Raw genomic sequence first — 61,042 nt, forward strand, 5'->3', positions numbered from 1 at the left:
GCTAAGTAGTATGAAATATTGCTTCGGAACAAAAATGAATCTTACTATGGAAACAGTGCCTTTTCGACGTAGGGTTAGGAGTGATCAACGCGTGACAAAGATTAGGGTCGATGGGAAATACTATCTTTATATTCTTTATTTTTATTAATGTAACAGTAAAGATATTAAAATATTGCATATATTTCAAGGGGCATAAGGAGAGGGGAGGCAATAGAAACCTGATCAAAATGTATTTTAAAATAATATGTTTTCCTTCAAAAAATAGTTTTCATAAACCTTCATAAAACTAATCTGAATTTGGTATCTAAACTCTTTAGGAACAAGATTTTATTTCGACTTTATTAAAATTTATGGATAAACATAAAAAAGTCCTTTAATTTGGGCAGAATATAACAAAACCCTAATATAATTACTTGTAAAAAATTATCTTGGTAATGGGTTAAATAGAATTAAAAAATATTAGACAGGTGGCCATCTTGCATTTTTGACAGCTATTTTAGCGCCAACCTAAGACTATGTTTTTAACGAACAATATTTAAATATATATTTTTTCAATAAATAATTTTAATTATTTATGTTAAATCTTTTTTTAATTTATTTACGTCAAAATATAAATCTTTTATAGCTATGAGGTACTTATCTACAACAATAACAATAATTCGAGTTGATATTTTTGGAATATGTTGCACAAATATAAATAACTTAATTTAGCCTCAAAAAATGTCACACAATCAGAGATATATGTTGTTCGATAATATACTCAGACCTACCCAATACTCACACATATCATAAGAATTGGTCGAGCCGTTTCGGAGGAGTTCAATTACGTACACCGTGACACAACAATTTTATACACGGTGATATTTTTGTCGTCTTACAAAAGCAGCCCAGTTCATGTATCCGACGTAAAATACCCCTAGGAGCGATTTCTTTTTTTATCATCAACTAAGATAATAAGTACAAAGAAAATTAAACAAGAGATATCTGAAATATACTCTTAAAAATGATAAAAACGCCACCGCCTGCGCCCCTCACCATTATTACAAGGCTCGGACCGCGCTCGCAACAGAGCTGTGTTTCTAAAAAACTACGAATTGCATCATATTATTGAAAAAAAAATTGCATTTCATTTTTTTAAAATCTCATAAATACCTATTTTTTTATCATGAACGTGTTCTAGTCATTGGATACATGAACTGGGCTGCTTTTGTAAGACGACTAAAAAATCACGGTGTATATTAGATATAAGTATTGTTTCTCAAAGAATCTTAATAGCTTAATGAAATTTAAGTATTATTAGTACAAAACTAAGTCACTCCAAAAATATCAACTAGTGCCTGACAGTTGTCATTTTATAATTGTGCAATGTTCGTCCACATACTTTGTCTGCCAATTTTAGGCCTACAAAAATATATGTTATAAGTTGTGGTGTATTAGGCCAAATTCTGCTATTTACAATAGCCGATGAATAAATAGAAATTGGATTTAATTTGACAACATTCGTATACGTGTTTTAAAAATCGACTTCCGCATTAAATTAAGGAATTTAATACTTGTGTCGCGGGGGTTTGACAAACATTCAAGTCACATACACAAAGACACCCAGAATCAGGACAAGCATTCGTGGATCACACAAATGATTGCCCTACGCGGGGATCGAAACCGCGGCACAGCTCGGTGGTTTTGGCGTGGATACCTCGACCACTCAGCTAGCGGGTAATGTCAATTATTCAAGACAATTTTTGAGTTGACTTTGAAGAATACGAGTAGTGCCAATTGAATCCAATTATCATTGCTTTATCTGCCATTATAAATAGCGGTATTTGGGCCTAATTTAGTCAAAAGTCTTAAAATCGCCTGTTCTTATGATGACTCATGTAATTGTCAAAGAAAGATGCGTTACGCTCTCACGCCAACCATAACATTATTATTTCAAATCGTCCATTATTGTAAAACTATTTTAAATTCTATCAATTTGACGTTAAACAAACGTCAAAATATTGTCAGTGTCAATTTTGACAGTTATAGGTCTTCTCAATTTGTGATTTTGATCAATGACTTGCTATTGACTGTACAAGACATCGTGTATCGCGGCGAAATGAAAGCTCGCTGTAACAATATCTACCCATCTTCTGGAAGACTGATCAATATGAACTATTTTATTTATAGGAAACTGTGATGAAGTTTTAAATGAATATTAAATCTGAAAAACTATGAAAATTTTATAATTTTAACAGTCGATGGACGCAAAAAGAGCTTCATTTTTCTATCTGTCACATAGAACACAACACCTCTAGGTGGTATATATTCAACGATCCAAACTATACCTATTACAATGAGCAATTACCAAAACGAGTTTTTTAAACCATATTTTTTTTCTCTTTGAGAAAGTTTTTGAAAGAAAATAATGGACTCATCGTTATAAATCGGACGTTGATCTTCAAAGCGTTCTATATCAAACTTTCATTCAGGGATCTATCACTAATATTTTTTGGGGGTCTATTCTCATATCTACACCGTCAATCAGGTCTATCTTCAAACATTTTCAGAGGTCTATTATCAACTCCACGTCGTCTCTCAGGGGGTTTATTATCAAACTACCTAAACTATTGATAAGTTCTTGCAGAAGAGGGCTTTTTAAAGCTAGTTAACCCTATCATCAACTCCTGGCATCGTTAATGGTCTCCGGGACCCTGATTTCTAGTCCGTCCATGTCCTTCGTGAGGGTTATCTGACAGCCCAGGCGTGAGGTGTCAGTTAGACCGTAGGCAAGGTCTAGCATATCTCGTTCTTCGTCGCATGGTTCTTCAGGCAGTCTGAAAAGTAAAAAAATATATATTTTTGGATGTTTGATCGATAAGATTTGAGTTAAAGGTGTATTAAACAGTGTCGGAAGTATCGTCCGATTCTGGATAGATTTGGATATATCAGAGCCGCGCAATTATAAATAAATATTTATTATTCTATTCTATTATAAATAAATAAATAAATTCTGGAATAAATAATATTGTTTTAAAAACGAATATATATTTATTCCACCACCTTCACACAACGCCATTTTTGTTGCATTATTATTGCAATAAACGATTTTGATTCAGTTGATAAAGTACACCCAGACGCAAACAAACATTTGTCCTGGATGGGAATCTAACCCAAGACCTATTAAACTGTTAGCTACCTCTTGTAATCCTCGTCCTTAAGCACCACATGGCAGGTGGAGCACGTTAAGGTCCCTTCACACGCGCCGTACCCCTCGATATTGAGGTCGTTGTTGACGACCACATCGAGCAGTGTGTCACCCACTTTAGCTTCCGTTTGCAATCGTTTGCCATCGTATAATATGAATGTGATGTTTATTCTGAAAATAAAGAGTTATTATTGGATATTTTTTTTATTAAAAACTAGCTGTTGCCCGCGACTTCGTCCGCGTGATAGAAGATATAAGAATTTTTGAAGCTGTCGATGATCAAAATTTTGCCCCGTTTTTGCTACATTTTCCATTGTATATTCGCTCCTATTAGTCGCAGCGTGATGGTATATAGCCTATAACCTTCCTCGATGAATGGTATTTTCAACACAAAAATAATTTTTCAATTTGGACCAGTAGTTCCTGAGATTAGCGCGTTCAAACAAACAAACTCTTCAGCTTTATACACCGTGATTTTTTTGTCGTCTTACAAAAGCAGCCCAGTTCATGTATCCAATGACTAGAACACGTTCATGATAAAAAAAATGGTATTTATGAGATTTGAATAAATTGAAAATGCAATATTATGATGCAATTCGTAGTTTTTTAGAAACACAGCTCTGTTGCGAACGCGGTCCGAGCCTTGTAACAATGGTGAGGGGCGCGGGCGGCTGCGTTTTTATCATTTTTAAGAGTATATTTCAGATTTCTCTTGTTTAATTTTTCTTCGTACTTACTATCTTAGTTGATGATAAAAAAATAATAATCGCGCCTAGGGGTATTTTACGTCGGATACATGAACTGAGCTCCTTTTGTAAGACGACTAAAAAATCACCGTGTATTTTAGTATAGAGTATAGATTTCAAAAATAAAAATATACAAACGTGGGTGACGTTATTTTTTGTAAAACCTTTCGACCCTCGCAAGTTTTAATTGACTTGACTTACATATTTTTATCGAACATGTCAAAACAAACTAAATCAAAATCGCTCAATATGTTCGGGAGCTATGATGTAGCAGACAGACAGGCTTAAATATATAACACCACTCTTTTTGCGTCGCGCGTTAAAAAACTAGACTCCACTGTCAGTCTGTCTGTCGCCCAGCTGTATCTCAAAAACTATTAGGTAGACAGGTGAATTATTTACAGATGTGGAACTTCTGTTGTCGCTACAATCCCTACTAATATTATAAATGCGAAAGTAACTCAGTCTGTCTGTCTGTCTGTTACGCTTTCACGTCCTAAACCACTGAACTGATTTTAATGAAATTTAGAAATTTGGTACAGATATGGAGTTGACCTTGAGTAAGAACATAGGATAGTTTTTATCCCGGACTTGAAAGAGTTCTCTTGGAAACGCGATATAACCGACCTCGACGCGGGCGAAGCCGCGGGCGAAAAGCTAGTAAAAAATAATATCAAATATGTTAACATTTTTAAAATTAAAAAAATTAAAGATGAAGTAAAATAACTCATCTTTAAATCAATGTGTGATTAAATATTGGTTACAATATTGTTTCATTGGCCTATTAAGGAATCAGTTCCACCATCCCGATTATTAATAATTTTCTTAAATCGAAAAATCATGTTTAAATAACATTTATGTAACCATCTACAAAAAAATCAAGCACATTCTTAACTTCAATAGACATATCTATTGAATATTATCTTTTTTGTTTGTTGCCTTATCTTTTATTGATAAAATTCAATCCAACATATTAAGTTTTGAATAGTAACACATCAATTGTCCTACTTATCTTTCTAATCAGCTATTTATTAGATTTCTAATAAATCTTTGAATGACAATTAAATCAAGTGATGTTTAACTAAACTATAGAACTAGATTTATTAGTATAACATTTTATAAAACTATGACTGACATACTTGCAAAACAGTTTAATTCTATATTCACTTAAAATAAATACTTAATTAATAGATTTAACTAATCTAAGACCCATGTTTTTAAATGTCACTCAATAAAAAAAAAACATTTTTTTTCAGGGTAGCTTCAAACCCGATGGCAATGCAATAAAACAGGTGGACAGATTTAAATGAAGTGACATTTAAAAACGTGGGTATTTAGATTTTTAAAATGTATTAATTTTATTTTAAAACACTAGCTGATAAAATGGCTTTGCTTGCATAGTTTACATTTATAGTACAAAAACTATAAAAAATGTATTAAAAGACAGCCAGCCCTTGTGTGTAGAATGGTATAGAAAGAAGGAGTCCATCAAATAATGTTGCCATGGCGTTTAATAACTAAGGAGAAAGAAAAATTTTGAAGACGATAAAACATATTCTTGAGATAAAATTAACCATCATTTGTTTTTTTAATTATTAATTCCACCACATGTTTCAAGTAATTACACATTTATTTTTCTATGACAAGTTGGTATTTATATGCCTAAAGATAGAAAACATTTTTTTTAATAAGTTTCAATTATCAGAATTTAAGAAATAACTGCAATTAGGGCTTCTACTGTGAGTTGGTAGTTATTTTAAACTGACAATTTATAGACCAGTACTAGATTTTTATTTCGAATCTTACTCTAGTTAGGCCACCATTCATACATGTTATTTTAGTATATAGGCATAACATTGACCTTCACTCAGATACAGGAAACAAATCACTCTGAACGCGCCAATACCACGCGTAACTTATATTTATTTAATAATTTTTAATATTCGTACTTTGACCATAACCACCATTAATGTTAATTGCCTATGAGGTTTTTTTTTAATATTTTACTATTCGAAAGTATTCAAAAGTTCAACCTTATTTTTTAAATCATAGACAAGTACAGTTTGTAGTTTTTATTACGTGTACATGAACAATGCAAATAATGACTTACTTTTCGTCTTTTAACGCCAGTTCTGTTGTCGACAGTGGGGCTATACTCCTAATATTACCGAAACTTGTAGATCCACGGTTGTTTTTAATAATACAACGTAGATTTTTCGAAGAAAAGTTTTTTACAAAGTTCCGTAGCATTTTGTTGATTTTCTGTACACAGAGTCGTTTAAAAAAGCTGAATCACTGAACGCGACGCCGTCGAATATTAAGTAACTTCGTGAGATAGCGTCCTGGAGATATATGTTAATAAATTATGATAATTTCGCAAAATTATACTTGACCTTACGAATTTTAGGTTACTCAAGTAACGTTCCGTTTTTACATGACGTTAACGTCATTTTGACAACTTTCTCCGAGCAAGTGGTACATTTCCATTTATATACATGGTTCAATGTATTTTATAAATTTTCAAAGCCTGATAATATGAATTAATTGAAATACAACATTTTATCAATGTCTAGACCAAGCTACAAATTATTTTCTGATAACTAGATCTTGCATTTTTGAGCTGAAAGGAACGTAGCTACACCTGATGTTGACGTTGAACAAACGTTTAGTAACTAAATTTATGATTTCCTACAGTTGATAGCAAATAAAAAAATTACGTATTTATCGTGAAGGCGGCTCATTAACTATGTAACTTATGTAAAAAATACGCATATTTCTGCGAGGATATAACTTGGGTAGGCACATTGAATAAAATAAATGTCTCAGAAAAAGATAAAACTAAACGTGCCTCGGTCTTAGATGGTCTTAGAAGTGTGTCAGTTTGTGTTCCAATTCGGAAGCTTTTGAGATATCTAGCATGATACTGAATTTGGATGGAAAGTAGCGAAATAGGCAAGAAATAGGAAAGCAGAATTGGTTGTTGATTCAGTTATTGCATTATATAAAAATGTATGATACCTGAAATATTATAAAAGTACCTACCAAATAAAACAATAATTTATTGCAGCAATATTTCTTATCCACTAATAATCGATATATAAAGTATTAAGATTATTTTCATGTTGAAGAACTAAAAAAATATTTTTCACATTAAAACTTGTTTTGAAGCGAATAATTCGATTATTCGATACCTGTCATCATACTCAATATTTCAGTTCATGAGAGCTGGAACGCTGAAATCTCGAAAAAAAATTGTCATTGTCAAGAAGTTGTCAATTGTCGAAATTCATTGTTGAAAAGTCAAAATATTAAAGTATTCTTCGGATTTTACTTCTCAAATATTCCTTATAAGCATAAAACTCGAATATCTCAAGTTATTTATCGAAACTATAAACAAAACCATCAAACATGTCGGAACGTTTAAAAAGTACAATAAATGTGTCGAATGATGAAGTAATAGATGAAATTACAAGAGATTTAAACAGTTCTTTGGCCGTAAATGATAATGTTGAAGAGTTTGTTATAAATCCAGGAACAAGCGCTGAAGAATATCCGCAGGCGGGCGGCGGCGATGCACCAAAGACAAGCGGTATATATTTTCATAATAAAATCTGTGCAATTTTGGGCGTAGTCTAAAATTTAAAATTTTACGTGTACGTTCTAGAAATATTCACGTTTCAAACTGTTTATTTTATTTTCTTCAATAGGTACAGATAACAGATTAATATAATACAGAATGTGATCTTTTGTGACCCTAGTTCCCATAAATACTTAGACCTTTGTTTAGTCCTAGCTACCGCATTAGGTCAAGTAACCTGTAATGGTATATTAGTGTAATAATTAAATAAATAAATCTTAATAACAAACTATGAGTGAACCTTTAATCCAGTTACAAGTGAACACAACACAAGATTTTGTTTGCCAAATAATATGAAGTCTTCTATTAGTACTCATTATGATAATTAACTTCATAATAGTGTTAATTTTTTTAATGCAAAGGTTCTAACATAAGTCTTTAGTTCTGAACTTCTATTTGTTAGGTACTTGTAGGTATATTGTATGTCTCAAAAACACTTGCTATTAAGAAACCTAAAAAAATCGGCTAATGTGAAGCCTAGTGACCTATCCTACTTATAATATAGATGTGAAAGTCAGTCACGATTGAGTATAAATTTTACCCTATCGTTACGTCACAAGCCCCCTCTCCTAAACTATAAAGCAGTTAATCTTTGTCAATTCTAGTTTTTCGGAAAAAAGAAAAAATATGTGTCTCATACTTTTCAATTATCTAACTGAGGGACTAATGAGATTTTTTCTTTTTATACCCAGTCATCATCCCTATTATCCCATAAACTTAAGAGTTACAAATAAATAGTATAAATTGTTTCTAGAAACATCCATTCCATCAGTACCTGATAACGATGAAGATCTAGATAAAGACTACGCAGAAAAGGATCCATCCGTAAAAGATGACAGCGAGGATGACGTGGATGAAGTATCATTAAAGGATGCGGAGGTCGACCTCACAGATGATCAGAAAGAAGAACGGAGGATCATAGCTGAAGAGCTAAAGAATGTAGGCAATGAAGCGTTCAAAGCGGCTGACTTTGAACGGAGTATAGAGAAATATACAGAAGGTAATGTATGAGGGACTCAAGAGGGGTGGTGGGATGATCTAAACCCTCGCCAGGTGGTTCCGTGTGGCCCAGGGTAGAGAATCGGGGAAGGATTTGGGGGAGACCTTTGCCTAGCGGTAGGGCAGTGGGGTTATTAAAAAAGTGAATATTGGTATATAAAGAGATATTTTTCAACAACCAGCCATATTTTGCCACGTTTTTATACATTCACTTTTCTTGTTTGTTCCTCGTTTCGGTTGGATATTTGCAACACAATTTGAGGCACTTCCCGATAAAGCAGGCTGAAATTTTCAGGGTAGCTTCAAACGCAATGGCAATGCAATTCACAAATATAAAACGGCTGGGTTTTGATAAAATTTGAATGGAGTGTCATATAAAAAAGACACGACTTTTTAGTCTATTATTTTAAGATAATTCTGCAACGATAATGAGGTAGATGTCGTATTATTAAAATAATATTATAATATTAGTTCAATCGTGTTATGTGTGTCTCTTTTGAATCGGCACATGTTTCCACGTTTGTTTTCTATGAAAAGTGAATTATGTGTGAGTGTTCTTGGACCTCTTAATATAACAAATGAATTGCTGTTCGTTAGTCTTGCTAAAACTCGAGAACGGCTGAACCGATTTGGCTTATTTTAGTCTTGAAATATTCGTGTAAGCCCAGGAAAGGTTTAAACGGTTTTAAGATATAATGGAAAAGTTACAAAAATGTATTTTTGTCTGCATTGTTATCATTGACTGTAAGGGTCTAAACCATTCTTTCCCAAAGTGGGCGATAACGCCTTCTTATGGGCGCTGCAGGTCTTATGGGGGCGGTAAGAGACCCAGAAAGAAAATGGGGGCGTTGTAATTGTATGTTACCTACTGCGCTCAGGTTTCAAGTTGCGGGTTATAGTAAAAGTTTTGTTTAGAATTCTCCGTTAATAGGGATGATGACTGGGTGTAAAAAGAAAAAATCTCATTAGTCCCTCAGTTAGATAACTGAAAAGTATGAGACACGAATCTTTTCCTTTTTTCAGAAAAACTAGAATTGATAAAGATTAACTGCTTTAAAGTTTAGGAGAGGGGGCTTGTGACGTAAGGATATGGTAAAATTTATACTCAATCGTGACGTCACGCGTAAGTTTCATTCACTGTAATTTGGTCAATTTATGTTTTCGGGACAAATTAAAAAATACGAATCCATTATTATACAAAAAACTACAAGACGGACACTGCAAAAATAAATGTCATCATCCCTATTATTAATTAATTTAATTTAAAGTTATAGTGGTTTTGAAATAGGTGAAAAAAGGGGGCGCTAAAAAAATATTTATTCTCAAAGTGGGCAGTAGACAAAATAAGTTTGGAAACCACTGGTCTAAACAGACCGCATTTCAACTGCAAATTTGCAGTTCGGATGCAGTTTGAATGCAGTTGACACGACTGCAATAGAACTGCTAACCAACCGTTACAGCAACCGTCACACGACTGCACGCCGACTGCAATTGGACCGCATGGTTGGTTTGCAGTTCTGTTGCAGTCGTGTCAACTGCATCCGTACTGCAAATTTGACCGAAAACTTGTAGGCAAAGTTTTATCTGTCGTTTTGTTTATCATTTTTCCAGGTTTAAGAACATGTCCGCTACAGTTTTCACAGCAACGTTCGATCCTATATTGTAACCGGAGTGCGGCCAAAATGAAATTGGAGAAATACGCGTCGGCGGTGAAGGACTGCACAAAAGCAATTGAATTGGACGATAAATATGTCAAGGCGTATAAGAGGTGAGATTTAAATTGGACTTAGTATTTATCTCTGTGTATGTGGTCTGCCTGGCTGTCTTCTAGATCATTTGGTTTTACTTTTTTTGTTATTAATTTCTCTACAGCATTTATTTCTAGAAGCTTTGACATGCCTTCTAGATATTGAGTGTGTATGATACACTGATGTGTATGATGGATTTCTAAAAATATTGGATACAATTATTTTTCTTTTATCTCGTAAACAAAATGTTATGAAAAATCAAAAATCAAAAAGTTTTTATTTCAAATAGGCCGTATCTCAGGCACTTTTAAAACGTTACATTACTGACTCTAGTTGCACTTGAAGGCAAAAAAGTGGAATAAAATCTCGTGTGACGTCACTTACCAGTACCCTATTTCTACCATACATTTCATAATTTTCAGTCGTTTTAATCTTTCTCACTTTAGAATGATATAACTAAAATAAAAACTTATGCAATATTTTTTTGGAAATCTGTCAAACCTACTATTTAGATTATTATTTACTCAAATCCCTATTGTCCGTATCGTATCTAAGATTAATCTAGCTACTTAATATTAATTTACATTTTTAAAACTATATTAAACTTCAATACAAACAATATAGATAATTTACACAGCGTCAAAAAAGACTTCATCCCTGCCAGTCATTACCTGTATTATAAAAACCAAAATTAAATTTCCAGACGAGCACAGTCTTACGAAGAGATAGAGAAATACGATGAGGCATTCGCAGATGTAAAGAAAGTTCTAGAACTAGACCCTTCAGACACAAGGGCAAAGGAGGCAATGATCAGACTGCCCCCCCTCATCGAAGAACGGAATGAGAAATTAAAAGCACAGATGATGGGTACTCTTAAAAACTTAGGCAATATGATCTTGAAGCCGTTTGGGTTGTCAACAGAAAATTTTGTCATGGAACAAGATCCGGAAACGAAAGGATACAAAATTAATTTTAAACAATAATTTTCAAGGATAATATTGTGATATAAATATATATATGTAAAGGATTTTTTGGTTTTATTTTTGTTTGTGAGAGGGCTTTTAACCAGTCTAACCAAGGGGTATCGTGTTGCCTGTAACTGGGTTGAGGAGGTCAGATAGGCAGTCGCTCCTTGTAAAACACTGGTACTTAGCTGAATCCGGTTAGACTGGTAGCCGACCCCAACATAGTTGGGAAAAGGCTAGGCCAATTAAGAGGGCTTTTAATTGACTTCAAAAAGAGGTTCTTAATTCGTCTGCTTTTTTGGATGGACCGATTCTGTAGTTTTTATTTTTTAATGTATCCGTCATGAACATAATACACCGTGATTTTTTAGTCGTCTTACAAAAGCAGCCCAGTTCAATCCAATGACTAGAACATGTTCATGATAAAAAAATAGGTATTTATGAGATTAGAAAAAAAAATAAATGCAATTATTATTCAATATTATGATGCAATTCGTAGTTTTTTAGAAACACACCTCTGTTACGAGCGCGATCCGAGCCTTGTAACAATCGTGAGGGGCGCGGGCGGCGGCGTTTTTTATCATTTTTAAGAGTATTTTCAGATTTCTCTTGTTTAATTTTTTTTCTTCGTACTTATTATCTTAGTTGATGATAAAAAATAATCGCGCCTAGGGGTATTTTACGTCGGATACATGAACTGGGCTACTTTAGTAAGACGACTAAAAAATCACCGTGTATGAGACCGTCAGACAGATATGCAAAAATATTGAATATGCATATTTTATTTTATCCTACAAAGCAAGGAAAATAAAAAGCATTTAAGTTTGGTGTAGTAGACGAAAAACGTCAATTGCTAATAAACAGCGTACTGGTGAGTGACGTCACACGAGATTTTAAATCAGTTTTCGTTTACGAGATAAAATTAAAAAAACGGTTCCAATATTCTTTTTAATCTGTTTGACGGACAATATAATATAATCAAAGAAAATTGAAAATAATAACTAGCCGACTTATCAGTTCATCATCATCATCTCAGCCTATAGCAGTCCACTGCTGGACATAGGCCTCTCCATAATTTCTCCGGCGCGACCGGTTCATTGCCACCTGCATCCAACCTGACCCAGCGGGACTTATCAGTCAATAAATTTTAATTATTTAAGAGAAATTGATTGGATTAAGATTAACTGAGCATTATTATTAAGATTAGCATATATTTTTTAATAGAATTTTAATGGATTTTCTTGTAAATACAAATTATGTTTTTCATTATTTTTCTATATTTTAAGATCAAGTCGCAATAATCAGTAGTCATGTTACCTATTTTTTTATTTGAAAAGTAATTTTGAATACAAAAGAATATCTTTACAAAGTGATGATGCCAAAATTTTTAGTTTTTAATTAGGTAATGTTGTCGTAGCAAAAAAATAGATGAGACAAAAATATGCAGAAAGAACTTTTATGCCTAGTCCTAGTCATCGGAGGTAAATATAACATTTTACACTTTATCAATCAATTTTTTTCAATAAAAAAAAGACTACTTTCGTGCCGGACAAAAATTACATCAAATAAACCTGCTTTAGCAATATTGCAGTGGTTTCTTATGTTTACGCGAATGTTAGACATTGAAATGAAACTACTTTTACGGATTTTATCGCGGTTTAATTTTTGATTTTAGTTCCCGACGTCTGCCCGTGACCATGATACCTGCAAAGGTGTCGAAACGTCGGGAACTAAAATCAAAAATTAAACCGCGATAAAATCCGTAAAAGTAGTTTCATTTCAATATTGCAGTGGTTATAAACAAATTAAGAACAGCGCCATCTGTATCTTAGAACGATAAATAAGAAAACAAGATGGCGCTGAAATATGAAGCTCTATACAGCTGAAGTATATTTTCTTTTGGCAGAACAATCATTTAATTTTGTTGTCATCCACGAATGCTTGTTCTGAGTCTGGGTGTCTTAGTGCATGTGACTTGTATGTTTGTTACAGCCCCTCGACACAAGGATTAAATTCCTTAGTCCGGGAGTCGATTTTTTTAACCTACTTTTTTAATGATATAATTATTTACAGCATTACCTTTTGCCGAACCAAGGACAAGCCAATACAAGTGCAACAGCAAAGATAAATGTTCAACCACATTGGATTTACAACGGAACGGCTTGAATAACAAACTTTCTGCACGAAACTCACAATACGACAGTTTTATAAACAACCTAGAATACTACGGTATTAAAATTGTGGAAGCCATAACAAATAATTTCATGCCGCCGTATAACGTTCACGACAATAAACCAATGACAACCAATTCGCGCGGGAAAAGAAAAAAAAAACGTTCGTCTACTAAAAGACCGCAAACAATGGCTACGACTCTGAAACACATTGTAACTACAGCTAAAATCATTTCGAAAACAAGAACTTGGTTCGCCGATTATAAAACGAATAGATTTTTTACTAAACAGAAAACAAAATATTAGATTGTTAGATGCTGTATCCGAACGTTAACGCTGTCAAATCGCTATTGGACCAAGGTAAGGCATTGTATCAGAATTTAAACTGAATAAAAGTTTAAGTTTGTAATATTTTATTTTCCTTCATTAAAATATTGCCACATAAATTACATTTTTAAATAAAAAAAATCTCCATCCGTCAACGGGAACAGGGGCCAAGTTGCCGGTGGTTAAGCTCCAAAGAGAGGAACCTCCTCACGATGCGCGCCGTGTCTAGAAGTACCGCTTTCTGAATCAAACCCTTGATCTAGACGTCCAACGAGAGCCTCCTAAGGTGTTGGTCGAGGCTCTTGGCTATTAAGCGATTGACAGTCACGTCTATCTGGACAATGATTGCCGAGTGCACCTCCCACAAGTCGAAAACCTCGTGACCCAAATCTATACTAATATATAAAGCTGAAGAGTTTGTTTGTTTGTTTGAACGCGCCAAATTGAAAAAATATTTTTGTGTTGAAAAGACCATTCATCGAGGAAGGTTTTAGGCTATAAACCATCACGCTGCGACTAATAGGAGCGAAGTCGCAGGCAACAGCTAGTCTATAATATTTTTATTATTACCTATTATTTAATAATTTTCTTTTTTGACTTATTCTATTAAAACCAATCTCTTACTTAGCTATAACTTCAAAATCGTAAGCAGTTTGTATTTGGCTAATATTTCAGTATTGGTTAACTTATAATTATATCACCTGTAAGGAATTGTTACACGAGAGCATAGCATGCGTTTGGGTGATCTGATTCTACATGTGACTGATGTGACTCCATCTTTTAATTTGTTTTTTTTTTAAGTGAAACTTCTTTAGGCACATGAGGGTAATTTTTGTACAGATGTAACGTCACGGCCGGTATGCAACGGAAGTGTCGAAAAGAGAGAGAGAGCGATCGAGACCGATTGAGAGAGAGTAAGACAGGGCGAACGAGCAAGTGAGAAAAATTGAGAGAAAAAGTGAGACAGAGCGAACGTCGTATCACGCACAGTGCTATGGAGTGAGAGGTGGGAGAGAGCTATAGTGAGAAAGATTGAAGGAGATACGGGATATCGAGAAATAATACACGCCATGTTGGTTGTGTATTCGTTTACTAGATAGTTAATCTATACTAATATATAAAACTGAAGAGTTTGTTTGTTTGAACGCGCTAATCTAAGGAACTACAAGTTCGAATTGAAATATTCTTTTTGTGTTGGATAGACCATTCGTCAGGGAAGGCTATAGGCTATATAACATCACGTTGCGACTAATAGGAGCGAAGATACAATGGAAAATGTGAAAAATTCTAACCACATGGACGAAGTCGCGGGCAACAGCTAGTTATTTATACTTTAATGACAATTAAATTTCTAACCTATCTTCCTTTTTCCCTTCCTCTTAGTCTCGGAAATCTAAAGTTTTACATTTCTATAAATATAAACAAGATTTATAAATTAGTTCGCCAAAGAAGTTTCACTTCTGACATGACATGTGTACTTAGTACGCACGCATTTTTTTTGTGAATCTCTCATCTCTGCCCGAAAGATCTCTATCGACAGTAAAACGATTAAATATTAAAAAAAAGTTTATTAAATTTTTCACAAAAATATACACTAAATACATATGTTGTAATTATTGAAACGCACTATTATTAAGAAAAAAAATGTCAAAAGAAATACCTAAATATTAATTTGTACATAGCTAAAACTTAATATTTAAAAATGTTTATGTAATAAGCATTTTTGACACTTACTTACTATGAAAATGTGTTAACTTTTACATGTCTTATGTATAGACTAACAAAAAAAAATGTTAAATTTGAAAAACTAAAAAGTTATTAGATTATAATCGCTTTATTTGTCGCTATGGAATATTTAGCTCGAATAGGTACTTAGGATTTTAAGTCATCATGTACTCGTTACAGATAAATACATTTAAATAAAAGCAAAATTAAACATCCATACTTAAATTAAACATTTTTGTCATATTACAAATGCCTGCGACAACCCGCAGAACAACGATTCCCGCCAGAACAGCTGTCAGCTGTCAAAAACCTAAACTAAGTTCGGATACACAAACAAAACTAGTAAATGACGAATCTTGTAAGAAGCGCCATTGTGATTAAAGTGATGATCGAAAACAGACTGCGGCTGGCCAATCCGGGAATCGGGGGCGCGGTTCCCGTGCAGGCCTGCAAATGTCTCACTAAGTCGATGTAGTTCCTCGCTGGTTCGTGTGATGATCTGCTCGTTGGTTCTGTGAGACCGATTGTGGAATCTTTGAATAACAAGTCGCTGACTCCGTCGAAAGGCGAGAATATTTCTAAGTTGATGAGCTGGTTGCCAGACGCAGCGGTGTATCCGAAGTAGTTGCCCAGGGAGTCCAGAAGCACGTTAAGGCTGTTGAAGAGAGGGTCGTTCCTGAAAAAAAGAAAAAAAAAGCTTATTTTAATATACGCAGGCAGATGCTGTGATATATTTCACACTCCACTGATAGAATACACTAATTTTTGCTTAATTTTACTTAAACAAGACTTAACACAAGGCTTTTGACTAAATCTGTTCAAATCGAAAGACATTTCCAAAAAAAAATTGATTACGTATTCACACTACATTTGAATGCATTTTATCACATCATTTCATTACAATCGGTCCAGTAGTTTAGGCGTTCAAGCGAGACAAACATACAGAGATACAATCCCATTAATAAAAACATAGAAATATGGATATTTATCTTATTAATATTGTATTTATTAATCACCTTCTTGTGACAACCTCAGCGTCAACCACGTAGGACAACAGACAACCATCGTCGATGTTAATACCAGGTTCTTGAGCAAGGGAATTGTTACGACAAAGAGCTCTGAACTGGTTCTCTTGGTAACCTAAAGCTTTGATGTTACCTGTAAACAGAAAGATACAACTTTAATATAAACTAGCTGTTGCCCGCGACTTCGTCTGCGTGGTTGGAAGATATAAGTTATGACTTTTTCTTCGCTCCTATTGGTCGCAGCGTGATGATATATAGCCTAAAACCTGCCTCGATGAATGGTCTATTCAACACAAAAGGAATCTTCGAATTTGAACCAGTAGTTCCTGACATTAGCGCGTTCAAACAAACAAACAAACTCTTCAGCTTTATATATTAGTATAGATATATTTTTTGTCTTTATTTTTTTATCTTTAACAAAAGACGACGTCTGCACTTTTATCGCGTAGGTGTCACAAACATACAAGTCACATGCACAAAGACACGCAGACTCAGGACAAGCATTCGCGGATCACAAAAATGCTTGTCCTACGCGGGGATCGAACCCGCGATGTTATTGTCATTTGCCAAAACTAACTGTGAAGTGGCAAAAAAAAGCTATCATAGTGTTTTTTATCATAGATTTTTATTCCTCTGTATTTTTAAAGAAATACCATGCCAAATAAAACTGTATTACAAAACTGTTTCCCCCAATTTACATATATGCTAATTTATAGTAATGTTTTAGCTAAGTTTACTTTGTGGTCCAAGTGAAAACTACAAATTAATGAATAAATATAAACTTATAATACAAAATCCAACGACACAACTTCAACGATTTGCATGACATGTGTCTAAAAGTGTTTCGGGGGCGTCAAATCCCTCTAACTAGAACATTTTTTTATAAAATATCTTTCTATTCCCGTTTTAAATACCTAATCAACATTGTGAACACAATATACTAAAATAGTTCTTGATATCGTTGCCTTTTTTAATTTGGAGTTTTAAACTCTCAACAAAATAGGCAAAGGAAACCGAGTTCTACAGCCAAAATAAATAAAGGATTTACTTACTGGCAATATTAGCAATGTTCAGAACAGCAATGTCGGCGTCAGTTTCAATAAGACAGGCCAGAGATCCGTTGTTACCGAAGAACTTGTTGCTGTAGTCGTATGAGCAAATGTCTAGAAAATAAAAACATAATATAGGTTATATAATAAATAATAATAATAATATAAAGGCGGTACTTCTGGACACGGCACGTATCTTGAGGAGGTTCCTCTCTCTGGAGCCCTGACCACCGGCAGCTTGGGCCCTGTCCCCGTTTCCGGTTGGACACTATTTATTTTTAGATATATGTTTTTTTTATGTATTTGTATGTATATTTAAAAATGTAATCAATATGTTTATGGTTAAATAAAAGAAATAATAATATATTCCGCAACTCTCACACAACGCCATCTAGTTTCAAATTAAGCAAGGTTTGTATTATAAGTGCTAGACACAGACAGATGTACATAAATAATATTGTTAAATTATTATCATTTGTCCTGTGTGGGAATCGAACTCACGATCTTCGGTATTGCAGTAACCGCTAGGCTAAGAGGCCGGAATAATTAAAAAAAAAAATCCCTTAAAAGTAGATAATATAATTATGAAATGGTACTTTAAAAAAATAGGTAGATAATAAATATGATCTTACTGTTTGAGAAGTTGCCCAACGCTGGGATTCTTGGCTGGCAAACTGAGCACAGGACAGATGAATCGAAACTCTGAAAGGAGAATTATTTAAGAATTAGATAAATCATATTTATAAACAAAATAATCTTATGTACAATATTAATATTATTTGTCTTATTTAACAAAAACAAATCGCTTTAGTTTGCCAAATAGATTTCCAAAAAATATTCATTACGTATTTCATCTTTTTTCTCGCAAGCAAAATAACTAAGGGGACACGGCAAAGTAATCTCGTGTGACGTCAACTACCAACTTTGTAAGATACACGGTGATTTTTTAGTCGTCTTACAAAAGCAGCCCAGTTCATGTATCCGACGTAAAATACCCCTAGGCGCGATTTTTTTTTTATCATCAACTAAGATAATAAGTACGAAGAAAATTAAACAAGAGAAATCTGAAATATACTCTTAAAAATGATAAAAACGCCGCCGCCCGCGCCCCTCACCATTGTTGCAAGGCTCCGACCGCGCTCGCAACAGAGCTGTGTTTCTAAAAAACTACGAATTGCATCATAATATTGAACAAAAATTGCATTTTTTTTTTCAAATCTCATTAATTCCTATTTTTTTATCATGAACGTGTTCTATTCATTGGATACATGAACTAGGCTGCTTTTGTAAGCCGACTAAAAAATCACGGTGTATAAGAGATAAAATCTTGAGGAGCTTGTGGCTAAACTATAACATTATAAGTGAATCACAGGTTGAACTACGCCTTTCGCGGTTGGTCCGTAGATGACCATCTTTGTTAAAACGAGTTCCTCCATGTTTCGAAAGTCATGTTAAATTGTGAGTCCCGGCTGTTATTCCTACATCTTTGACAGTCGTTACAGTCATGTAGTCAGAAGCTTGAAAAGTCTGACAACCAGTCTAACTACGGGGTATCGTGTTGTCTGTAACTGGGTTGAGGAGGTCAAATAGGCAGTCGCTGCTTGTAAAACACTGGTACTTAGCTGAATCCGGTTAGACTGGAAGTCGACCCCAACATAGTTGAGAAAAGGCTAGGATGATGATGATGTAGAGATAAAAACTTACAGATGTGTTAGACAAGGCATGAGAAGCGTCGATAGCTCCAGGTGCGCAGGCGCCGTCGAAGAATTCTCCAACAGCCTTCGCGTAATCACATTCCGTGTCAGATAAGATGCCCCTGTCTTGTCCAACTCGGACGAAGGACATGTAAGCTGAAAAAAGAAGAAATTTAATAATGAATTTAGGACTTAAAATTGAAATCATCGCACAAATTTGTGGAATAGTACAGTAACGCTCTGGTGGCGCCCAACGTGGGGTCAATATGCCAGTGTGTTGCGACCTCAAGCACTCGGCTATCAGTGCATTCATTGAATTGAACCCACGATCTCTGGTATAGCAGTCAATTCGAGCTATTTTCCCACGTTTTTCTATACATTTCTTGCTTGTTTGTCGTTCCGGTTAGATTTTTGTAACTCAATTTTGAGCACTTCCCGATATTCTAGCAGGCTGAAATTTTCAAGGTAGCTTCCAACCCAATGACAATGCAATTTACAACTAAAAAAACTTTTGAATCCACAATGATAAACTTTGAATGGTGTGACATTTAAAAACGTGGGTGTATTTAGATTTTTGAACATACCAAGTCCACTGAATTCTGGGAAACAAGCCTTCTTCCCTCTGAGGTTCTCGAAACGAGTGATATTGCCAGTAGTAGCGGCTGATGGCTTCACAAAGGCAGCGATACGGGAGGCGGCAGACTGAGAGTTCTGGACCAGTTTCACTGGAGTCAAACGGTAGTGTCTGGGGAATGAGAGGTAAGTTAAGATAGAATATTGTGATTTGAATCTTGTTTGTTTGTTTGTTTGAAATCTGAAATTTAAAAAATGAAATAAAAAAACGACTCCTGCACTAAGGAATTTCATACTTGTGTCGCGGGGGGTTGTAGAAACATTCAAGTCACATGCACAAAGACACCCAGACTCAGGACAAGCATTCGTGGATCACACAAAAGCTTGTCCTACGGGGATCGAACTGACACATCGCGCAGTGGGTTTGGCGTGGTGACCCAACCCCTCGACTATCTATGAAGTCGAATGTATAGTATATGTTGGCATGTATCAAAATGAAATTAGATTCGATGAGACGTTAAAGAAATTCTGTACCATACATTAACAATGCATGGTACAGAAAAACCACTTACTGTCTAGCCAAGTATCCATAGTTTGATGGCAGGGATACAAAATCAGCCCTGTTATCCCGGATATCCGAGAGGCACTCCAGCTGACTGGCTCGCTGCTGACAGGAGATGGGGGGCTGTATGCCCAGGGTGTAGGCTGCAGACCTGACCCAGGAGCACTTGGCTTGCTCAGCGGTAGAGAGAGTGCACCAGCGGCGAGCTGGCAGGCATGACGCGGTGGAGTCCACGTTGCTAATTGTGCGAACTGGAATTAAATAATAATAATAATATTCTTGAACTTTTATAACGCTATCTAGTCTCAATCTAAGCAGAGCTTCTATTAGGAGTACTAGACAACTGATAAACATGCTCATCGCACAAACATTTTGTGTTGGGTAGGAATCGAACCCACGATCTCGGTTAGAGCAGTCAGGGTCACCAAACACTGACCCGGCAGGCCAGTCAACGACGTATGAAGGATTGCAACGCATTGCCGTACACCGACAAAAAAACGCGGATGACGTAGCACGGCGGTTCAGGTTTAGTCAGTAAAAGTCTGACACTAGCCATTTCCTGCCCCGAGGGAGTGGGTGTCCATGACGATGCCTTACAAAAAAACAAAAAGACCAGTCAACGACTCCCGGACTGAGGAATTTGAATCCTTGAGTCACAAGAAATACAGTTAACTTTTAATTGTATATATCTAGGTTGTCAATTAGTCATAGTTGTAAATAAAATCTAAAAATCTAAGGTTTGACAAAAGAAATACATACTTGGGTTGGTATAGTTAGAGATTGAGATAGGGCTGTCCTGGAACACGACCCTGGTGTTGGTGATCGGGATGAGAACCTGGTACATGATGGACTGCCACGTGTTGGCGCCGGGGTCGGATCCTGTGGCCCACCAGGTCTTCAGGTTGGTCAGTAGGTTGGTTGCCGAGGCACTGGAGGAACGGTGGAAGAATTGGAGGTATAGTTGAAATTTGTGTTTTTTTTCTTTACGGTTTAAATGTAAGTTTATGTAAAAGCGCTGTAATAAGGAATTTAATGGTTGTCCGTGTTTCACAAATATTCAAGTTACATGCTTAAATACAGCCAGATTCAAGACAAGTAATCGTGGACCATACAGATCAGGTGCTTGTCCTACGCTGGGATCGAGACCACGACACCTCGGCAGAAAAAAACAGACAGGGCTCCAAAAAACATTTTAAACTAAATATTCTATCCTATCGGAAAAATGCAAGCTCGACCAACATGAAACGTAAAAATATATAGATTTGAAAAATCTAAACAACCACGTTTTTCTCAAAATGGTCCAGCCGTTTTTATAGTTGTAAATTGCAATGTCACCGGGTTTGAAGCTATCCTGAAAATTCAGCCTGCTAGCTTATGGGGAAGTGCCTCAAAATTGAGTTGCAAAAATCTAACCGGAACGATAAACAAACAAGCAAAGTGAGTGTATAAAAACTTAGGAATATACTTACGTGGAAGCTACCAGGGCTCCCCAGGGTTGTCTCACGAAGGCACAGGGTGAGGTGGCGGAATTCAGAACACCGTCATTTAGGGCCACAAGAGAACCGTTAGGGCACAAGATGGAGTAGGAGTTGGAGTCACCAGGGTTGCGGATCTGAAAGAAGAATTGAAGAAATAGAATTAAATCGGTCGGGTCAATGTAAAAATTCACATTTCTACATTGTCTCAGGTCTGGGTGCTTGTGGTACCTTCGTTGTATCTGAATTCCATAACAACTTCCACAAGTGTTTTAGCAACTTATTTTGGGTTCAGAACAATGTATGTGATGTTGTCCGCATTTATTTATTATTTATTTATTTAAATGATGAAAAATTTTCTTTCTTGCTTCTTTTAATAAAATTGGAAACGACTCCCGCTGCAATGAATTTAATCTTTCTGTCATTGTCATTGGGGGTTTCACAAACATATAAATCACATGCACAACGACACCCAGAATCACACAAACGTTGGTCGTACGGGATCGAACCGCGACATGACGTGCACAGTGGGTAAGGACCTCAGCCACTCGGCTATTCATGCATTTAAAATAGCCACTTGTGTTTCATCAACTTACAGTAAAATATTCCTTAGCGTGTTGCCAAGCGACGTAAGCCACAGCAGCCTTATCAGAGTTGGTCCTCAGGCACTCCAGAGCCTGGATGTGACGGTTCTCGTTCCTGACTCCAGCGATGGAGACCCCCATGTTGATGGTGTACTGAGAGCATCCGGAGTCTGGTCCGCAGAGGGAGCAGAGAGAGGGGTATCGGGATTCTGGAAAATTATAAAGTATAATTTTAAGGCAGGTCTTGTAGACTGTAGGCATATGGAAATTCCATCATATGGACAGCAGGGTATGCGCGAGCGATCCCGTGACTCTGGCTAAAGCAGTAGAAGGGACCCGGGGTGTTTTTAGTCGGTGGAAGTCCGACATATCCCCACGCCGTGCCCTCGACGTGGGTTGAAGACATTAGCGTTTCACCCCGAAAAAAAGGGTTAGATCCCAGCTTAGGATAAGAATTTGTGTGATGTACTAATGTATGATCTGAGTCTGAGCACGCGAGCATGTGACTGGAATGATTCTTAAAAGTGGGAGATGTTCTTAAGTCGTGTAAAAGTAATCTTTAAATTGATAACCTCAGGATCTATAGATTCGAGTTTTTAAATCCTTTTACCAATAGAAAGCCTTATTCGTGTGTCATATAAAAATCGTCACCCTCTGGATGCAAAAAACACATCGTCGCCGAGTTCGTCCTGTGAAGATGATGCGATGATTCAAATGTCAAAAGAAGTCTTTAAGAGAAATGGGGAGGCCTTTGCCTAGCATTGGGATCTAAAGCAAGACACTTACTCAGATCAGCATCCACAGTGGCGTTGTTGCTCCAAACTCCTGGTCTGCAGGCAGCAGAGAAGAATTTGCTGAGAGTGTCAATCTCTAATTCATCAGCTGTCTTGCCCGCAGTCTCTGTATCCGGGCATCGGTCTGTACGGGCGACCTAACGGAAAAAAGCTTCGTTAAATCGTAATAAAACTAGTTATAATGGAAGATTAACTGTCAAAGATTCTTGGTCTAGTGGTTAGTGACCCTGACTGATATATCGGAGGTCGCAGGTTCGATTCCTACTCAGGATTTTGTTTTGTGTGTCTGGGTGTGTGAAAGTTGTTGAATGATAAGTTATATAACACCATCTAGTCTTAAATATAGCAAAGCTTGTATTACGAGTACTAGACGACTGATAAACATACTTACATATTTCTAAATACATACATAACATAGATAAATTACACCCAGACATAGAAAACATTTTCTTGCTCATGACACAAACATTCCTGAGTGGGAATTGAACCCATCGTATAGCAGTCAGGGCCAACAGTCCAGTCCAACTCTGAAAGAAAGGAAGAAAGAAGAAAGTCTTGTGTCCTGTTACAGGTCTGCTGGCAGAAATTTCTTAAGAAATAAGCAGTACCTTTGTACCTAATGTATTTTCATAATTATATTTTGTTTTTCTCTTTGTATGTTTTGTGTACATAAATCTATTTTTTTCTAATATAAAAAGCTGAAGAGTTTGTTTGTTTGAACGCGCTAATCTCAGGAACTACTGGTTCAAATTGAAAAATTCTTTTTGTATCGAATAGACCATTAATTGAGAAAGGTTTTAGGCTATAAACCATCACGCTGCGACTAATAGGAGCGAAGATACAATGGAAAATGTGGAAAAAATAGGGTAGATATAAATCATAACTACGTGTATATCTTCTAACCACGCGGACGAAGTCGCGGGCAACAGCTAGAAAATAAATAAGAGTGACAGCATCCACTCACCAGCTCTTCCAAGGTTTTCAAAACTCTTGGAGACCACCGGAGCTCGGTTTGGTCGAGACCAGGGTGGCAGTACACTCCGCCACGGAGACCCTCAAAGCCATTGGTGAGGTTTGAAGGTACCACAGCTACAGTCTCGAAGGAGTAGGGGTCTGAGGGGAGAGAAAAAGGTTATGTTAGGTGTTTTTGAAGAGTAAACTTCTGATGGAAGGATAAATTAGTTTGTAATGTAGAGCGTTAAGGTGACACTTTGTCTGAACTTCCATTTTTCGTATTTAATTAATTTAATGTTCATGTGATCACTTTTATAGTACATATTTTAGTATAATTGTTTGAGTGAACATTTCAACCAATCAAACTCAAGGGTCATCGCCTTGCTTATGGTGAGTGATGGGTAGTGAGCAACGGACGATCAGGACCCATGACGGACGGCGCGTGAGTGTCGCACACGTGACGAGAAGAGAATCTAGCAAGCTATGTGGAGCTGCGGGTTACCGCGGTACGTAAAGGGTGTAGGAAGAAACTTGAGTGGGTTTTAGTCAGTAAGAGTCTGACACTTCCTTCCTCTCATCCCATAGCAGGAGAAGTCATTTCATGATTACTCGGGATACGAAAAAAAGAGGCATAACCTCTTCTTTAAAAAAGTTACGACAGGACCCCATATCCAATGCTTTTCTGTAAGCAAAATTGTTTAAAACTCCTCCCTTCTACTACATATATCTGACCGACTTCGTTGCTGATTCCAAGGCAGTTAATTATTTCCCCTGATCCCGCACTGAGTTTGTTTCGACATTTCTTCTGAGGGTAGTCAGATAGGAAATGTTGGCTCCAGCGTTCTCAAAAAAGACATGTAAAAGTGATGAAATATCCTTTTTGCAGAATAAATGATTTCAATTCATTTCAATTCATTTCCTGCGACACACTTAAAGCTCGGTGCTTTAAATGTTTCGGTGGTTTTGTTGGTTTCTTTGTAGACCGTGGCTTAACGTTCCAATACCTGGCATGTGTAGTGGGCGAGTCCCAAAACAAATAGCTAAACTATGCTATACATGGCCAGCATCGTCCCTTTCTCTCATAGGCTTTCCTATATAAAGTTCTCACCAAAGTTGTAAATGTCTTCGCATGCCTAAGCAAAGTTCTTACCAAGCTTGTTAATGTCCCTGACGGATCCAATAACCTGGATGTCATTGGGCTGTTGCTGTGTTAGGAGTAAGGTCTCCTCTTCGGTGAAGTAGCCGATGTCAGCGGCGCCCCGAGCCAGGCGGACGGCGCAGTCCAATCTGAAAATGAGAAAATCGTTTATTGCTAGAATTTTTTACATAATTGGTTATGCCCTAGTGTGCCAATCTATTTTGTTGTGAAGTTTATTATTGTTATTATAACTAAAAGGTATTTTGATTTTGAAAGAAAGAAAATAAGTTTATTCGGCTAAGTTTAAGCTCACGATAAAGTTAGTAATTATTTTTAGTTATAGCTTCTTTCTTTTTTGTTTTTTACACACTATCTGCATCTCTTCTTATTCTAACTCTCCCATAACGGGCCTGCTGGAAGAAATCTCTGTTGAAATAAGCTGTGCCTATGTACTATGTGTTCTATCTTTCTTCTTTTCTGTACTCTGTGTGTGTATCTGTGTACATAAACTATTAAATAAATAAATAAATAAATAGATAACAGTACAATTTTGCAGAACTTACTAATTGAAAGATTATGTAATTAATGGGCCTCTTTGTGAATGTTGAATGTTTTTTAATGTCTCCGCGAAACAAGGATTGAATTCCTTAGTACATGAGTTGAGATTTTTAATGAAATAGAAATGCTGGCAACAAATATAAAATACTATTTTTGACTCTTATTCCAAGTTCAATAAAAACAATTTTAGATTTATTTTTTCTTTTATACGACTGCCACACTACAGAACTTAATCCTTGTATCACCATTACACGAACATTCAAGTAACATGCACAAAGACACCCAGACTCAGCACAAGCATATGTGGATCACACAAATGCTTGTCCTACGGGGATCGAACTAACACGTCGCGCAGTGGGTTTGGCGTGGTGACCTCAACCACTCGGCTGTCCGTGCTGTAAAATTTTTATTACAGTAAATTGTTATTGGGTCGATGACATAATAAAGGTCTCGGGTCGAGTCTGGATGAGGCTAGCACAGGACCGTAGAAATTGGCACGAGAAAGTCGAGGCCTATGTCCAGCAGTGGGAGGATAAAGGCTGTGGATGATGATGATGAATAATTGTTATATTTACCTGGACTCGACAATTTCACAAGATGCCTGACTGTCATCTTTGCCGATACTCTGACAGAGAGAGGAAGGTAGTGACGTGGTGCCACAAACTTTGACTGGAAAAGACAAAAAAAGGAGAAATAATACCTTATATCATATTCTATATTGTAAACGGAAACACAGCGTGCTTCTGGAGAGTTTGTTTCGCCATTTCTTCTTTCAACAAAAGCACTTAGGAAGCCGTGACGGGTGGGCGATACGGAGTCCTGTCAAATGTTATTTGACCTTCAAAAAGTGCTTCTTAGTAGTCTTATTTCAAGTAAGACTTCTGATTTTATACACAACTGTAAATGTACTAAAAGATTTATAGAAAATCTAAGTATATATCTTTCTTGTTGGTTCTTTTCAATAAGATGACATTTTGGAAATGTGCACCTCTGAGTAACTACTGCAACGTTTTAAAAGCGCCTGAAAAGCGGCCTATTTGAAATGAAAACTTTTGATTTTGCTATTCAATACAATATCAAAAACGATCATAATGTAGGCTACGCTTGACACGGTCGGTCTGTGGATGGGTGAACATCTATGTCATAACGAGTTCCTCCATGTTTCGGAAGACACGTCAATTTATCGTATTTACGTGTTATCGTATTATCCCTGGCAATATTACTGGTAGTCAGAAGCTTAAAAGTCCGCAACCAGTCTACCTAAGAGTATCCTGTTGCTTATAACTGGGTTGAGGAGGTCATATAAGCAGTCGCTCCTTGTAAAACACTGATACTTAGCTGAATCCGGTTAGACTGGTAGCCGACCCCAACATAGTTGAGAAAAGGCTAGGATGATGAGCTGCTGCAGAGTTTGTCTCTAGGGGAGGTTCTGGGTAGTAATGATTCTGTCCATTTTTGTCTGACAAAACCACGTCCATCAAATTATAAGGTACAATTTATTGGAGCTTTAAATGTTCAATATGAATCATTGGCACGCCTTTGCCTTATCTAATATCAATACTACAAATTCAAAGTCACAAGATAAAGATAAAATTTGTTGAGGAAAATGTTTGCTCGTATCAATTTAAAATTTATGACATAACCGTTTTTTGAATATGGGCGTTAGTTTCTACTGTTACCGATTTCTTTAATATTTTATTGCAATATATTATTTCACGGTTCATACAGCGCCATCTAGTGTCAAAATAAGCAAAGCTTGTATTATGAGTACAAGACAACTGATAAACATACTTATATATTTCTAAATTCATACATAATATGGATAAATTACACCCAGAACCAGAAAAAATGCACGTGCTCATCACACAAGCATTTTTTTTTCGATTCAAATCCACGATGTCCGGTATAGCAGTCAGGGTCACTAACCACTACACCAACAGGCCAGTCATATAAGAAGACTTACATCATCATCGTCCTAGCCTTTTTCCAACTATGTTGGGATCGTCTTCCAGTGTAACCGTTTTCCGCTAAGTACCAGTGTTTTACAAGGAGCAACTGCCTATCTGACCTCCTCAACCCAGTTACCTGGACAACACGATACCCCTTGGTAAGACTGGTTGTCAGACTTTTCAAGTTTCTGACTACGTGTAACGACTGTCAGAGATGTAGGAATAACAGCCGGGACACACAATTTAACGTGCCTTCCGAAACACGGAGGAACTCGTTATGACAAAGATGGTCACCCATCTACGGACCGCGTCAAGCATAGCTTAAACTGTGATAAATTCACTTATGCAGTTATAGCTTGGCTACTACGCTACGAGCTAATACGAACGTGATACAACATCCGGTATGACTATCTAAACAACTTCATTAATCAGATCTTTCTCAGAAATATTTACTCAGAGATAGTATTCGTAAAACAACTCGTTGCGATAACAATGTCTTGAGCAAATATGGAGATTTACTTAATTCTTATTGTCAAGAAATCCTTTTGTCAATATTGAATGGTTTATTTTCATGATTAAAAACAGGAAGTTTAATTACACAGATATTAAAAGCGAAAGTGTGTAATCTCTATAATTTTGTATGAAATTCTGTTAAGACTTATATTTCTAAAACTTTTGTTTTAATAAACGATTCCCGCAGTAAGGAATTTAATCCTTAAATCGCGGGGGGTTTCACAAACATTCAAGTCACATACACAAAGACACCCAGACTCAGGACAAGCATTCGTGGTTCACACATATACTTGTCCTACGCGGGGATCGAGATGGCTCGGCTGTTCGTACCGTCTTATGAGCGTAACATAGCCGACAGTTTGCATTTACATAGATACTTCTAATATCAATCACGATTTTAATTGGATTAACTATAGTTTTTTGTGCAATACTTAATCTACCTTGTACCTATTATGAGCAGTGGTAGCAGTATTTCTAAATACATAAGACTAGCCTTTCGCCCGCGGCGTCGACCGCTTCGATGTCGATTATATCGCGTTTTCAAGAGAACTCTTCAGAAGTCCGGGATAAAAACTCTATCTCTGTACCAAATTTTATTAAAATCAGTTCAGTGGTTTAAACCTGAGTTACTTTCGCATTTATAATATTATTATTAGTAGGCATAGATCAAATACACCCAGACACAGAACGAATGATCGTGCTGATCACACAATTAGTCATTTATTCATTAACAAGAAGTTTTGTATCCTAAGTGGGAATCGATATCCATCGATATCGATCCAACCTTCGGCATAGCACTCAGGGCCACTAACCACTGGACCAACAGGCCAGTCTAATTTATATATATACTCATATGATCAAAATACCTCAACTATCTTTATAGGAAGGGTGACATCATATCACTTTAGCTGAAACCATTTCAATGTTCGATTTTATCAAGAAACGCACTTGGAAACAGTATGAGTAGCCTTAGCAATAAACACTAGACATTGCTATCATTTAAAATAACCTAGATTATTAGATAACCTTCGTTTAGTAATTGAATTGAAGGGTATTATAATTGTGTAAAAAAAAGTGCTTGGGAGAATACAAATAGTATCTGTCAATTGGGCCACCATTTAGGCCTAGGCCATTTTAAAAGCATTTCAACTCAGTTTAATATCCACAACTGGTAAATTTTCAGTAGCTCGTGCCTAAGTTATAACTGCATAAGTGAATCGATCACAGGTTAAGCTATGCTTGGCGCGGTTGGTCCGTAGATGGGTGACCATCTTTGTTATAACGAGTTCTTCGGTGTTTCGGAAGGCACATTAAATTGTGGGTCCTGGCTGTCATTCCAACATATTTGACAGTCGTTACAGGTAGTCAGAAATTTGAAAGTCTGACAACCAGTCTAACCAAGGGGTATCGTGTTGCCCAGGTAACTGGGTTGAGGAGGTCAGATAGGCAATCGCTCCTTGTAAAACACTGGTACTTAGCTGAAACCGGTTGGACTGGAGCCGACCCCAACATAATTGGGAAAAGGCTAGGATGATGAACTGGTGAATTTGCACTTAGTAACAATAATAATTAACATTTAAAATTATTATCGTGAACAATAAAACCTTATCTATACTCTTGCATATTTCTACAATGATAGCGTAGGTACCTGAATATCATATAATTAGACCAACCTATATTGGTTATCATTCCAATCATTTAGATCATCGATTTTGACAAAAATACTACTAAACTTGTAAATATGGGAAAACCGAATTTAAAAACATAAAATGGACAATTGACAAATAAAAAAGATTCACCAAAAATTGGTCGCCCTTAAATTTTTGACCGTACCAACAGTTGCTTGACCTCATTTTGTATTTTTACTACTTATTTTTATAGTGGCAAAAGCATTGCGTCATCTGACGCGTTCTGATTAAATTTAACCTTTGCCGGTATGTTTTATTTAAGGATACCTTGTTATACAGTAACATGTGTTGTGTTGTCAGATAGACAGTCACTCCTTAACCAGGATGACCAGAAACCGATACCAAAATATCATAATAAAAGTATAAATTTAATCGGAATCGTATAACTAAGCACCAAAGCATTCACAATCACCGATCGGCCGCCATTTTTTCTTATCAAATCGATCGAAATCGATAATCCTGTTAGTTACATAATACTTACAATTTTGCGCGGACGCCGCCCCGACCACTAAAACTACTAAAAACAACTCCTGGAAACCCATATTGCACTTCACTAGCACTTGAAATAAAACATGAAAATTTGCAAACTTGACCACTGCCTTCGACACTGCCAACCACAATGATTAATAATATTTAAAGTGTGTGTGTTAGTCTATATCAGTTCGTTATCTCTGTTTCAAAATTCAGCGTAAAGGTACACTCTGATAAGGAGCTGATAAGATAGATAAGACGGCGAAGGGCGAGTTATGTAGAGCGGAGCGGTTGGTGTCCCACAGGGCGATGCGTTTGGCGCGGTGTATTTAAATAAGCATTTATTGGTTATAATTGCAATAATTACTTGGTATACTTACGATTTTAGTCTTATTTATAAAATTATTTTCTAGAGTCTTGTGGCGTTGACGTCACCATCTAAAAATAGATATTTACACATAAGGTTGTTGATCATGTAAATATCTGGCGCTAAACGATGTCTACATCAAATACGACGTAACCAATTAACGGTACATATAGATTGTGTTAACAGCCAAGTCGAGGAAGAGTTCTCTAACATTTCTTGAAATAGTAAATTATATAGTTTGAACTCCTGTAAATAAGTTGTGCCTTTTGACTAAATGACAAAATAACATTATTTTTTGACAAATAACATATCGTCAAATTTTATTAGGAGTAAGGAAAGTCATGCCCTTAAAATTTAGTTGAATGAAAAATAAATGTCGTCCGATTCTCAGACCTACTAAATATTCACATACAATTTCATAAAAATCGGTCGAGCCGTTTCGGAGGAGTTTTACTACTCGACACGAGAATTTTATAGATTACGCGATTACCTATAGATTACTCGATAATATAAAACCAATTATCTATTTCATCATCATCATCATCGTCAGCCCATATTCGTCTACTGCTGGGCGTAGACCTCCCCAATTGCACGCTATCGAGATCTATTTTCTACTAGCTGTTCTGTTAGGAAATAAGATATTTTCTCGTAATAAATCGTTAATCCAGGGTGTCAGCTAACTCCATACCAAAATTCATTAAAATCGTTTCAGCCGTTTTGACGTGAAGAAGTAACAAACAAACACACTCAAAAACTTTCGCCTTTATAATATTAATGGGATTTACTTAGTAACCAACAATCCGGTCATAAAATTCACGTTGAATACAAAAATTAAATATACATTTTCAAAATGGCACTTTTTCAACGGTTGCCATGACAACTTGAATGATATCCTTATCTTTATTAACCTTGAATCCCTTTTTCGTATTTGATTGTGCAAATAATGATGTAATCTATTTATTTTTAGATTCGGGAACGTTTACCTAAAAAGTTTAAAGTCATAGCCATCGACCGGATAACAGCAGTATGTCATAACTTATGGATATTCAACGAAATATGAGTAATTTAATTATTACTCCATGACAAATATGTTCATGAATAATTTTAACTATATTTTTCAGTTATTCGATTCTTCAACCTAATCTACCATTTTTTAGTCATTGATTCGTCGGATTGGAAAGAGTTCTATAATATTATCTAATAATTTGATCAATGCTCAAACCTTCTCCGGAAGAGACCTGTCACAAGCATTGGACGTTTAGTGGTCGGTATATTCACCACTTTCTAATTTTGACAAACTTATAAATACTTGCACGGATAGCCGAGTGGTTGAAGTCACCACGCCAAACCCACTGTCCCCAACGTATCATGGTTTCGATCCCCGCGAAATAAGCATTTGTGTGATCCACGAATGCTTGTCCTGAGTCTGGGTGTCTTTGTGCATGTGGCTTGAATGTTTGTGAAACTCTCTCGATACAAGGATTTAATTCGTTTGTGCGGGAGTCGTTTTGAAACAGCAATAAACGTATAAAAAGTTTAAAAAGAGTTCGAGAAAATTACAGCCGAACTTAGCGTACTAAATTTTTATTGCAATGATAACAGCAATGATAAGTTTGCCGTAATTTGTTTAAACAAAATGGATTTCAAATTCATTTTTATCTTGAGATAAAAATGCAGTATTTTGACTTTATTTTTGTTTTTTAAGCATTTTAAAAATAAACTAGCTGTTTCGGTAAACGTTGTTTTGCTATTAAAATTAGTTCTAATTACAAAAGAATAAAAAATAGGGCTATGAAAAAAAGATGTTGTGATATTCCCAGCCACCTAACCTATCCTACCCATACAAAATGTCATGCGAATCGGTCGAGCCGTTTCGGAGGAGTTCAATTTTGAACACTGTGACACGAGAATTTTATATCTTAGAAGAAGATCTACGTTCGATTTAATAATGTTTTATATTGTATTATTTATAGAATTCCTTAATGTTTTATAATTTTTATAGCTTTGCAACTAAAAATTTACACAAAAACAGAACAGAAAACTAATACTTCGATGTCAGTCCGTCCGCCAACAGGCAGTATCCCATGAAACGCAAAATAGACTGTTGAAATTTGCACAGATGATGTATTTCTACCGCAATACACAATAATTTGACTTTGACTTGTCATTTCAATACATTTGAGTGATTCAGCGTTACCGAGAAAACCGTTGGAGAAAGGTGACGTATATACATGGTAATGTCAAAAAAAAACAGGAACTAAATTGATTATGTCATTCTAAAGGAAATTTCGATAAATAAATTTTTCTCTGAACAACTATTTCATGAATAATTTTCCGAGAAATGAGAATTGATGATATGACAATGAAATATAAAAGCTGACTCATTATGATAAGGTTTCTTTTTGCTTGACTATTGCGAAATGTACTTCGGGTATGTAGATTTTAAGTGCTTGACAAATAACAGATGATGTACAAAAGTACCACTTTAATTATCATCATCATTCTAACCTTTTCCCAACCAGCTTCCAGTCTAACCGGATGCAGCTAAGTACCAGTGTTTTATAGAGCGACTGCCTATCTGACCTCCTCAACCCAGTTACTGACAACACGATACCCCTTAGTTAGACTGGTTGTCAGTCTTTCAAGCTTCTGACTGACACATTTTTGATAGGCCTTACGGGTGTAAGGCCTATCAAAAATGTGTAAATATCAGCGGGAACAATAATTTAACGAGCCTTCCCGTGAACTCGTTATGAAATTGATGGACTCATGCTTTTTTAATTAGCTTTTAAATAAAAGTTCCTAAACGAATATACAATTCAAACAAATCTTAATTCAATGGTGTTTTTAGCGCTACCTTCCAGATACAGCAACAGATCAGCTCTATATTCTATACCATGTCAAAATATTGAAATGTCACGCAAAATACATAAGCTGTCAAAACTTCAGCTCAATTGGAAAGTGGGAGGTGGAATAAATTCAACGTACAAGATTTTTTTTAAGCGACTCCCGCATTAAGGAATTTAATAAAATCAGGATAAAAACTATCCTATGTGTTAATCCTGGTTATAAACTATCTATATACCAAGTTTCGTCTAAATCTGTTCAGTGGTTTTTGCGTGAAAGAGTATCACACCCATATGCACAAACTTTCGCGTTTATATTGTTACTAGCTGTTGCCCGCGACTTCGTCCACGTGGTTGTGTTTTTTCCACATTTTCCTTTGTATCTTCGCTCCTATTGGTCGCAGCGTGATGTTATACAGCCTAAAACCTTCCTCGCTAAAAGGTCTATTCAACACAAAAAGAATTTTTCAATTTGGACCAGTAGTTCCTGAGATTAGCGCGTTCAAAGAAACAAACAAACAAACTCTTCAGCTTTATATATTAGTAACTAGCTGTTGCCCGCGACTTCGTCCCCGTGGGTAGAAGATATAAGTTATGATTTAGGTATACCTGCCCGGTTTTTTTCACACTTTCCATTATATCTTCGCTCCTGTCAGTCACAGCGTGATGTTATATAGCCTAAAACCTTCCTCGCTGAATGGTCTATTCAACACAAAAATATTTTTTCAATTTGAACCAGTAGTTCCTGAGATTAGCGCGTTCAAACAAACAAACTCTTCAGCTTTATATATTAGTATATAGATAGTAAGTATTATTACTTCTTCCGCACCTTATACACGTTAATATGTCATCAAAGTGCCATACTATACTCATGAAACATGCTTACTAAGTAAATATGATCACGACTCTACTTATCTGATGATAACATTGGTTTTCCTACTCAATATAGAAACAGGACGCTACGAGACAACGCCATGATAAGATGGTAGAAGCAATTCGATGGAAAATATTAATTGCTGCTTTCGTTAATTCGTAATTGAATAGGGTATTTGTCAAAAAAAACTGTCAAACTGTAAAAGTATTTATACAAAATTACATCAATTGTATTTTTGAATTTTGATTATTTATTATTTTCATTTTGATTTTTGTGCTATTTTTTTTTTCGAAAAAATTTGGACTTAAATATTTGTTTATGAACTATTAAGAAAAAAACAAAATATCAAAAGACCGGATGGCAGACAAACGTGACACCATATTGTCCTAACAGACTTCCGTTTCATTGTCGTCCTGTTGCCTTCTAGTTGCGACTGAACAAGTTTTACTTCAAAAACCAAAGATTTCAAGTCCAAACGGACTGATCAAACGGTTTTAACAAACAAGAAACATGTTTGATCGTTTCTTTGGCTCTTTACAATCCTAAAGAATCGATATTGTTTATAGACACTCCTCAATGAGGTCATACGATTAGATTACATGTGATTTGATGATCGGTGTAAGATATTACTTATAATATAATAGCTATTGTCCGTAACAAAACGAAAATGACACCACAATGACATGAAATGGGGATAAAACCTATCCTATGCGTTCATCTATACTAATATATAAAGCTGAAGAGTTTGTTTGTTAGAACACGCTAATCTCAGGAACAAATTGAAAAAAAATTTTGTGTTGAACAGACCATTAATCGAGGAAGGCTTTAGGCTATAAACCATCACGCTGCGACTAATAGGAGCGAAGATACAATGAAACATGTGAAAAAAACAGGGCAGATTTAAATCATAACTTATATCTTCGTCCCCGAAGTCGCGGGCAACGGCTAGTCCAGGATATAAACTATCAAAGTACCAAATTTCGTCTAAATCCGTTCAGTGGTTTTTGCTTGAAAGAGGAAAAAATATCCGTACATACAAACTTTCGCGTTTATTCTCAAAAATAATATTAGTAGGATTGCAAATGTTATCTACTACCGCCTCCTCCGACATTTAGCCTTTTCGTCTGTAAATTATGAATATAAATAAATTATTTTATTTACCAGCCTTTCTAAAAAGGCTACGCTCCTTTTTGAAGGTCATATTGGTTCAGAAAAACCACAGGTGAAAGATCATTCAACAGTGTAAATGTGTGAAGCAGAAATTGAATAGAAAAACACACCATTTTGAATTCCCAACCATCTTAGAAATTATAAACATGGATTATGACGTCGCGAAGAACGAAGCTAAAATTAAAACAGCATTCAATCTTCTTGGAACCCAGAGACAATTCTTCTGACATTCAAAATAAAAAATAACGACGTTTCTATTTGAATTTAGAATGTACGTCAAATAGTATTGTTTTAAGCTTTTTCTATGCGGGGTTAAAAAATTACGGTTTTTATGCATTTTTTTATCCTTACGTAAAATTATTTTAGTGTAAAAATCAATGAATCTTTTGGACTGATATGCGATATAAATTGGCAAGCCAAATGAATTTTTAACCGTCTTCAAATAACGGTAAGTTTTTAACTATAATTTCTAATCTTCGGTTTTTTTTTCAACATTTTTAGTAAATAGAATAATAAATGTCTCGTACTCATTAGAATTCATTCTATTTTCGTCTCCAGCATGGTTTTATAATGTATATTTTTCAACCGATTATGTTCCGAATTCGTCTGTTTTTTTTTTACAAGTATTTTGACATTCCTTACGTCCAAACTCCCTTACAATTTTTATATTTTCTTCGCCATTATCTGAACATCGAAATAATAGAAATCTGTCTGACGCACCAAATTTTTTTTTTAATTAAATTCCCTATTCCTAAATCTCCTATAATGCAGATTCCCTCAAATAAAAAAAGAACGCTGCCATGTCACAACTTGTATAATAATTTTTTTTAGCACGCAAGTTCTGATTCTGCCTATTTCTATCAAAATTCCTTCTTATCCAGTAATTCCCGTGTAGCAATGTAAATAAATGTTCTTAATAATAAATATATTTTCGTAATTTACAGACAAAATGGCCAAATGTCGGCGAAGGCGGAAGTAAGTAATATCCTATCTTACTAATATTATAAACGCGAAAGTTTGTATGTATTGATGTTTGTTCCTCTTTCACGCAAAAATCACTGAAGGGATTTAGACGAAACTTGGTACACAGATAGTTTATAATCAGGATTAACGCAAAGGATAGTTTTTATCCCGATTTTATGTTCCCGTGGGATCATTTTGAATTTTTAGCGGGAGGGACTGCGGGCAACTGCTAGTAATTCATAATCATTCTCGCCTCTCCTGACCAAGTGACATTTCGTCAATCCATATGTCAATAAATGTGGTGATGTCATTCGGTTTCCAAAAGTCACGTGACATTGAACAGTCGTGGTAACCTTGCGGTTATATGCATGGATTTGTATTCAAGAGGTGCTGGTTCGATCCCAACGCAGGCGAAGTACCAATGTGACTTTTTAAAACTTATATTATATGTAATTATTCCAAGACACTACTGACAAATGGTGAAGGAAAACATCGTGAGGAAACCTGGATTACCTAAATATTGGAATCTGAAATCGCCCGCAGTGAGCTAGCGTGGTAGAAGGGGTCTGTGCCTAAGCAGCATTATTATAATTCTCTCTTCTGTCACTGGATAACTTCATGAGGAGAGACCCGGTCAGAGATATCGTCATAGCGCAGTCATATCGTCTTTCACACAATCCATCCATCGTTTCTTTGGTCGTCTTCCCCTTTATATATCCACATCTATACTCAATGCCTTCCTCACCTCATGACTCTCATTCCTCCGCATAACATACCCCTACCATGCGTTCGCAGATATATTATTTAATTTTTATATTTATATTATAATAATGTTACCTGTTATGTATGACTAATTTATTTATTTATTTGTTTCAGAATGTGCAATACGTAAGTTTATAATTTTTAATAGATGTTTTCTTCAGTCATATTTGATTTAAGGTAATGTATGTTGTCCAATGATTTATCTAAACATTTATTTAAAACAGTTGCTGGAATTTAGACCTGCAACTATGTGCATAATAATTCAATCTTTGAAACCTTTGTTTAGTCCTAGCTACCGCATTAGGTTAAGTAACCTGTAATGGTAGATTAGTGTGATAATTAAATAAATCTACGGTTATGACTCACTTGATGATCAGGTTAAAAGGACCCCAAACACAGGCCGTGAAATGATACGGGTTCGATCCCAAAAGCGAAATAATTAATTAAGTATAAAACAGAGCTCTTCCTCTCTTCTACCATAATGATGTGACCTACGGGTCGAAAATTGTTTATTGTACCTAAAATTACCACCTGTAACTACATTATGGGAGCAATAAAGTATTGAGTATTGAAGACGACGCTTATGGAGTCTCGGTCAACAGGTTTAACCCTCGACTCGTCGCGCGGGGTCTTTTAAAACCTAGGTTTTAGAAAAACGATTCTACTGTCTTTGATTTTACTCCCTTGGATCCCGCAAATTATGTAGCTTCCTAAATCATATTGAAGGTGATATCTGTGTGTTTGTAGTCGATGCCGCACCAAAAAGGGCAGGTTTAAGCGGTGCGGGAAATGTGACCGTCGCTACATTGTGCCCCAGCCGTGCTGCAAGAAGCGACGTCGCAGCTGCCCGCGGCCGCGCCGCAAGCGCTGCCGCCCGAAGAGACCCTCGTGCAGGAGACCCTCGCGGTGAGGAACCAGGACCTCAAATTTAATAGTATCCAGTTTCGCCCACCCTTAGGAAGCGCCTAAGTGTTTTTGCTGAAGGAAGGAACAGCTACAAACTTCCTAAACGCTCGCTTTGTTTTCGTTTCTGGCTCCAATTCCGATATTTGCAATGACCGATGAATGAATGGAAATTGGATTTAATTACTTTCGTATTCTCTTAAGTATTTTGACATCACAATGATTGGACATTCAGTAAGTACGGGGCGGAACACTCACGAAATTAATTTGAAACAGAAACACGGCGTGCCATCGTCCCATTCATTTTAAATTTACGACATAAAGAAAAATGTATCCTAGTTGTGACGGGCTAAACAGTTTTTTTGGTCAAATATCATCATCATCATCATCGTAGCCTTTCCCCAACTATGTTGGGGTCGGCTTCCAGTTTAACCGGATTCAGCTAAGTACCAGTGTTTTACAAGGAGCGACTGCCTATCTGACCTCCTCAACCCAGTTGCAGGCAACACGATACCCCTTAGTCAGACTGGTTGTCAGACTTTCCAGCTTCTGACTACCTGTAACGACATCAAAAGATGTATGATAACAGCTGCGACCCACAATTTAGCCTTCCTAACCTGTGATCCATCCAGTTATGCAGTTATTAGACGACCTCCGTAGTCGAGTGGCGTTCGCACTGGTTTCAAGGTGTCGCTAGCTCTGAGGTCTCGGATTCGATCCCCGGTCGGGTTAATGTCAAAATTCATATTTCTACATCGTCTGGGTGTGTGTGGTATCTTCGTTGTATCTGAATTCCATAACACAAGTTTTTTAGCAACTTACTTTTGGTTCAGATCAATGTATTTGATGTTGTCCGCATTTATTTTTAGTTATAGCTTAGCTTTTGTCAATGCCCTATTGTGTAACCTAACCACCAGATGCCAGTCTAATAACTTTTCTCTCCGTCAATAGCAAGAGGTTTACTTACCGTTGCCGCTCCAAGTGCGGCACGTTTAAGCGTTGCCGCCGCTGCGACCGCCGCTATCCGATCCGAAGGCGGCGCTCCTGCTCCTGAGGTGCTGGCAAATTGCTGCTGGTAAATATATAATACCCCCTTTCTAACAAATATTGGAATCTGAAATCGACAAACAGCTAGCACGTCACAAGAACTCTCATAACACAAGTCACATTAACCCTCGACGCGAATTGAGGGATGTTATAAATTTGACGTGCAAGACATCAAGACACAGTGAGCTCATACTGCGTAGGTCGGACCACAAATAATTAATTAAAATATGAAGGTAAAACGAGCAACATCTTCTGTCAAGACGAACGCCATCTCAGTCTGCCCGTGACCATGATACCTGCAAAGGTTTCGAAACGTCGGGAACTAAAACCAAAAATTAAACCGCGATAAAATCCGTAAAAGTCGTTTCATTTCAATGTCTAACATTCGCGTAAACCTCAGAAACCACTCGATATTTATTTTCGTAATACAAACATCTTCTGTCAAAATTTCAACTATTATGATGTACAGCCTGGTGACATACATACCGCCAGACAGACAATATAATTTCGCTTTTGACCTTTAATTACGGAACCCAAAAGAGACTTCTTTCCTAGGAAACCTTCTTACCATTGATAGTCATTTCTTGTTGACTCGCTCGCCCGCTGCGTCAGCTCATGATTAAGGACTCCGGTTGGGTCCGAAACTAGTCGGGCGATCCCGATACATACACGTGAGTAAACCGTTGCATCATTTAATTGGTATTTTCCTTTTGCAGGTACTGTCTTGTCGGTGTTTCGCCTCCATGCCCAGTGTTTGAGAAAATTGTGTTCGTGACGTAATTATACAAAGTTAGCAATTCTGTAAATGTTTTTTTTTCTTACCGCTGAGCCCCAATTCTGCTGTTTACAATGGCCGATGAATGAATGGAAATTGGATACGATTTCGATACGAAGCATTTTTCTAACACAATAATTGGGAATTTAGTGCATAAAAAAAAGTAGACAATAATTGAAGGAGATACTATGTTTAAAAACGTGTGACGTCATCAGTTGCCATTAAATGTACTAGCTCGCTTTTTACTAGCAAGTGACGTCACTAGCCCCCACTACCATACATTTCATCATAAGTGCTTTTAATTTTGCTTGAATGAATGAATATGAATGTGGACAACATCGCATTGTTCTGAACCCAAAGTAAGTTGCTAAAGCACTTGTGTTATGGAATTCAGATACAACGAAGGTACCACAAACACCCAGACCCGAGACAATGTAGAAATGTGAATTTTTATATTGACCCGACCGGGGATCGAACCCGGGACCTCAACAAGCGACACCATGAAACCGGTGGTCGAGTGGCGTAAAATACGATTAAATGAAAGATGCGTATTCGATAATATTTTGGAAATCTATCTGACGGACCAAACAGATTTATATTTAAAGAAGATTTATTCAAATACCAGACATAGGTGCCGCAGTAGGACCAACCGGAAACTGAAAACCAAAAACACATTTTCTACCAGAACTACAGAAATACGAATATTGTAAATGTTGCTGAAACGTTAGCCAATACTACAATAGGGGTTTGGATATCTTTTTAACCCTTAAAACAAAAAGAGGGGTGTTATGAGTGTCTGTCCATCTGTCTGTGGCATCATAGCTCCCGAAATGAGTGATTTTAATTTAGTTTTCTTAGGGCCGATTTTTCAATCGCCAGATAACTTTTATTCGATGAATATGTTTGACGTTTTGACAGCTTTTGTATGGAAAATATGTCAAACGGCCATAATTCCTCAGGTAAAAGTTATCTGACGATTGAAAAATCAGGCCTTAGACATCTTTGAAAAAAAATGTAAATTTGGTGTTGGGAAAAGTGACAAGTGACAGTATCAATTACTATATCTGTCTTTGCAATTCTGCTAAAGATGATTTGTCGGGGTGTTAAATTTTAATACTTAATACTTACCTTACAACACACTGGGATATACATTTTTCCTACACAGTTCGGTAAAAAACAACAACAAAGTTTTCGAATAGTTTATTCATGTTTTTATTATATTCTTACAAGTGACTATGAATTATCATTTTCCAATGTCATCTAATTTAGTACTCGCATAAAAAACTTTTTGCTAACCATACTTATATTAATACAAGTACCTATAGTGTATTCATATCTGTACAAGCGTTGTCTCTGATAATTACCACAGCTTTCACACAGCGCCATCTAGTGTCAAACTAAGCAAAGCTTGGATTATGAATACTAGACACATATGATACACTGATAAACATAATTATATATACCGTGAAACAAGCCAACTTTGCCAATCAAGGTATCTTTGCCCCAAAAGCAATTTATAAACAAATCCTCTTATATAAGAATCAATTTTAGTTTTATGATTTGATAACATTTATAATCAGCTTTCCACCCAAGTAATAAATATTGCCATAAAACTAAAATTGTTTCTTATATTAGAGGATTTGCTTATAAATTGCTTTTGGGGCAAAGATACCTTGATTGGCAAAGTTGGCTTGTTTGACCGTATCTGAATACATAATCTGTACTAATATATAAAGCTGAAGAGTTTGTTTGTTTGTTTGAACGTGCTAATCTCAGGAACTACTGGTCGAAATTGAAAATTTTTTTTTCGATTCGAATCTGATTCCGTCCTGAAATAGTAACGAACCAGACCAAGATGTCGTCAGAACCTAGTTCCAACTCCTACCATCACACGTGGCGGCGCCACTGTCGCAGACAACAGCTGTTATTGAAAGCTTGAATGAGTCTCAACACTTGTACAAACATAATATCTAGGCAAGGTATACAAATTAGTCTAGATTTAAATAAAAACCACTAAATGATACACCGTCCATACATTTTATATTTCTAATATATTTACAAACTTATATTAATAGCCTATCCTTCTTTTATCGAACTCGCTTGTGGCTTACTCAAACGCCACTCAGATTTAAGTGACCGTTAATTACAGAACCTCTTTCCGAAAACTACAAAATAGCATCATATAAAATTTCTAGTATTTTTGTTGAACAAATATATTATAACTTAACTTGGAGAAGCCTATGCCCAACAGTGGGCTGTGACAAGTTGAATGGATTGATTGGTCTGTCTGTCACAAATAGCAAAAGGACGTGAGGAAACCTGGATTCAATCAACTCATCATCTGACTTCAAACCTTGTCTATACAAAAAAGGCCTGTGCCCAACAGTGGGATTTCTATACGATAGTATTTTTATAACATACTTAACGGCGACTTATATCTGAGTGAAGTTTGAGTTTCGGCCTTATACTTGCACTGATTGAAGACATTAGTTAACAGAACTTATTAACCATTTTAAAGGGAGTATATAGATAATCATTTGCAATAATTTAAAAGCTGTGTTTAGTATAGATTACTCTGGCGATGTTATTACAAAATTATGCAAGTTGACAGCAAGAAACATACAATAACTGATGTTAAATTACAATAATTTTAGACAATAGCAAATTTAAAAGCAATTATTGCATATTTTAGCTGGTTAACTTGTTTATATTTTGTAACACTACACCAGATCAGCTGAGCCCCGTATGTTACCTCGCGACTGTCTATCTGACAACACAACACATGTTACTGTAACACAGTATCACATAGTAAGACTGCGTCACAACTATAATGACATAATGACTGTCTGTCTGTTTGTGCAACATCATAGCTCCCGTATTGAGTAGTTTGTTTTGTACGTAAAACGGGGTGAATAGAGTTTAAGGAGGTAAATATAAAATACTATGGTTTCACCCTATGCGTTTGCTTACATGACAATGCTTGAAAACAATTATTTAATTAAATTCTTGAGAAGTTTCATGTAATCTTTATATTTTGTCATGTTAAACGTCCAAATTAAAATAAAAACTGTTTCTATCCACTCCATTTTACCCATAGTTTGTTTCTTATTATTGTTGATATAAAAATTGAGTGTTTTTGACATTCCTTCATAAAAATTGAGTGTTTTTGACATTCCTTCATAACACAGTATCACATAGTAAGCGAGTCTGTATGTATGTATAGTAAGGCCAACCAGACGAGATAAAAAACGTAAACAAGCGGACCGTTACTGAGTTACATCGCGATAGCGAGGGATTATTATCCCTGTCCTTATCACTCGTACGCGCATATATGGCGTGAGTTGGTCGACGACAGCTGTCGTTATGTGTTTCGTGGTACAAGAAAGCAGTCAGTACGGCAGTTGTCAACATTTGATCCGCCATGTTGTGAACAAGTTCATTCCTTCATGTTTGTCAAAATTCGAACTTTATTATAGCTTTTCTTTTTTTAAGCGACTCCCGCAATAAGGAATTTAATCCTTGTATCACATGCACAAAGACACCCAGACTCAGGACAAGCATTCGTGGATCACACAAACGCTTGTCCCACGGGGATCGAACTAACACGTCGCGCAGTGGGTTTGGCTATCGGCTATCTCCCCTGGGCGGGCTCCCACTAGTGGGTGTGGGTGTGGTGTGAGGGTGTCAGTGCAGCGCGTGGTGCGGCGCGAGGACGGCGGCGGCGGGCGGCAGCACGGACGTGAGCACGGGGGACCCGGGGCCCGCCCCGCCGCAGAATATTACCTACAGAGGTGATACGTTATGTAACCGTAGGGCTTTAGATATGAACTGGATTTCGATTGAAAACGAACTGCAAATTGTAGGTTTGAATGGCGTTGACATGCACAAAGGGGTGTCTTTGTGCATGTCAACGCCCGGGAGACTCAGGACAAGCATTCGTGAATCACATAAATGCTTGTCCTACGGGGATTGAACCCGCGACACGTGCGGCGTTTGTAAGATACTATAGGCTGATATTTTAAGGGTAGCTTCAAACCCGATGACAATGCAATTTACAGCTATAAAACGGCTGTACCGATTTTGATAAAATTTGAAATAATTTTGGGGGTCGGATTTTTATTTTTTATTGTTGTCGTATTATAATTACCTGCGAGACGGGCGTGGCTGGCTGTCCGGGAGTTGTCAATACATATTGCTGTTGTCGGACACCGCCTACCTGGAACATGGCCATGATTATCATTATCTACATTTATTTATCAACTAAACGGACTTTTGGAAACCATTTTCTTTAGGCCTCTGACGTGGTCTGACAACCAGTTTAACTGGGTTAAGGAGGTCAGATAGACAGTCGCTCTGTAAAACACTGGTACTTAGCTGCATCCGATTAGACTGGTAGCCGACCCCAACATAGTTGGGAAAAGGCTAGGCCGATGATGAAGTAGCACTTTTTGATGGTCAGATTACATTGCCTTAGTTTACCCTTCTAGCTTCTGACTACCTGTAACGACTGTCAAAGATGTATGAATAACAGCCGGAATATTAACGTGCCTTCCGAAACACGGAGGAATCTGCGACGTAGGCGGAGTGGTGTAGGCAGTATAACCTTCAACACGCTCTCGACACCACGGGGTTCCGCTTTACCTGCTCGAAGGTAGATCCAGGACTCTGGATCCACAGGTCCTCACAGGCAATTGACCTGGCGCTGTGTTCCACACAATCTTAGGACCTGTCCTGTGGAACGAGTGCGACTGGGCATTGCAAGGTGCCCTTTTCCCAGCGACTAGGGTATTGTGTTACGCGAATGACACCATTAAGTTTTCGGGCACTATTAGTGGCAGGTGGCCGAAAAGAGTCCACAACAGAGTGACGACACCGCACTATACAGACTAGCCATAGCGATTTCACAAACGCTTGTCCTACGGGCATCGAACTAGCACGTCGCACTCAGTCCGGCGTGGTGACCTCAACCACTCGGCTATCCGTGCATTATAAGGTAGTTGAAGATGTATTAAAAGCGAGAGTTTGTGTATTCGTGTATTAATAGCGTTACGAACCTGATGTATCTGCTGCGGCTGTTGTATCGCCTGGCGATGCTGCTCATCCGACTCGACCACCACTTGTTCCATGAACGAACCGCCTGCTGACAATAGGTCGTGTTAAGAATCATTCTGATTGAACTGGCACACCGGTGAAGGTAGATGTATATAATTTATTTGAATATGACTGAAAATGTAAAACTGTTTGGGCTCAAGCTAATTCTAGTATCCGCTTGTAAACCCCGCAAAATGACGCAAAACACCGTTGTCGGCGCATAGAATGCGCCAAGTGTTAGCGCCGAGTTACATAAAAACGAAGATTTACGATTTTAGGACCAATTCGAGAACTGAAGTGATGTTTTTCTTAAAGCTTATGAATATGGCTCTCATATGGAGACACAATTGTTAGTATATTTTGTTTCTACGTTTAATTAGGTAACTGTAAACATCAACAATAGGTAAAAATAAACACTTCGAGTTTAAATTGAATTATTTTAAAAATTAAAGTAATTATCAATTTATTTTATTATTTAAAATGGTATAGCATATATAAAACTATAGCCTTGTCATATGAATATATTTATTTGCAGACATTATAAAATATGACAACGTAATAAATTCGAAGTACGATGTAATCACAACAAACTTTGACATTTTATTTTACACGTTCCCGTTACTCTATTGAACTGTTGTGATATCTTGAGCATAGGAAAATATGCATAGAATCGCTAGAAAGCGATGCAAATATGCTTTACTGTTTTGTTAAAGTGAAATAAAGTATAAATATAGACGTCACCACACGCTGTCGTAAAAAGGGACTACAGTCCCTTTGAGCAAACTACGGAAAAGTTATAAAAGGGACTACAGTCCCTTTTGGCATACAAGCGGGTATACACGGTGATTTTTAGTCGTCTTGCAAAAGCTGCCCAGTTCATGTATCCGACGTAAAATACACCTAGGCGCAATATTTTTTTTTTAAACCAACTAAGATAATAAGTACGAAGAAAAATTTAACAAGAGAAATCTGAAATTGATCAAGGCTCGGACTGCGCTCGCAACAGAGCTGTTTCTAAAAAACTACGAATTGCATCATAATATTGAAAAAAAAAATGCATTTTAAATTTATTCAAATCTCATAAATACCAATTTTTTTTATCATGAACGTGTTCTAGTCATTGGATACATGAACTGGGCTGCTTTTGTAAGACGACTAAAAAATCACGGTGTATGTTAAACACTTTTGTGCTTGAAATAAGTCATTATTCTATTGTTTTTATATGTTAAATATGTAAATACAATATATAAACCGGTTTATCGGTTTGTCAATTAGTTTCTAGGGTGACTTAAATCTAGGAATGATTTCAACATAAAACTATTTCAATTAGGTTTGACTAAGTTGCTATTTGTTATTAAAGTGAAATCTTTGAGTCAAGCCGATATTTGTGTTAACTCATTGAAACAATTGTCGTCCTTGACTTACTTGCATTACGAGTTTGAGCCAAACCATTTTAAGTTTGATTCAAACGGTTTGATCAAACCTCCAAACTTCTAGGACACATACTAACCAGTATTATTAGTAGTTGTCGTGGTTTGTGGACTGTCGCAACCAAACAGGCAATGTTGGACTGTCCATCGGGGCTCGAAGGGGATGTGTGTTTTGACCTAAAACAGTTACAAATAATTAGAAAGTGTTTAAAAAAAAATAGTGTATCAAATATATGAAAGTTCCATGTGGTCCAGAATACGTGGATTAATAGTTTTAGGACTCTTGCATGTTCTACGGTTTATTTTTGTAACCGATTCTATTACAGCTCTGCTTTCTATTAATCATAGTGTGAATGTCCTCTCTAGGTAAGGCTAAAAAAAAAATCGGATGATCCGTAGTTCCTGAGATTTGCACACAGACAAACATACTCTTCATCTTTATGAAAGAGCTAGAAGCTAGAAAGTGACAACCAGTCTAACTAAGGGGTATCATGTTGCCCAGGTAACTGGGTTGAGGAGGTCAGATAGGCAGTCGCTCCTTGTAAAACACTGGAACGAACTTAGCTGAATCCGGTTAGACTGGAAGCCGACCCCAACATAGTTGTAAAAGTCTAGGATGATGATAAAAAGGTTCTATCTCACCTTCAACTCGGTGGTCAGCATGAGGATATGTCTGCAGGGCAGACGGAACACCTTGCTGAAGAGGCACGAGCACTCCTGTGTGGATGTACCGTATTTACATATGGCGGCGCTGCTGTGTTTCCTGTCGCCAAAGATATCTGTATTAATAAGTTGTATGTACGTATAGTTACTGGCACGGATCTTGAGCGCTGACCTTCACCTGCGCAGAAGTGATTGTTTGTGTCCCTTTCGCGGTATGAAGTGAGGCGCGGGGCGGACTACAGCAGGGAGTGTCCCGCAGCGTACCGCGTCATAGCCGACATGAGGAATGAGTTGAAAATCGTTCTTTGCTGCAGTTGCATGCACCTCAAGACGCACAATTGATTGGCTTTTTATTTTACGATGCGCAAAGCGATCCCCACTCTTCCGCCGAGCGCTCAAGATCCATGCCGGTAACTATATTTAGTATATAACTATGTTTATCAGTTGTCTTGTACTTATAATACAAGCTCTGCTTAGTTTGAGACTTGATGGCGATGTGAGTGAAAGGTTTGGAATTTTATTATATTAGATTTATTCAAATTTATTCTGTTTAGGTTTCTGTATTCGCGGTGATTTCACAATCATTTACGTGTGTTACTTGAATGTTTTGAAACCCGTCGACACGAAGTTTAAATTACTAAATACGGGAAGAAGATCAAACATTTTTTTAAATAACAAAAACATATGTTTGTCTGGGAATAATAACTATTAATCCAAACTTGATGAAACTTCATGGAACTTAATGGCAGGTGTACTTCACGTTAAATGAAAATAGAACCAACGAAAACGGCTCATCAAAGAAATTGAAAAAATTGAAACGAATTGAAAACCTCCCCCATTTCGAAGTCAGCTGAAAAACACACATTTATTTATTTATTTAATTATCACACTAATCTACCATTACAGGTTACTTCACCTAATGCGGTAGCTAGGACTAAACAAAGGTCTAAGTATTTATGTGAACTAGGGTTTCAAGGATTGAATTATTATGCACATAGTTGCAGGTCTAAATTACATACAAAATAGAATGTACTACATACCTCCCAGCCCGGTCGTCCAGACACTTCTGCGCCAGTTTCGTCTGATGGCTCATCAGGTTGTAAGCGTACTGCGTGATGGTGTCCGTGGGAGATTGCTTCAGGGTCTCCGTGTCCTGGTGATGGAGAGCATATTGGTGAGAGTGGTGGTTTAGCTATTTTACGCTGTTTTTTGCAAACATAAATAATAATGCACTATATTATTTTTAAAGACTAAAATATGGAGTTTCTTGCCGGTTCTTCTCCGTAAGAACGACACTTTGGAACCGTGCAACTAGAGTCTTCTGTAACGTTTTAAAAGTACCGAAAAAACTGTCTATCCCTACTAATATTATAAATGCGAAAGTAACTCTGTCTGTCTGCTACGCTTTCACGTCTAAACCACTGAACAGTTTTTAATGAAATTTGGTACAGAGATAGAGTTGACCTTGAGAAAGAACATAGGATAGTTTTTATCCCGGACTTTTGAAGAGTTCTCTTGGAAACTCGATTTAAACGACCTCGATGCGGGCGAAGCCGCGGGCGAAAAGCTAGTTTGATATAAAAAAATCGATTATGATCGACAGGGGTACCTTAGTAACAGGTTTCCGTTTGGTCCGGTTTCGTTCAGTCTGATAATTTGATGTAGGTACATACCCTGAGCCTGCTGAGTGCGAAGGTCCGCCTCTCGTTCTCGAGCTGGTTGGCCACGTTGAAGAAGACGGATACGAAGTCGTCCGGCTGCAGCTGATGCCGGACGAGCTGCTGGAACTTGGTGACCAGGCGCTCCAGACCCTGAGGGGAGAGGACAAAGTGGGATGATATTATATGGAATGTTTATAAGTGTGTGTATGAGTGGGAGTGTGTGTGTGTGTGTATTTTACTAAATAAGCTAATTATTCCTTTAGCTAGATTTCTAAAGAACATCGTGCACGTATTAAGCGAAGCTAAGAACTCGTGAATAAGTCATCAATATTCTATATGAACTGTTTTTAAGTCCACACTCGCACATAATTTACCTTTAATACAAAAAAACCATTGCTCAAAGGATTCCGGTTGGGTCCGAAACTATAGTAAGGAAAACGAGATGAGATAAAAATCTTAAAAAAGCGGACCGTTACTGAGTTACATTGCGATAGCGAGGGATTATTATCCCTGTCCTTATCACTCGTACGCAGTTATGGCGTGAGTTGGTCGATGACCGCTGTCGTTAGGTGTTTCGTGGTACAAGAAAGCCGTCAGTAAGGCAGTTGTCAACATTTGGTCCGCCATGTTGTGAACAAGTTCATTCCTTCATTTTTGTCAAAATTCGAACTTTATAATAGTGTATTCAAATAAAAATATGATGAACCCGTAAAAATTTGTTTACATTCTTTATCTCGTCTCGTTGGCCTTACATGTAAGCCCTATAATCAGGATAGACTAGAGGACAATGAAAATTCGTTATTTATCAATGTATATTACCTTGTGCAGTATATTCGTATAGTTGTCGGCCTCCAGCCACGAGTCCAGCTTCTGTATGGCGCCGTTCGGCCGAGAGATAATCTCCCATAACCGCAGCGTGCCCGCGCCAGTGCCGATTATGTTACGTTTTAATGCCTAGGAAAGAAAATACGATTATTAATTAAATTTATGATACTATAGTTATAATAAAAAAAAACTCCTGCACGAAGGAATTTAAGTTTTGTGTTGAGGTCATATATTATGCTTAAAACATAAAGATAAATAACAAGCATTTGGGGATCACAGATATTTTTCATTCATAAGGATCGATCTTGCGACACGTCACGCTCAGTGAGTTTGGAGCGATGTCAACCATTTAAATTGATGTCAATAGCCAAGAACAGTGAGTTTTGCTGGTAATCTTCTTTTCATTCATATTCTCCGCTCTATGAGAGCACGGAAACAGATAGTCTGGCAGTGTTGTCTGGTTGGCTGGCTGGTGTCCTGCCCCCCTACCTGCAGCTGCGCGGGCGTGTGGTCCCCCCGCAGCAGCGCCAGCGCGTAGGTCTTGGCCCGCGCGGGACGTCGTGCACTATAACATGTCCTGCCCCCCTACCTGCAGCTGCGCGGGCGTGTGGTCCCCCCGCAGCAGCGCCAGCGCGTAGGTCTTGGCCCGCGCGGGACGTCGTGCACTATAACATGTCCTGCCCCCCTACCTGCAGCTGCGCGGGCGTGTGGTCCCCCCGCAGCAGCGCCAGCGCGTAGGTCTTGGCCCGCGCGGGACGTCGTGCACTATAACATGTCCTGCCCCCCTACCTGCAGCTGCGCGGGCGTGTGGTCCCCCCGCAGCAGCGCCAGCGCGTAGGTCTTGGCCCGCGCGGGACGTCGTGCACTATAACATGTCCTGCCCCCCTACCTGCAGCTGCGCGGGCGTGTGGTCCCCCCGCAGCAGCGCCAGCGCGTAGGTCTTGGCCCGCGCGGGACGTCGTGCACTATAACATGTCCTGCCCCCCTACCTGCAGCTGCGCGGGCGTGTGGTCCCCCCGCAGCAGCGCCAGCGCGTAGGTCTTGGCCCGCGCGGGCACGTCGTGCAGGGCGGGCGCGGCCTCGTCCCGGCGCAGCGCGGCCGCCACGGCGCGCCCGGCGGCGGCCGCGGCCTGCCACACGGAGCACGACACGTGCGCGGACGGGAACGCCGCGCGGACCGCCTGACACACAAACAGTATCATGTAAACTAGCCATCAGGTTATTTGTACCACCTTACTTATAGCAATCGCATCTCCGTAAGATCGACATCCCTAACTTCCACCCTTGATTACACTAGGAACCTGCTCTCCCGGTACCATTCTCACATAATACTGCTTTATAGGCCCCTGGTAATACCCCATGACTACTGATAATTACTCCTTTGGTACATCCCCCACGACTACTTATGATTACTCACACTGTTACCATTCCCAAAACTACTAATAATTACTCTCCTGGTACCACCCTTTAACTACTAATAATTACTCCCCTGGTACCAACACATGACCAGTAATAATTACTCTCCTGGTACCACCCCATGCCCACTAATAATTACTCTCCTAGTACTACCCCATGACCACTAACAATTACTCCCCTGGTACCACCCCATGCCCACTAACAATTACTCCCCTGGTACCACCCCATGCCCATTAACAATTACTCCCCTGGTACCTACCCCATGCCCACTAATAATTACTCTCCTGGTACCTACCCCCTTGACTAATAATACCTACGTACTCAACTGGTACCCCTTAATACACTACTGTACCTACTCTTCTGGTACCCCTAATTTTGTAAAGAATAAACTGCAAACTGGTCTTTGAGGATAGGGACACACCTACCTAGACTGTTAAGATAACATTGAGTTATACACCGTGATTTTTTAGTCGTCTTACAAAAGCAGCCCAGTTCATGTATCCAATGACTAGAACACGTTCATGATAAAAAAATAGGTATTTATGAGATTTGAATAAATTTTAAATGCAATTTTTATTCAATATTATGATGCACTTTGTAGTTTTTTAGAAACACATCTCTGTTGCGAGCGCGTTCCGAGCCTTGTAACAATGGTGAGGGGCGGGGGCGGCGGCGTTGTTATCATTTTTAAGAGTATAATTTAGATTTCTCTTGTTTAATTTTTCTTCGTACTTATTATCTTAGTCGATGACAAAAAAAAAAAATCGCTCCTAGGGGTATTTTACGTCGGATACATAAACTGGGCTGCTTTTGTAAGACGGCAAAAAAATCACCGTGTATATAAAAGTTCAAATTGATTACATTTTAGTTATAAATCATTTGTTTAGGAAAAGTAAAGAGGTAAGCTTAGGTCGGTCCGATTTTTTCTCGCAGTAAAAATCACCCTTTTTTATCCTCACGGACACCCACTCCCTCGGGGGAGGGAATGGCTAGTGTCAGACTCTTACTGAACCGCCGTGCTACGTCATCCGCGTTTTTGTGTCGGTGTATGGCAATGCGTTGCGATCCTTCATACACCGACCGCGGGGTTCCACAGGCCAGAAGAGTGAGCCGGTCACTTTCGCGTGTTGTGTGGAGGCCGACTTGTAAAGAGCGTCGGCCTCCTCGCCTCATAGTAAAAACCACCCTTGAATATTAATTATATATATTTACCTGTTGAGATTTCGTTGGATCACAGACCACGCATCTGACTTGCCGCCACGCAGGATTACAAGATTTGAAAGTCTCCAATAACCATGTCAGATCTTCACCGATAAGCGTTGATATACCTAAAACAATATATAATTGTATAGACGGTAATATATAAGGACACTTATGCTGCCCCACGGGGGTAAGCCCGCCATTACTGAAGCTGTTAATAACACCAGCCTGTAACTGTCCCACTGCAGGCCTCTCATACAGAGAACGAGCATTGATCACCACGCTTGTGAGCTGCCCCACGGTGGGGCGCCACTACCGAAGCTGTTAATAACACCAGCCTGTAACTGTCCCACTGCAGGCCTCTCATACAGAGAACGAGCATTGATCACCACGCTTGTGAGCTGCCCCACGGTGGGGCGCCACTACCGAAGCTGTTAATAACACCAGCCTGTAACTGTCCCACTGCAGGCCTCTCAAACAGAGAACGAGCATTGATCACCACGCTTGTGAGCTGCCCCACGGTGGGGCGCCATTACCGAAGCTGTTAATAACACCAGCCTGTAACTGTCCCACTGCAGGCCTCTCATACAGATAACGAGCATTGATCACCACGCTTGTGAGCTGCCCCACGGTGGGGCGCCATTACCGAAGCTGTTAATAACACCAGCCTGTAACTGTCCCACTGCAGGCCTCTCATACAGAGAACGAGCATTGATCACCACGCTTGTGAGCTGCCCCACGGTGGGGCGCCATTACCGAAGCTGTTAATAACACCATACCACATAACTTACCGGCACTAACTATAACAGACTTCCCGTTTCCATCTTCAGCGAGAAAGAGAGTCACATTGTGCTTGACAGCCGGTGTGCCTGTACCGCCCACCGTTGGGATCGTGCTGTTGAACTCTATGCCTGTAACAATAAGGTTGATTTTAGCAATCCACATTCTAACGATATTCACATGATCAAATTGTCAGTGAGATTATAAGACTAGACTACACAAACTGCTGGAGGTCAGCAATATAGGCTGATGCCTATGTCTAGCAGTAGACATTGATAGGCTAAATTGAAAAAAAAAAATGGAAATTAGTATTTTAATAGACAAACTCACCGGTCTCTATGCAGAGGAACTGTGGCACAGCATTGAAAGCTAGCTGCATGCTTGGAGTAGTGAGGTATACGCACTGGATACAGCCAGACTGGGAGTGTAAGAGCTTGACTCCGGCATCTGTTGAGGAATAATTGTCTTGAGACACTTGAGGTGACTAGAGGTGTCAAAAATTAATAGGTTTAAATGTCACTCCATTTCAATGGGTCTAGCCGTTGGTATAGTTGTAAATTGCATTGTCATCGGGTTAGTTCGATCCAAGTAGGATAAGCATTTGTGGATCACACCACAAATGCTTGTTCTGAGTCTAGGTATCATTGTGCATGTGATTTTAATTTTTGTGAAATCCTCCGCGACGCAATGATTAAATTCTTAGTGCGAGTTCTCGTTTTATTCCATATTTTTAAACACTCACTTTCTGGTTTGTTTGTCTTTACGGTTGGATTTGTGGCACTTCCCAATAAGCCAGCAGGTTGAAATTCAGTGTATCTTCAAACCCGATGACAATGCAATTCACAACTATAAAAACGTCTGAACTGATTCTGACAAAATTTAAGAAGTGACATTTAAAAACGTGGCTTTTTCGATTTATTAAATCATCATAGGCCTAGCCTTTTCCCAACTATGTTAGGGTCGGCTTCTAATTTAATAGATTTTAAAAAAAAATAGATTTTGATTTTTTAAACCTATTAAATTCTTTTGTACTGTTTGGCTGTTATTTTTTATCATATTTACAACTCTCACTTACCATAATTCAACTGCAGTTTCCTAACGACGAAATCATATTTCTGATTGAGCCAACGCACGGCCCCAGTTCCGGTGGCTATCAATTGTTCCTCAGTCGTCACCACTTGAGGATCAGGGCTGAAATATTCAGTACAGCATAATATAAAGTAGTCAAAAATCTAGGTTAGATCTAAAAAGGCGAGGCAGTCAGCAACAAAAGTCTTTTGCTAATTGAACGGATTTTATCGCGGTTTAAAAAAACGGTGTCGAAACGTCAGGAACTAAAATCTAAAATTAAACCGCGATAAAATCCGTAAAAGTAGTTTAATTTCAATATCTAACATTCGCGTAAACCTAAGAAATCTTTTAGCTAATTTTATAAAGATACATCAAACCTACACATTCTTTGAATTGCCCTTACACATTATCCACACTGAATATTATTACCAGTGCAAGAATCTGCTCCACTAATATTATGAACGCGAAAATTTGTTTGTATGGATGTTTGTTCCTCTTTCACGCAAAAACCACTGAACGGATAAAGACGAAATGTTGATACAAAGGCAGTTTATAACCTGGATACACACCAGATATTTTTATCAACATTTTATGTTCCCGCGGGATAATTCTCGTTTAATAATAATTACAATTAGTAATTATAATGCTAGGCTAATCTTGTTTAAAATAAAAAAAATGGTAAGGGGAAGCCTTTGCCTAGCAGTGGCACAACTTGGGCTTATAATGATACTAAATAGCATGACAGCAACTCATGAAGTTTTTCTCTTTTAAAAATGTGATTTTGTTAGACTTTTGTTTCTGACTCTACATGAGTTATATACTCAAGAAATAACCAACGAAAATAAAAAGAACATAAAATTCTACTGGTATGGGTGTCTTAAATATAATATATGCATTCATAAAATATATAAAACTACTTATAATAGAAAACGATAATAAAATAGTTTTTCATGCTATCTTTAACATTGCAGAGCTTATACGCAAGTGCATTTTAAAATATCTATATTCTTTATTGCCTACCACAAAATTACAGAAATCAACAAAGGAACATAAGGTGCCATAATGTGCAGTCTTGTCTACGAGCAATCTTTTACAGACAACCTTTGGATGGACTTCGGATGAAGCTATAATATATCCCGATAGTCCACGGAGCACAGTTATGACATAAATAGTTGTAAAGAATAGCAGACTACACTATCATAATACTTAAAATAACAATTCTACTATTAATATGAAAGTAACATGAATAACATACTTGTCCGTAGTTTCCGCAGGTGGATTCTCTATTATAGCCACTTCGTACTCATGCTGCCCCTCTTGCTGCGGCCTGCTGCACATTTCAAATTCCTTCTTATGCGTTCGGTTCATATATAATTGAATAGCATCATCATATTTACCTCTCCGTAGTCTCCGCTGGTGGATTCTCTATGATAGCCACTTCGTACTCCTGTGTACCGTCGACTTGCGAACCGCTGCTTAATTCAAATTGCTGGTATGTGTTCTGTTGTTCCTCTACTTGTTGCTAGAAAGAGAAATAGGAATAGTGACAACATATTTAGTAAAGGCAAAATGTTTTATAGTAACAGCAAATATGTTCCTTAGAGAGTTCTGGTCTAAAATAGTCAAAATATATTAAATGAAAAAGTTTTGGTTTTTTAGAATATTGAATAGATTGATTAAGACTACTGATAGAATATAAAATTTTGTTTATGGTACATCTAATCAAGATTGGTTTATACAATATTCATTAATATTTTCGTCTCTATGGTGAAACAAGGAGCAGTTGTCTTAATTAGGACATTTTATACAATATTAAAAAGCAATACATACAAATATAGTAGATTATATTCAATCAATCCAAACAAATAATAATATTTCATTCAACATATCTAGCGCTAGAGTTTATTCTTTACAGGCCAGATATAGGTGTGATGCAGAGAGCAAGAAGATAAGAAATGCCTACAAACAGTGCCGGTTCATTCAAAGTAAAAAAAAAATAATGTGAATTAAAAAAAATGCTAAAAGTTTGTAATGTATACTGGTTAGGTAAGAGTCAACAACTTGAGACTGAAGATTCCATTCAAATATTTTGAAGAAACAAATTGGAAGAGACGGGAAGCTGACCCACAAAAACACCTCTTGTTATCAATATCAGAAAACCATAGTCATGTTACATTTATCATAGGTTTGAACAATTGTATATAATTTAAGTAGTTTCTACTAGTTTTGGGAGGCTAAGATTTTGAGGTGCAGATTCTTTATTAAAACAATTAATTATTACACATACACACCATTCAAGCCTTAATTGTATAGAAGGGTTGACTTTAGTAACATGCTGCACAAATTACTGGGTGTTTTTGGTTTTAATCAATAGGACTAATGTAACATAGGTGATCAATTATTAAGTAAATTTATAGCTAATTATGGACCCTGTTAGTCAGAGAAAAAGTAAGAGACATGAGAAATAAACTAAGTATTAATTATAACCATCATTTGAAAACAATCAACCTTCTTTTTATAACTTAAATCGACAAGAGACATCGACCATCACAAAACAGCCACAAAAACAAAGAAATCAATAAAAACTTACCGCAGGAACCTCCGTGTTGTTTTGAACGAAGTTCCCGCTTTCTTCCTCCGGCTCTCCCTTCACGTCATAGATGGTTTCAGCCATCACAATACGACCAGAGGAGTCCATGGTCCACATTCCACCGAAAGCGAAATTTGACGGGTTACCACTTTGTTCGTAAAGGATCACGGTGTTCGGACCCAGTTGTACAGGTTCCCCTTTCATGTTTACGAAAACCGGCTGCTCGAAATTACCCTCGACTAGCTGACCAGTATGCACAATCTGCTGACCCTGCTCAACTGGCACCTCAACCACTTGATTCACAACTTCCACTTTTTCTTTCTCCTCAGCCTTCCGGTTAACCATTATTTTCTGCTTTTTCTCACTATCACCCGCCTCGTCACTTTTGCGTTTGATCACAGTTTTCTTTTTATTTTTCTTGTCCATTTTTACACTTATATAGTCTAAATACTAAACTAAAACGAGCGTTTCAACGCTAAATATTGTGATTTTTGGAAACCGCCTCGCCCATACAACATTTTACCTATTTTATAACCAAGCGTGTATTGTATAGCACGCCGAAACTCGTTAACACTATGTCTTCAGTCAATAAACACTGTATTTTCTTGTTTTGATAACAGAAAGATGCGATATTTTTAAAATTATGCTAGTGCGAAAAGGACAACTCAGAGAGACGCCATTTTTAGATGGAGGGAAGGAAAATCGTTTTCTCGTTCTATCTTCATTCGTGGCATCCCTGTCACACACGCCATTCGTTCAAAAACCTAATTTTGCTACATAAAATTGTGCAGCGGTAAGATGGAAAGAACTTTATAAAATTCGGTTATCACGTTCACATCGATCTCAGGATAGTTTTCAAATAATGTCATAGCTAATAAAGTAATAACTAAAGTCTAAAATGCAATTTTTGGCGACCATCATGATGAATGATCAATTTATTAATCTATCCCGCTAAGGTGAAGTGGTAAACATCGTGACTTCGCTAAACGTCAAACATATCATATATTTTTTATCAATATAAATAACATTCGAGGTTAATTAAGTCATTTTTTTTATGCTTAGGGTCGATATAAGTCAGTTTACATGCTTATCCTCAACACATTCACGATATTACTACAAGTGGCTTTCATAGTGTTTATGTCATTACTGTCCATGAATATAATTCGTCATTTTACAAGTGGAGTTAGAAAAATGGCTTTAATTGCTCCTGCTATGTTTGTTAATCACGGGGGAGGGCCTCTCCCTCTGCTCGGAGACAAGGACCATGCAGGACTGACGAGATTCCTTCAAGACGAGGTACATAAACATATTAATTTAAAAGAAATTAAGGCGATCATTTTAGTCACTGCACACTGGGAAGAAAACGTCGTAACAATATCGTCTGCTGAACACCACGAATTGTACTTCGACTACTATGGTTTCCCACCTGAATCCTACGAATACAAATACAACGCTCCCGGAGATCCGGAATTAGCCGAACGTATACACGAATCATTAAAAAAGGCGGGAATCAATTCGAAGTTGGATCCGAAAAGAGGTTGGGACCATGGAGTTTTTGTTCCAATGATGTTAATCAACCCAAAGGCTAATGTACCCATAATTCAAGTGTCAGTATTAACAAATCAAGACCCAGAACAACATTATAAGCTCGGACAAGCATTATATGAATTCAGGAAAGAAGGGATTGCTGTTCTAGGGTCCGGAATGTCCTATCACAATATGAGAGAGTTTCGCAACCGTTACCAATCCGGTGTAGTCAACAAAGAGTTCGATGATTATTTAAATAAGGTCTGTACTGCGGAGAGTGAGGAAGCAAGAAAAGAGGGTTTAGTGGCATGGAGAGGGCATAAGGGAGCAACAGAGGCCCATCCAATGCGTGCTGCTGAGCATTTCATGCCCCTGATTGTTATTGCTGGGGCTGGAGGCTCAAAGGCAGGTGAAAGAATCTTTAATTGGGATATGAGTGGAACCTTTAGATTGAGTGCCTTTGTGTGGAAAGAAGAATAAAAAAATTGTCTGTGGTATTTATTGGCTTCAAGTTGTCATTGGTTGTGAGCATTTTTTTTTCTATAAAAGTCTGCTAATATGGCTGCCTTGTAATTTAAAATCGATAAAAAATTGCCAAATAACAAATTAGGTATTGATAGTATTGTTCTCATATTTCAAGTACAGGAAAAAGGAAAAATCTAATTTCAAATTGTATTATTTTTTAAGTTTTATTTGCAATTTTAATTTGTTCTCTACACAAAACCGATTGCAATCATTTGTATTAGCGTAATGTATTTATGTTTTGTTACTAACCTTTTAAAATAATAATTGACGATAATTTTATGTTAATAAAAAAAAATATCGATTATAAGATTATAACATCTGTTACGCACATCCATAATTATTTATTTAATAGCAATTTACTCACGCGTATTTTCCGGGTTTGCTTGACTAGTTCGACTCGTTCGCCCGCCGCTCATGATTAAGGACTCAGGTTGTGTCCGAAACTAGTCGGACGATCCCGATTAATACGCGTGAGTAAACCGTTACTTCATTAACAATTATGCAATTATAATAGGCCTCTTAATAACGTAATTTACTAATTACTTGCACTTCCGAGGGTAGTTTGACATTAAGGTGATGGGATAAAGTCACATAATTATCTTTTTATAGTATGCTGAACTGACGAATGCTGTATTGTTGTTTCTATTTGAAAATAGGTAAATAGCCATGTTAGCGGCCGGTGACAGCTTTCGAAGAGCATAGTCCTCCAGAAATCCCTCTAAAAACATGTATGCGAAGTTTCATCACAGTCAGTAAAGTATTTTGCGTGAAAGTGTTACAAACAAGCGGACAACATTTCAAATATTAATAGTTATAACCAGTCCAGTATATTAAAGGGGTAAATAATAAAACAGATGAATCACACTAAAATATAGATCAAAATATTTACCTTAAATAGATTTAAATTATAACTAATTGCTTAATTAGGATATTTAAATTACCATGAAGTTATTAAGAGATAGACCAATCATACAGACCGTCTGCCATCGCGTCTTAATATTATGATGCTTGTGGAAGGGTGACAGCACTATACACGGTGTAGAGTGCCATCTCTTTTCCACACGTGATGTAATATTACTTTAAAGGTGCGCCCTCATGCTCCCGCTCGACGCTCGGTTGCAGCGACGAATCTGGTCACGACGAGAGTCTAGTTATTGATCTCCTAACCTCATTCGTTCCCCGTGGCAATTATAAATGTGAAAGAAATAGGAGTTATTTATAGGAATTCATTCATAAACAGCACCACACTTATGTCGACTCGTCTCAGCACTCACTCTTACTTTTCCCAGCGACAGAGCTCAACATTTTCAGCTTTGTCGCTACATAGCACGTGACCATATTTGTCGCTGGAGAACAGCGTCGAGCGGCTGCATGAGGCCGCACCTTAAGACGTGGTAGGCCCCCATAGAAATTAATACTGTTGAAATATACATTTTTAATTTTTTAAGATGGCGCACTAACATATTATTTTTACCCACGTTTCTATAGACTCACTTTCTTGTTTGTTTGTCGTTCCGGTTGGATTTCTGCAACACAATTTTGAGGCACTTCCCGATAAACTAGCTGGCTGATATTTTCAGGGTAGCTTCAAACCCGATGACAATGCAATTTACAAATATAAAAACGACTTGATCAATTTTGATAAAATCTCAATGAAGTGACATTTAAAAACGTGGGTTTTTTTAGATTTCCATTGATTTTATATTAATTTATTCTTTCATTTTGTATAGTCGAGGGACCATTGTAATTTATTTTTATATATAAGCTTTAAATGTTGTTTATTTTTAATAATTATGCTTATAAAAGATGTTACAAAGTTATTGGTGTGTTTTTTTCTGTTCCCGCCGAAGAAAAAGTTAATATTGTGACAACTTGTCTATACTTACCTCAATTACCCATTTTTTCATGGGAAACTATGTATGTCTAATATTTTCATTTTAAAACTAAATATAAACCCTCGAAAAAGTCATCTACTCTCTTCATCCCTTTCAAAGATGTCCCAGAAGTCTGGCGGCATTTCCACA

At 37.3% G+C, this 61,042-nt stretch overlaps 6 protein-coding genes across 8 annotated transcripts; 3 read left to right on the forward strand and 3 right to left on the reverse strand.

The window, feature by feature from the left end:
• Positions 1 to 1,166: 1,166 nt before the first annotated feature.
• Positions 1,167 to 6,373, reverse strand: LOC113492249 (adrenodoxin-like). The gene is made up of 3 exons (XM_026869634.1): positions 6,044 to 6,373; positions 3,179 to 3,358; positions 1,167 to 2,816 (listed from the first exon to the last, which is right to left on the reverse strand). Exons 1-3 carry the CDS (start codon positions 6,181 to 6,183, stop codon positions 2,660 to 2,662), a joined length of 477 nt encoding a protein of 158 aa, XP_026725435.1. The 5' UTR covers positions 6,184 to 6,373; the 3' UTR covers positions 1,167 to 2,659.
• An 822-nt stretch (positions 6,374 to 7,195) lies between these two features.
• Positions 7,196 to 11,344, forward strand: LOC113492250 (tetratricopeptide repeat protein 1-like). Its single transcript, XM_026869635.1, has 4 exons — positions 7,196 to 7,522; positions 8,325 to 8,570; positions 10,181 to 10,337; positions 11,021 to 11,344. Exons 1-4 carry the CDS (start codon positions 7,342 to 7,344, stop codon positions 11,298 to 11,300), a joined length of 864 nt encoding a protein of 287 aa, XP_026725436.1. The 5' UTR covers positions 7,196 to 7,341; the 3' UTR covers positions 11,301 to 11,344.
• A 4,251-nt stretch (positions 11,345 to 15,595) lies between these two features.
• Positions 15,596 to 30,690, reverse strand: LOC113492255 (transferrin-like). Its single transcript, XM_026869675.1, has 15 exons — positions 30,543 to 30,690; positions 26,487 to 26,580; positions 25,366 to 25,502; positions 24,226 to 24,374; positions 23,254 to 23,398; positions 22,480 to 22,676; positions 21,878 to 22,020; positions 21,168 to 21,337; positions 20,419 to 20,659; positions 19,858 to 20,018; positions 19,284 to 19,429; positions 18,212 to 18,281; positions 17,583 to 17,693; positions 16,522 to 16,663; positions 15,596 to 16,181 (listed from the first exon to the last, which is right to left on the reverse strand). Exons 1-15 carry the CDS (start codon positions 30,601 to 30,603, stop codon positions 15,845 to 15,847), a joined length of 2,304 nt encoding a protein of 767 aa, XP_026725476.1. The 5' UTR covers positions 30,604 to 30,690; the 3' UTR covers positions 15,596 to 15,844.
• A 5,290-nt stretch (positions 30,691 to 35,980) lies between these two features.
• LOC113492285 (cysteine-rich protamine-like) lies at positions 35,981 to 40,270 on the forward strand. The gene is made up of 6 exons (XM_026869726.1): positions 35,981 to 36,237; positions 36,734 to 36,764; positions 37,629 to 37,640; positions 38,262 to 38,420; positions 39,369 to 39,492; positions 40,181 to 40,270. The coding sequence occupies exons 2-5, from the start codon at positions 36,739 to 36,741 to the stop codon at positions 39,469 to 39,471; spliced, it is 300 nt and encodes a 99-aa protein (XP_026725527.1). The 5' UTR covers positions 35,981 to 36,237; positions 36,734 to 36,738; the 3' UTR covers positions 39,472 to 39,492; positions 40,181 to 40,270.
• A 3,509-nt stretch (positions 40,271 to 43,779) lies between these two features.
• On the reverse strand, positions 43,780 to 57,681 carry LOC113492258. 3 transcript variants are annotated; one of them, XM_026869681.1, is made up of 16 exons: positions 56,967 to 57,679; positions 55,774 to 55,898; positions 55,632 to 55,706; positions 54,381 to 54,496; positions 53,636 to 53,752; positions 53,317 to 53,436; positions 52,538 to 52,653; positions 50,899 to 51,090; positions 49,904 to 50,038; positions 49,097 to 49,234; positions 48,464 to 48,576; positions 47,403 to 47,523; positions 46,841 to 46,937; positions 45,294 to 45,376; positions 44,387 to 44,455; positions 43,781 to 44,022 (listed from the first exon to the last, which is right to left on the reverse strand). In XM_026869681.1, the coding sequence occupies exons 1-16, from the start codon at positions 57,390 to 57,392 to the stop codon at positions 43,924 to 43,926; spliced, it is 2,142 nt and encodes a 713-aa protein (XP_026725482.1). In that variant the 5' UTR covers positions 57,393 to 57,679; the 3' UTR covers positions 43,781 to 43,923. The 3 variants fall into 3 exon arrangements, with proteins under 3 accessions (XP_026725483.1, XP_026725482.1, XP_026725484.1); XM_026869683.1 differs by having other exon boundaries at positions 43,930 to 44,022; positions 44,387 to 44,451; XM_026869682.1 differs by lacking the exon at positions 55,632 to 55,706 and having other exon boundaries at positions 43,780 to 44,022; positions 56,967 to 57,681.
• A 188-nt stretch (positions 57,682 to 57,869) lies between these two features.
• LOC113492269 (4,5-DOPA dioxygenase extradiol-like) lies at positions 57,870 to 60,309 on the forward strand. The gene has a single exon (XM_026869706.1). The coding sequence runs from the start codon at positions 58,050 to 58,052 to the stop codon at positions 58,971 to 58,973; it is 924 nt and encodes a 307-aa protein (XP_026725507.1). The 5' UTR covers positions 57,870 to 58,049; the 3' UTR covers positions 58,974 to 60,309.
• The last annotated feature ends 733 nt before the right edge of the window (positions 60,310 to 61,042 follow it).

This window comes from Trichoplusia ni, chromosome 3, assembly GCF_003590095.1.
Source record: "Trichoplusia ni isolate ovarian cell line Hi5 chromosome 3, tn1, whole genome shotgun sequence".
NCBI classification, from domain to species: Eukaryota; Metazoa; Arthropoda; class Insecta; order Lepidoptera; family Noctuidae; genus Trichoplusia; species Trichoplusia ni.

Bases quoted from the DNA above. Each gene is read 5' to 3' on its own strand.
- LOC113492249 (XM_026869634.1), bottom strand. From the start codon at position 6,183: ATGCTACGGAACTTTGTAAAAAACTTTTCTTCGAAAAATCTACGTTGT. The intron at 3,359-6,043 runs GTAAGTCATTAT...CTTTATTTTCAG, and splicing joins CTGGCGTTAAAAGACGAAAA to AATAAACATCACATTCATAT. The intron at 2,817-3,178 runs GTAGCTAACAGT...TTTACTTTTCAG, and splicing joins AAGGACGAGGATTACAAGAG to ACTGCCTGAAGAACCATGCG.
- LOC113492250 (XM_026869635.1), top strand. From the start codon at position 7,342: ATGTCGGAACGTTTAAAAAGTACAATAAATGTGTCGAATGATGAAGTA. The intron at 7,523-8,324 runs GTATATATTTTC...AATTGTTTCTAG, and splicing joins CGATGCACCAAAGACAAGCG to AAACATCCATTCCATCAGTA. The intron at 10,338-11,020 runs GTGAGATTTAAA...TTAAATTTCCAG, and splicing joins TATGTCAAGGCGTATAAGAG to ACGAGCACAGTCTTACGAAG.
- LOC113492255 (XM_026869675.1), bottom strand. From the start codon at position 30,603: ATGGGTTTCCAGGAGTTGTTTTTAGTAGTTTTAGTGGTCGGGGCGGCG. The intron at 21,338-21,877 runs GTAAGTATATTC...CCGTTCCTCCAG, and splicing joins GGAGCCCTGGTAGCTTCCAC to TGCCTCGGCAACCAACCTAC. The intron at 16,182-16,521 runs GTGATTAATAAA...TCTTTTTTTCAG, and splicing joins GCTGAGGTTGTCACAAGAAG to GAACGACCCTCTCTTCAACA.
- LOC113492285 (XM_026869726.1), top strand. From the start codon at position 36,739: ATGGCCAAATGTCGGCGAAGGCGGAA. The intron at 38,421-39,368 runs GTGAGGAACCAG...CTCCGTCAATAG, and splicing joins TCGTGCAGGAGACCCTCGCG to CAAGAGGTTTACTTACCGTT.
- LOC113492258 (XM_026869681.1), bottom strand. From the start codon at position 57,392: ATGGACAAGAAAAATAAAAAGAAAACTGTGATCAAACGCAAAAGTGAC. The intron at 54,497-55,631 runs GTATGTTATTCA...TGAATATTTCAG, and splicing joins CCTGCGGAAACTACGGACAA to CCCTGATCCTCAAGTGGTGA. The intron at 52,654-53,316 runs GTAAGTTATGTG...ATATTGTTTTAG, and splicing joins GTCTGTTATAGTTAGTGCCG to GTATATCAACGCTTATCGGT.
- LOC113492269 (XM_026869706.1), top strand. From the start codon at position 58,050: ATGCTTATCCTCAACACATTCACGATATTACTACAAGTGGCTTTCATA.